The sequence below is a fragment of the Peromyscus maniculatus genome, chromosome 21 (genome assembly GCF_049852395.1).
Source record: "Peromyscus maniculatus bairdii isolate BWxNUB_F1_BW_parent chromosome 21, HU_Pman_BW_mat_3.1, whole genome shotgun sequence".
Lineage (NCBI taxonomy): Eukaryota > Metazoa > Chordata > Mammalia > Rodentia > Cricetidae > Peromyscus > Peromyscus maniculatus.
The window spans coordinates 70,860,354-70,931,612 of NC_134872.1; the positions used below are offsets into that span (position 1 = coordinate 70,860,354).

General features: G+C 44.8%; 2 protein-coding genes and 1 pseudogene across 4 annotated transcripts in view; 2 read left to right on the top strand and 1 right to left on the bottom strand.

Moving 5' to 3' along the window:
* Positions 1 to 20,643: 20,643 nt before the first annotated feature.
* Positions 20,644 to 25,446, bottom strand: LOC102920575 (phosphoglycerate mutase 1-like; annotated as a pseudogene). Its single transcript, XR_013046641.1, has 4 exons — positions 25,420 to 25,446; positions 24,828 to 24,881; positions 23,366 to 23,511; positions 20,644 to 22,787 (listed from the first exon to the last, which is right to left on the bottom strand). The product of XR_013046641.1 is annotated as a phosphoglycerate mutase 1-like (transcript).
* Positions 23,638 to 35,466, top strand: LOC102918509 (serine protease 40-like). 2 transcript variants are annotated; one of them, XM_042266122.2, is made up of 5 exons: positions 23,638 to 30,524; positions 31,170 to 31,361; positions 32,234 to 32,508; positions 34,230 to 34,399; positions 34,997 to 35,466. In XM_042266122.2, exons 2-5 carry the CDS (start codon positions 31,243 to 31,245, stop codon positions 35,318 to 35,320), a joined length of 888 nt encoding a protein of 295 aa, XP_042122056.2. In that variant the 5' UTR covers positions 23,638 to 30,524; positions 31,170 to 31,242; the 3' UTR covers positions 35,321 to 35,466. The 2 variants fall into 2 exon arrangements, with proteins under 2 accessions (XP_042122056.2, XP_042122053.2); XM_042266119.2 differs by having other exon boundaries at positions 31,199 to 31,361.
* A 32,349-nt stretch (positions 35,467 to 67,815) lies between these two features.
* Positions 67,816 to 71,259, top strand: part of LOC102918202 (cryptic protein-like) — a 6,606-nt gene continuing 3,162 nt past the window's right edge. The window contains exons 1-5 of the mRNA XM_006990219.4: positions 67,816 to 67,986; positions 68,235 to 68,284; positions 68,385 to 68,552; positions 69,141 to 69,255; positions 69,344 to 69,453. Coding sequence (XP_006990281.3) covers positions 67,934 to 67,986; positions 68,235 to 68,284; positions 68,385 to 68,552; positions 69,141 to 69,255; positions 69,344 to 69,453 — 496 coding nt within the window. The 5' untranslated portion in view covers positions 67,816 to 67,933. The remainder of the gene's footprint in view (positions 67,987 to 68,234; positions 68,285 to 68,384; positions 68,553 to 69,140; positions 69,256 to 69,343; positions 69,454 to 71,259) is intronic.

Sequence of the window (71,259 nt, forward strand, 5' to 3'; positions counted from 1 at the left end):
CTAGGCTGACCTGGTGTATTCTCAGGCAGAACCCCAGCTAGCAGATTGATGAACTACCAGCCTTCATCTAGGTAGGAACCCATAGGTGGACCTTCGGGTGAATAACTACCTTCAGGTAGAGCTAGATCCCATGTCAAAATTTGCCAGCCAAATTCCAAGCTAGATAGATAGACATAAAGCTAGCCAGACTGCCAAGTGGACCCCCAACTAGTCAGACATGATGATCCTCTAGATGAGCCAACAAACCTCCCAAATGAGTATATATACATCTCCAGCAATACAGGTGGAGGCCCAAAAAATTAGAATCTGTCTAGCCCGACCCTGGGGAGGCAGAAGACCTGTCCAACATACTGAACACCATTGTTCGGAGTGTAGCTAGACAGTCAGCCTTGAGTAGAATAGACAGATATGCCCAGGCTGCCACTTGGCAGACACACCTGCAGCCAGCTACATAGACCTCTGACCTAATAAGACAGATGAACCAAACCCCAGAGTGGCAGACGAGTCACGAGCTGGAGGACTAATGAGATAGATGTCTTCACTGGAAAGTGCACCCCAGACAGAGTCCTACCTTGACAAAGCCCTCAGACAGATGCCTGCCTGGGTTGACGACATACAGACCTCCAGCTAGAGACACCTATAGCTAGACCCTCATGTAAACTCTCAGTGAGCTAGAAAGATCTCTGGCTGGTCACAGAAAAGCACCACCCAGTCAGATAAATAGTACACCATCCAGAAAGAACTTCAAATCTTCTTTCCTGAGATGCAGATGAGCAGATTCTCTGAGACGGAAAGCCATGAATAAATATATGCATAATGCTCTAACCCTGATCCTCCCCCACCCCCCACCATGATGTCTGCAAATAAGTCACTCTGGCTGTGCCTTCTGACATAGTACCTTCTTCAGGCTCTTGGAAAAGCTGTCTTGAATTTGATGAAGGCTCCTACTAGAAATCTGCTTAGCTAGGCCCACATCACTAAAATGATTATTGTGAGAATTCAATGAAGGGCAGGTTAAAAAAAAAAGAGTATGAAACATGTCTTATTTGGTCACAGTGTCTACTGGCAAGTGCTGGGAGATCTTTATGCCATGAACAGCTCTGCCAACATGAAGCAGGGATGACAGGGAAACCTTGGGAACCTTCAACACCTCAGCTGAATCTAAACTCTAAGGAAAGTTGGGGCTGATCATGCTGAGAGGGATCTTGGAGCAGAGAAGGGTCAGGGGGCCATTTTCAGAGCACGGGCTGGGAATGACCACCCTGAAGTGAAAAAATGAAGGGCAGAGGGATGATAGGGTGTCATTTGGCATGTAGGTTAATCTCAAAGGCAGAATTATTGTTGACTTCCTCAGTCCCAGAGACCAGCAAGGACAGCAATAAATTCCTGGAAACAGGAACTGTTGCAGGAAGAGGAAGAACAGTTCATCCTGATGGAAGAGAAACCAACCAAAGTTCTCTCCTGGAGGCCAGAAGACAGGATAGTCTGAGGTTGACAGGGTCAGTTCTGAGCTCAGCGAACACTGTGCAGATCCTAGCTGCCCGGTCTGAGTAGAAAGAAAGTGGCTGTGCTGAGCAAGAGAGCATGTCTGTAGGATCAGCTGAATAGGAAGACTCCTGGGTATTGGCGGGTCCTGTCAGTTCTACCTTGGAAATCTACCCTGAGTCAGACTGCTGCTCTCTCCCAACTGGACTCTGCAGCCACCTTCCTAACCTTCTTATTCCCCTTTTGCTCAGGATAAAATGCCAGCCTGCTAGGCTTGTTGCTTTGAATCCTGAATGATAGTTATATTAAATGTCAACTTGACAGAATCTAGAATCGCCTAGGAGACACACACCTTTGTGAGAGAGTCTATAAATTGGGTTAATAAAAGTGGGAGGACCCACCCTCGGTGTGGACAGCACCATGCCATGGGCTGGAGTCCTGGACTGAGTAATAAGAAGAAAGCAAGCTGAGCACTGGAATTCATCACTGCTTCCTGACTGCAGATGTAATGGGATCAGCTGCCATGCTCCTGCCTTGACTTCCTCACTGTCAGGGACTATACCCCGGAACTGTGACCCCAAATAAAACCTTCCTTCCTTAAATTGCTTCAGTCTGGTGTTTTATCACAATATTAGAAAAGTCACTGAGACAGGAAGTAAAATCTGGTCCAGAAGAAAGTCTTAGGCATTCTTTGATCTTGTTCCAAAGAAATGGGGGTTTTGTTGTTGTTGTTTTTGCTTTTGTTTGTTTTGTTACACTAGAGATTAAACCTTAGGCAACATGCATGGTAGCCTGTTGCTTTACCACTGAGTTATATCCCCAACCATCTTTTAACTATTTATTTTTAAAGTTGAAACAACTATATGTACGGGTGTTTTGTCTGCTTGTATGTCTGCACCATCTTCAGAAACCAGAAGAGAGCATCAGATCCCCTAGAACTGGAGTTACAGATGGTTGTTAGCTTCCGATTGGGTGCTGGGATCCAAATCCACGTCCTGTAGAAGAGCAATCAGTGCTTTTACTCACTGAGTTATCTGTCCAGCCCCTAGTTATTTAGTTAGTGTGGTGGTTTGAAAGAAAATGGTCCCCAAAGGGAGTGGCACTATTAGGGGGTACGGTCTAGTTGGAGGAAGTGTGTCATTGTGGGGGCAGGCTTTGAGGTCTCATATATGCTCAAGATACCGCCCAGTGTCTCAGATTACTTTCTGTTGCCTGAACAAGATGGAGAACTCTCAGCTACCTCTCCAGTAGCCATGTTTGCCTGCAAGCTGCCATGTCCCACCATGATGGTAATGGACTAAACCTCTGAAACTTAGCTGCCACCTCAATTAAATGTTTTCCTTATAAGAGTTGCTGTGGTCATGGTGTCTCATCATGGGAATAGAAACCTTAAATAAGACAATTAAGTTAGTGATTTGAAACATGTAGTTTGGATTGACCTTGAAATCACTCTATAGCCAAGGCTAGCCTTCAACTCACAATTCTTCTTCCTCCATCTCCCAAGTTCTGAGGTTTTTTTATACCTATCATCATGCCTGACTCACTTTTTACTTTTTATCTTGAGAAATAGTCTCAGTAAGTTTGCCCAATCTGGCCTTGAACTCATTCTTCAGCCCATACATATCTTGAGGTTCTTTTGTTTGTTTGTGTGGTTGGTTGGTTTACAGACAGAGTCTCTCTGTGTAGCCCTGGATGTCCTGGAACTCTCTTTGTAGACCAGGCTGGCCTTAAACTCAGAGATCTGCCTGCCTCTGCCTCCTGAGTGCTGGGAGTAAAGGTGTGCGATACCACACCTGGTTATCTTTAGTTGATAATCTTTCTGCTTCAACCTCCAGAGGAACAAATTGCAAGTCCATGACACAAGATCCAGCAGCTTCTTCTTCTTCTTCTTCTTCTTCTTCTTCTTCTTCTTCTTCTTCTTCTTCTTCTTCTTCTTCTTCTTCTCCTTCTCCTCCTCCTCCTCCTCCTCCTCCTCCTCCTCCTCCTTCTCCTCCTCCCTCTTCTCCTCCTTCTTCATTAAGCAACTATTAATCCACTTTTTGAGACCTGGTAGAAGAGGGTATTTGTTGGCTTCGTGACTAGTCAGGTATCTAAGGAGAAGAATTTTTGTGAAAGTCAAGTTTAATGGTGGAATCCAAATCTGAGACATGATAGCTAGTGAGGATAGCTTCCAGATGGAGGCCCCTCAGAGCATCTCTGGGTGATGAAGGAAATGGCAGAAGATCTTCATCAGTGCATTTCTTGGTTGGCAATGGCAGGTCTTAGGCTGATGATATGGGTGTCACCAGCCAAGCCCTGACTATATCTTGGAGCCAAGGTGGGATACTTCCTTCAGAGTTCTGATGGGAACCTGAAAAGACGGGTTTTAGTCTCCAATCCTCAGTGACCCCAAGTCAAGAAAGTGTGAGAAAAAGTAGAAACTCAATTGGAGATTTATAAGCAAATAGTAGGAGAAAGCAGAGGGGTTGAGACTTTGGCAAGGATTGAAAATACGCAAGGCAGAAAATAATTGGTTTACAGAGAGGCAGAAAACAGAACCAAGACCACAGACAGGTCTGGGAAGGGACCGTCGAATAGGCTGTGCTTTTCTGTTGAAACATCAGATTTTCCAGTATACCCCTGTGTGGTCCCTGCTTAGAACATTTGTCTGACACATTACATTTGCTTTGATTATTTATATATTTTTTCAGCAAGCAGTACTCGACAGCAATTTTGGTCTTCTTCGCTGTAGTTTTTCTGCAAGGAATATTATTAGATTTCTAAGGATATGTCGGTTGGAAAGCCAAGTTGTTATACACTTTCCACTAGTGGCATTAGCCAAGAGATTCAAATGCAATGTTTATACAGAGCAAAGGGAGGCCCCGTGAAAGTGTTGGGGGAAAACTCAGGGAGACTCTCTGAATACAGGTGCCACCTGCTTACTTCCATCCCTCAGCAAGAGGTGCACCTTGTCATCTCATGCAGAGCAGGGCAGGGCAGCATCTGTTTGCATCTCATCTCTCATCTCCAGCAAGCGTGGGGTTTCCCTGTGATAATGGAGCAAAGGTGATTTCTGCCAGGGGTTTCTCTTGAGCCATTGCTCTAGTCTTCTGTCTTTAGAAAACAATGATTGACACATACTGGTCCAGCAGTTCCCGTCAGGGAAATTGTTTCTTCCAAACCCTGTTCCCTACATCATTGTCCCTTTGCCCTTCTCATAATGACAACACAAGAGCTCACCCTCAGTACTACACTGCCTACTGGACTTCTGTTTTCCTCTTCCCTTGAGATTGTCAGGTGTGGTGGTAATCTAATTGTACTGAAATATTATTTTGATTGTATGTTAATAAATAAAGTTGTCCGGGGGTCAGAGCTATTAGAGCCATAGCAAGAGCCGGGCGGTGGTGGCACACGCCTTTAATCCCATAGATATCTGTGTGTTCAGGGTCAGAGCTATTAGAGCCATAGCAAGAGTGTGGCGGTGGTGGCACACGCCTTTAATCCCATAAGATCTCTGTGTGTTCAGGGATATAGTCAGCATTGGAGACATATGCCTTTAAGACCTAGGGGGCTGTACATTCAGACAGTGACGAGGCAGTCATGTGTTTGGGTTTACAACCAATGAGAAGGCAGAACAACATACTTTAAAAAAACGAACCGACAGGAAGTAGGTCTCTTTTCGCGAAGCTGGGACAGCAGGAAGAAGGGTGAGATTTTAGCTCTGAGCTCTGACTTCTCGGCTTTCTCCTTTACATTGTTTCTGTGTTTCTTATTTAATAAGACGGTTGGTTACATCTACATCTGGCGCCCAACGTGACAAGAATCCATTAAAAACTGCTTGGCTTGGCGGCAGGTCCGCTTTCCCGCAAGGGCGGCAGGCGGCCCGCGGCGGCGGCGGCGGCGGCGGTGGCGGCGGCGGCACGTGGCGGCCGGCGGCGATCAGCTTCTTAGTCCGAGCAGCGGCTTCTTAGCCTGGGTCTAGTTCTGCTTGACCTCAGGCTGGACTATCAGTGAGCTGCTTGCTTAAATCCTGCTTGCTTAAAGCCGGTGCTACAAACAACTCAGACCTGCCCTGCCGAACAGGACCCTGCCTGTAAAGCCAACGCACGTGGTCAGAGCTTAAGGAAGTCAGACCCAAGCCTTGACTCGGCACAAGAGGGAACATGTGGCTGCATTTAAACTTTAGCCAGCTACGCTTTCTTGTTCTCTCTCTCTCTCTCTCTCTCTCTCTCTCTCTCTTTCTCTTTGGATTTACACCTGGGACACTAGGTGGCTGCTTTGAAAATCCCCTCGAATTTCTACTGTTCTACGCAGATTTGGTAAGTCATAATATATCAGATATTTTAAAGGAAACTATCTAAAAGAGAATTTTTTTTTCCACATTAAAAAACAAATGGGTTTTATGTGTACATTGGAAGAAAATTGGTTTTTGTTCGAAATTTTAGGCAGTCTGGCAATGGAACAACTATATAATATTAGTATTGGTGGAATTATGCACCTTATCACTATAATAATCCACATTTTAATATTTAAAAAGATAGTCAATTTAAGTGCCAGGATAACAGCTTTAGAAGAACTTGTTAAACCTGTAAAAATTCAGACAGAAGAAATTAACAGTGAAGTTGTTTCAAGTCGGGATCATAAGGTTGCGGAAAGAAAGCCTGTTTTCACACAGTCACCCTTAATTTATCCTGTAACCGTACAGCAGATGCCTGATCAAATGGCTACACAAAATACTTGGGCTCCAATTGAAATGTTGGATTTAAAAAGGTTTAAGGAGGCAATAGTATCTTATGGCATGCATTCCCCATATGTAAAGCAAATGTTAAACACTTGGTCAACATATAATAGGATAGTACCACAGGACTGGCGGGACCTTGCACAAGGTGTTCTGGAACCCAGCCAGAGACTTCAATTTCTGACTTGGTTTAAGGAGGAGGCTAAAAACATAGAAAAACAATGGAGGGATAAAGGAATACAAGTTTGCCAGGATCAGCTTATGGGCGAAGGCCAATATGCTTCAGCACAAACACAATGTTTATATGATGTCCAAACCCTAATTTTATGTCGAACGGCAGCCTTGAATGCATGGGACAGAGTTGAGGAACCAGGAAAAAAATCTGAGTCATTTACAAAGGTGATGCAAGGCCCAAAAGAGTCTTTTACAGATTTTTTACAAAGACTGGCTTCAGCAGTAAAGAGAATGGTCTCGGATTCAGAAGCTAGTAAGGCAATAATTGAATCTTTGGCCTTTGAGAATGCGAATGCAGCATGCAAAAGAATAATCAGGCCATTAAGGGCAAGATCTGCACCTATGGAAGATTGGATTAGAGAAACAATTAATGTTGAAGCTGATGAGCATGATGATACATGGGTAGGAGAAGTAATTTCAAAAGGTTTGAGGAGTGTTAGATGTTTTGGATGTGGAAAGCAAGGACATTTGAAAAGGGACTGTAGACAGGTCATTCCCAGAAACAATGTTTCTTCAAGGAACAATGGCAACAGAATGCCCCTTCCTTCTGGAGTATGCAGAAGGTGTGGTAAGGGAAAACACTGGACCAACGAATGTAGATCAACAAAGGACAGACAGGGTAATCCTTTGCCTCAGTCTTCGGGAAACTCCCAGAGGGGCCTCAGGCAGGCCCCCAGTGCAAATCCAGTTCAAACCTTTCCTGCAGCCATAGAGGAAATGCCTGCTCTGGAGAGCGATTAAATAACCAAATGCCTATTGGAATAAATCATGCTGGTCAGGATGATGAAACAGAGAGAATAGAAAATTCAGGAGAAAACATAAAAAAAATTTTTTGGCAAACTTCTATTAATGAACAAAGACCAAAATTAACAATAAAAATAAATGGTGTTTTGTTGTCTGGTCTGGTAGACACAGGTGCGGACGTTACCATAATTGCACCAGAATTTTGGCATCCAACTTGGCCTCTTCAGGAGGTAAACGTTCAACTGTTAGGAATTGGGACATTATCTCAGGTGAAACAGAGTGCAAGATGGCTCGAATGTATAGGTCCAGAAGGACAGAGAGGAAAATTAAAACCATATGTGGCTAACATAACTATGAACCTGTGGGGTCGAGACTTGTTGCAACAATGGAATACTCAGATTAACATCCCTCCAATCTCAGAAACAAATCATAAACTAGCACATGTTACTGAGAGAAATATTAGAAGATATTGTTCTAATGAGTGGTCACCAGCCATCCATATTATACAAGAACAGGGCACAATAACTGATGATCTTCCAAAGACACCAACAGCTCTACCTTTAAGATGGTTAACAGATAAGCCTGTATGGGTCCAGCAATGGCCTTTAACAACAGAGAAACTCCAGGCTTTAGAAGAGCTGGTAGAAGAACAGTTAAATGCTCAGCATATTGAAGAATCAACCAGCCCTTGGAATTCTCCTGTATTTGTTATTAAAAAGAAATCTGGTAAATGGAGAATGGTAACAGACCTTAGAGCAATTAACAAAGTAATTCAGCCAATGGGCTCTCTACAATCTGGGATGCCTTTGCCTACTCTGTTACCAAAAGGATGGCCTCTCATAGTTATTGATTTAAAAGACTGTTTCTTTTCAATACCCTTACAAGAAAAAGACAGAGAAAGATTTGCTTTTACAGTGCCTACTTATAATAATTCTCAACCGGTTAAAAGATTTCAATGGAGGGTCCTCCCACAGGGAATGTTGAATAGCCCAACTCTGTGCCAATATTTTGTGCAACAGCCATTGGAAGTGATACGTAAAAAATTTCCTAAATCTATAATTTATCATTATATGGACGATATTTTACTAGCTGACTCAAATGCAGATACTTTAGAAATAATGTTTGAAGAAGTAAAGAAAATTTTGCCTTGCTGGGGATTACAAATTGCTCCTGAAAAGATACAAAGAGGAGATTCTATTAATTATTTAGGATATAAAATAGAGCTACAAAAAATTAGACCCCAAAAGGTGCAAATTCGGAGAGATAGACTACAGACTCTTAATGACTTTCAAAGATTATTTGGAGATATTTCTCATCTACGAACTATTGTTGGGGTAAAAAATGATGAACTGACTAATTTGTTCAGAACCTTAGAAGGTGACAAGGACTTAAATAGTCCAAGAGAATTATCACCTGAAGCTGAGAAAGAATTGGCCTTGGTAGAAAAGAAAGTGCATGAAGGACACGTGGATCGTATTGATCCAAAGCTGGATTGCATTTTGGTTATTTTACCTTCTAGACGTTCTCCTACTGGAATATTAATGCAGAGGGAAGATATTATATTGGAATGGATATTTTTACCAAATAAAACAAATAAAAAATTAAAAACTTATGTGGAAAAAATCTCTGACTTGATTTACAAAGGAAAACTGAGACTTCGTCAATTAGCAGGCATAGACCCAGCAGAAATTGTCGTACCATTAACTAAGGAGGACATTGAAAAATTATGGACAGAAAGTGAACCTTGGCAAAGAGCTTGCAGTAATTTTTTGGGAGAAATTAACAGCAAATATCCCAAAAGCAATAGAATTGATCTTATAAAGAGAGCTGATTGGATCTTGCCTCGAATTGTACGGCAAAAACCCATATCTGGAGTTCGTACATTTTATATAGATGCCAACAAAGAAGGAAAGGCAGGTTACAAATCAGAAAATTTAAGTAAAGTGGTTCAAAGTCCGTATAATTCAGTTCAAAAATCAGAATTGTATGCTATTCTGTTGGTATTAATGGATTTTTCAGAACCTCTCAACATAGTAACTGACTCTCAGTATGCTGAAAGAGTGGTGTTACATATTGAGACTGCAGAATTTATCCCTGATGCTTCAGAATTAACTTCACTATTTATTCAATTACAAGATACAATCAGGAAAAGGAATCATCCTTTATATATAACTCACATTCGATCCCATACTGGTCTGCCAGGCCCTCTAGCACAAGGCAATGATGAGATTGATAAATTATTGATAGGAAATGTGCTGGAGGCCTCAGAATTTCATAAAAAACATCACGTCAATAGTAAAGGTTTAAAAAAGGATTTTTCCATAACCTGGCAACAAGCCAAAGAAATAGTAAAGAAATGTCCTACTTGTTTCTTCTACAATCAAACACCATTACCAGCAGGATGTAACCCAAAGGGTACTCAGAGAAATGAAATCTGGCAGATGGACGTGTTTCACTTTGCAGAATTTGGAAAATTGAAATATGTACACCACACTATCGATACTTATTCAGGATTTCAATGGGCAACTGCTTTGAGTTCTGAAAAAGCTGATTCTGTAATCACTCATTTACTAGAAGTTATGGCCATCATGGGTATACCTGCACAAATCAAAACTGACAATGCTCCATCATATGTCTCTGTTAAAATGAAACAGTTTTTTGCTTATTACAATATAAAGCATATTACAGGCATACCACATAATCCTACAGGTCAAGCAGTTATAGAAAGATCAAACAGAACTCTAAAGGATATGCTAAATAAACAGAAATGGGTAACAAAAACCCCCAGAAATAGACTGCATAATGCTCTTCTAACTTTGAATTTTCTGAATGCCAATGAGAAAGGAACAACAGCTGCAGAGAGACATTGGATAATAGAAAAAACTACAGAATTAAATCAGCCTATATACTTTAAGGATGTGCTGACCTCAGAATGGAAACCAGGGTATGTATTACATTGGGGACGAGGTTTTGCTTTTGTTTCTACAGGAGAAGATAAGCTGTGGGTACCATCAAAATTGATAAAGGTTCGATTTGAACAAGACAGACCTCTTAATTGAGGAGGTGATAGTTCATCAACCAACATGAACATCCAATTTAAACTAACTTGTATCAATAACACATGCCTTTTCATTTAATCAGATAATAACTTGCCAAAAAGGAACATCCCCAAAATTAGTCTTGGGGAAAGGTTTTTGTTTTTGTCTTTTAGGAGAATGAAGGTTAAGGAATCTGAAGAACACTGGACAAATGAGACAACTGAAGAAAAGTGACAAATCATCTATCCCAAGAAACAGAGTGAAACGGTGTATGGGTATATATTATCTAAAAAAATTTTATGTCTTCCTAAATGTTTGTTTCTGCTTTTCTCTAAAGATTTAACACTATTGGTCTTCTAACAGTCCCAGTTCAATTAAAATTTAAAGCTGACTTTGGAGTTGGAGAATGGCTCTCTCCTTCTTTAAAATCAAGCATGTTGTTAAAAGGTAAATGCAAACTCCCTGTATCATGCCAGAATAAGAGCCATCTTCTGCTATGGTACAGGACAAAAGCAAAATTAATTAAGGGACTATTCTATTACTAATCTCAACTCTTTGATTCTATTCTGATTCTTTAAACTTTTCTCAAAGTATAAATTTTATATCAAAATTTACAAGATTAATATATATATATACATTTTAAACTTTGTTAAGATATGAATGGTCACATAGAGTACTAACTAATTCTAGAAAAAAGGCTAGTTGCATATATATGTTTTTGTGTTCGAGTCTCTTATCAGTTTTCTGCAGGAAATCATGGCCAGGCCTAACATCAACTGAAGTCTCCAGAAAGAAGATGGGGCCCCACAACAACAACAATTCCACGTGGACAATAATAATATCATTAAGCTGACAAACATCATCCATAGATCAGCTTTGAACTACAAGGTGCTCAGAGCAATTTTGAGATGACTAGCTGAGATGATCCAGTCTCAAAGACTACTTGAATAAGGACTTGAGATAAACCCTGAACTTTGGCATTATACACAGACTGGATAATGAAGGATATAGTTACCTCTCCTAGAATTTGACAATTAACCTAAAATTTTTCTTTCAGGATAAAGAAAACTTCGCCCATACCCAGCAGGAAGCAATTTTAAGAATACGACGCCCACATTCCCAAAGAGGTGGTGTGGGGTGGGTGGTTTTTTGGTCTTTTTAATGGGTTTTGGGTCTGGGATAATTTTCAGTATTTAGGGGGGTTGGTTACAAGTTATTGCCAAGGGTTAGGAAAAAGGCTAAGCAAAGGAGATTAGATTTAAGTTTCTTGTTTAAAAAAAAAAAAAGAAAGAAAGAAAGAAAGAAAGAAAGAAAGAAAGAAAGAAAAGAAAAAGACAATTACTAATTTTAAATACTTTACATTGGATTGAATTGTTTTATATTGTATACAAATTTGAAATTGATATTGTTAGAAAATGCTATATGTATATTTCTAATTGTATTTATACCATTCATTTAACAATGTAATGCAAATTTTTGATCTTTGAATGTTATTATTATCAACTATTAGGATATAAAGAAATGAAAGCTAGTAGTTAGACATTATCATAGAACTTGTAGTCATATTAGATATGTTTTAAAAATTGAGCAGAGATGTTTTAGACAGGTCATCTTCAAACCCTTCAGAGATCTACAGAATATGGCATTTAAAATGTTTTAATAACTTAGAAAATTTTTCTTTTTTGAGACATGTCGGCTCCTGGCAGTACCAATCTACTTTAGAGAAAATATGGGCATTGAAGAAACTGCATATGGAGTCAACTTTCATTCTGGCAAAAGTTAGCCACTGGACAACAAAGTATCCTCGAATCAACAGGACAAAATGGGCAGACAGATCACGAAACAAGGGACTACTGATTCTTGTCAAAACAAGTGTGGTTATGGCTTTATCAAAAGGCATCTTCTGAGGCCAGGACAATATGGCCCCATCCCTGAAGTGGCCTTCGCATCCGGAAAAGGTACGGTGCCCTTTTCTTCGAAGGCAGCTTAACAGGCAGAGGGCCGATGGATTCTGTTGTACAATGGAACAGCAGCTGAAAGCTCATGCCTCTCAAAAGTAGACTGGCATTTAATAAAGGGATGTGGAGAAGAAGGGGATGCTGAGATGAAGCCATATATACACAGCCAAGAAGAATGGACAGCTGAATTAAAAAACTGTCAACAATTTCCAGAATTTAAAATCCTGAATCATGACAGGACACTAGTGGAATTCAGGTGTTTCTGGTACGTGGACTGCTCTCACCCAATGTGAGGTTGAACTGTTGACCTTGTGTACATCCTACTTCACAAATGAGTCTGTCAGATACACTAAGCCTATAGGCTGAAGATGATGCCCCAACACTGCAGAGAAACCTCAGGTGACTGCCCAGGCAGCTGGCTATTTCTGTCAACTCACAAAATTTTTTGGAAGTTGCTTGCATGCACTTCCTGTTTTTATTTTTGTTAGCTAATATTATTCCCTTCTTGGGTCTCTGAGGGAGTTGAAGATTAGTTAGTTATGGTTGAAGATTAGTTAGTTATAGTTGAAAATTAATTAGGATAGAAAGTGCATTAGATACATCTTGGATTTACCAAAATAGGATAGATAATGGAATTATTTTCTCTGATTTGTCAAATACCTGTTTAGGTATTTATTACTTGTATATATTGTATATAGTTATTGTACTTTTGTATATAGTTTTTCTTTTGTTAGTTATAACCTTTTGCTTTTTTTCTTTTTATTAAAATAGAAAAGGGGAAATGTGGTGGTAATCTAATTGTACTGAAATATTATTTTGATTGTATGTTAATAAATAAAGTTTTCCGGGGGTCAGAGCTATTAGAGCCATAGCAAGAGCCGGGCGGTGGTGGCACATGCCTTTAATCCCATAGATATCTGTGTGTTCAGGGTCAGAGCTATTAGAGCCATAGCAAGAGTGTGGCGGTGGTGGCACACGCCTTTAATCCCATAAGATCTCTGTGTGTTCAGGGATATAGTCAGCATTGGAGACATATGCCTTTAAGACCTAGGGGGCTGTACATTCAGACAGTGACGAGGCAGTCATGTGTTTGAGTTTACAACCAATGAGAAGGCAGAACAACATACTTTAAAAAAATTAACCGACAGGAAGTAGGTCTCTTTTCGCGAAGCTGAGACAGCAGGAAGAAGGGTGAGATTTTAGCTCTGAGCTCTGACTTCTCGGCTTTCTCCTTTATATTGTTTCTGTGTTTCTTATTTAATAAGACGGTTGGTTACATCTACAGTCAGGGCCTCCTGGGCTGAGCAAGAGGTGATCACCCATTCTTATCCCGAGGCCTGCAATGTGGTACACCAGGTTCAAGGATGGTTTTTTACCACAAGGGCTGTTTAAAGTTCACTATGGACCCTCAACTCTGTTCAGAGCTTGATTCTATAAACACATATTAGTTACTTTTCTGTTGCTTTGATAAAATACCCCAGCAAAGACAACTTAAGAGAGAAAGAGGTTTCTTTGGCTAAGAGTGTGAGTGTACAGTCCACCATGGCAGGGATGTCTGGGCAGCAGGGGCTTGCAGCATCTGGTCATGTTGCATCATCAGTCAGCAAACAGGGAGCAATGGATGCTAGTGCTCAGCATCCTGTTTCCTTTTTTTTTCAGTTCAGGATGCCAGGCTCTGGAATGGTGCTGCCCACTAGTGGGGCTTCTCACCTTGACTAACCTTCATCACAGAGGCAGCCAGAGGCTACCTTAGTCTAGATAACCCCTCGTAGGGATGCTCCAGCCCATGGCCCATCTCCTAGATAATTCTGGACATTGTCATATTGATAATCAGTATTAACTATCACAACATCATTCTCAGCTGAGAATTTTCAGCCGAAGTCAGAACACCATAATTCAGTTTCCCATGATGTCTTCTAAAACTGAGAAAGGAATCTCATGGAACTTATGTAAATCATAATGGAATTAAGAATACCTCATAAGCCTTTCTACATTTTGGAGGGAAATGTAGTGAGAGAAGATTAAATGTTTCAACTCTGTTTACAACAATGCTCTTTACCAAATTGTTACTCATTCATGATGGCTCACAGACAAAGGAAGATACTTTCCATGGAAGAACCAGAGATGTACCAGGTACCATTATAAAAATATTTGTATCATTTCATTCAAATACATGTTTATTCTTCTTTCCTTAGAAATTGCATTAGGAGTAGGGCCAGTAGTAGACACGCCTTTAATCCCAGCATTTGGGAGACAGAGGCAGGAGGATCTCTTGAGTTTGAGGCCAGGCTGGTCTACAGAGTGAGTTCCAGGACAGTCAGGGCTACACAGAGAAACCCTGTCTTGAAAAAGAAAAAGTTGCATTAGGATATTCATGAATCTGTCAGCCTTAATATTCAACTTGGGGAATTTCTGAGTTACTTCAGTGGTATGAGCTCTCTTTATCTGTCTATCTGTCTGTCTGCCTGTCTGTCTGCCTGTCTCTGTCTGTCTGTCCATCTGTCTATCTATCTCTCCCTATCTGTCTATCTATCTATCATCTATCTATCTATCTATCTATCTATCTATCTATCTATCTATCTATCTTCTATCTTTGTGGGAGTTGGTTTTCCCATTCCATTATGTAGGTCCTGGGGACTAGACTAAGGCTGTAGGCTTTGAAGCAATTACCTTTACCTGCTCAGCCACCTCACCAGACAACACTTTAAGAAATATATGTATTGATAATATTTACCTCTATGAACATATGCCCATGGGAGGCTCTGCATTTTTCATGTAGTGATGCAGATCATGCTCTAATTTAAACAAAATAAAAAGAAACACAAATAGCCAAGATAATACTTGACAAGGTGTCCAACATCTTTAGCTATTAAGGAAATGCAAATTAAAACTACTTTGAGAACTTATTTTGTCTCAGCCAGAATGTCCAGCATCAAGAAGACAAATGATCAGTGGCCATGAGGATATGGGGAAAAAAGGAACTCTTTGTCCACTGTGGGTGGGAATGTAAACTGTATGGCCACTATGGAAATTAGTGTGAGGCAACTCAACAAGTTGGAAATAGAACTACCAAATGACCCAGCTATACCACTCTTGGGTACATACTGGAAGGACTCTTAGTCAACATACTATGGATACTTGAGCATCCAGGTTTGTAGCCATACTGTGTACAATAGCCAGGAACTAGAGCAGTTGAGCTGTCCATCAACAGATGAATGTGTTTTTAAAATGTGGCTCCCACACACAATGGAATTCAATTCCATCATAGGAAAAGATGAAGGTATGACATTTGCAGGGTGTGATTGTGACTGGAACTTACTATGTTACTAAAATGAAGCCAGACTCAGAAAGACAATAACATGTATCTCATACATGGAGCCTACATTTAAAATGACATGTGTGGTATATATGTATGTATGTTTGTAGGTCACGAAACCAAAAAGGTGATCATGAGGGGGCGATCTTAAGGGAGGCAGGAAGTAGTGAGGTAATAGGAAAGCAAAGTAGTGGGTGCTGGGGGAAGAAAGAGAAACAGCATTTGGACGAAACACATGACACACATGAGCTGTTGCATTGTCTCCCTAGCTTCACCCCTGCTGTGTGTGCATGCGTCCAGAGGAGCAGCAGTGAGGACCCAGAGGCTGAGATTTTTCTCCTTGCTTCATTCCTGAACCAGGGCTATGTGACAAGTCTGGGTGACACTGTATTTCTGGCAAGAGATCTAGAGCCCTGCTCCAGGTTATCCTTGTTGATCTTATAGCCCTGGTAGAAAGCTGTCCAAGGGAGCAGCCATGTGAGAGGACGCTGCTGGAGTTGTCTCCGTCACGGGCTCACTGCCAGCTGTCCAGTCTGAGCCTTGTCCTGACGCCACAATGAGCAGTTCCTGTTCTGCTGCCATCAGGGAGCCACAGCAGGAAGGACTCTGTATATTCAGAAAGATGACTTCCTATGGGCCATGACCCCTTTGAAATGTGACTTTTGGCAAAACACTAGACTTTCTTATCCTGGGCCTCAGTTTCTCTCTCATCACCCATTGTGCCCACTTCACAGAGCAGCATGGAGTTTAGGGAGATGATGTGCAGGGTGCCTGCGTGCAGGAGGCTCTCTACATGAGGCTGTGTGGAGTCACTCTGAGCTTGCAAGGGAAGGTGGAGCTCAAGAGTTTGAAGGTGTTTGCAACTAGCCTACCCACATTCTCAGTTTATCTCCATTTCCTGGACAACAGCACCATTGAGTTGAGTTGCCCAGAATGACACCGAATTTGCAAAGGGACTTTGAGAGTCACTAGCTTGAGCCCAGCACCTCCCTATGCCTTACTGGCCACACACAAGGTTGCTATTCAATTATATTCATCTCTTTTCACAGAAAGGATACATTTTGATGTTTTCAGAGTTTTATATTTTCAAAACGATTCTAATTGAAAGTTTATTAGAAGGAAGTTTAGATTTACTCCCTGGGGTCTCTCTTTGAAGGGCAATGAGTATAATTTTATGACGACTTTTTCATTTGTTAGAAGAGGACAATGCATACCTTTCGGTCAAAAGTTGGCTCCTTCATTCTTCTATCCTCTTCAACCCCAAACTTTTCCAACATCAAATATGTCACATTTCCCCTCTAGTAATAATTTTATTAACACATGCAATTTCCCAACCATCTCATTGTTCTATTGAGCAACTGAACTCTTGAGTATTAGATGGATAGATAATTTTAGTTCTAATAAGGACTTCAGGACATGGTATTTAGGTTAGTGGAAAGTTTTAAAAATTGTGTGTGTGTGTGTATGTGTGTGTGTGTGTGTGTGTGTGTGTGTTGTTTAATACAGTTGGAAGGAGCAGATAAATGGTCTGCTTCTGATAGGCTTGACTACTGTAGGGGCTCAAAGGCAGTCATAAAAATGTTCTAGGGTTGTTTCTCAGTGCAACTTCACATAGGCCTAGGTACTGCCCATGACCTTCCTGAGACAGCTGCAAACACTGTAGGTTCTGCTTTTTATTTAACAGACACCTTCGGTTTTCTGAGTCAAGGTTTTGCTTTGCAGCCCAGGCAGGCTGCCCTTGAACTTTCAAGGCTCCCGCCTCTGTCTCCAATTGCTGGGGCTTACCACTGTGTGCCTCCACGACAAAATGTGTTCCTTGTGTTGTGTTGCACACACAGTTCTCCATCAGGTGGTTTGCTACACAATCATTCATTATAGCATCTGTCAGAGATGTCAGAGCATCCCTATCATAGGCTAATGGTCTTCTTTATGTCCAGCATCTACAGAGCCACTTTCTAATATAGGAGCCGCTGTGGTCATGTGGGTATCTGTATTAATTAAAATGAAATAAAATTGAAAAAAAAAACCTCTTAGTTGCACACTCTGGGTGCAGGGTAAGCACAGGTGGTTTTTGGAAGCTGTGGTGGACATGAGTCCAGAACCTTCCATAATGGTGAAAATGTTGCTGGATGCTGTTGTGGAGGTCAGCCAGGCTTGGTAGGCACTGATCTAGGATGTCAGTCATGTGGCTTGGAACACACAGTGTCCACACACTCCTATGGGCTTGAATCTGAGCTCTTGTGACGACAGTCAGATCCGTGGCAGATGCAGGATTGCTGCTGAGGTGGACACGCAGGCCTGCCTCCCGAAGCAGGCAGCAGAGGTGGAGGAGCCTAGTGCAGCGTGACCCTGGCCCTGCCATAGCCTCCCTTTACTTGGCGCCTTGTGTCCTTGCTTAAGTTCTTTGAGCTTCAATTGTTTTTCTTCCTAAATGTTATGATTTTGCCCTTTTCACCCAGATCCTGCCACAGTAAGGAGAAGCTTGGTGACAATTCAATGAGAGGAACCGTTTTGATTTTCTGATAATTTGCCCAGACTGTCCCAGAGAGAACAAACATGACCACCAGCAAAGTTTCATAAGACAAAAACCACTATGGCCCTTTTGTCATGACTTGTCATGTGACTTTTTCTTTATGCTCTTGAAAAACGTTTTAATAATTGTTTTTCATCTCTCTCTCTCTCTCTCTCTCTCTCTCTCTCTCTCTCTTTCTTCTCTGATTTTTTTTTTTTTTTTTGAGGCAGGGTTTCTTTGTGTAGCCCTGGCTGTTCTAGAACTTGCTCTGTAGAAAAGGCTGGCCTTGAACTCACAGAGATCCACCTGCCTCTCCCTCCACCAGTGCTGGGATTAAAGGTGAGCACCATCACCAACTGCTTGGCTCTCTCCTCTTCTTTGATGTTTAAAACATAAGACAACATTTGAGTCCAAATTTCAAATCCTATGACATAAAATGAAGAGCCATTGATGTCTCCCCTTATCATTTAAACACAAGTGGACGCGTTGCACCTCTTCCCTACAGTTCAACACAGTCGTTCCTTTATCTTATTTTCATAAAGAAATCCGGGGAATGAAGCCGTGGGTGTGGAATGCCTGGTCGAGGCATGTTCAGGGCTGAGGCGATGACTCCTTGGTGAAAGCACTTCCGGTACAATCGTGAGGACCGAGTGTTAGTTATGCCGCGGCGCTGCCCCTCGTGGCTGGTCGCCGCCCGCAGCGACCATGCCATCCGAGGTCTGGATCTCCAGAACCCATGTGAAAGCTGTGGGCCTGTGGTGGCACACGTGTAATTCCAGCACTTGGAAGGTGGAGATGGGGGAGCCCTAGAGCAAGCCGGCTAGACAGACTTAGCAGTGAGATCTGGGTTCCACAAAGGAACCCTGCCTCAGTGAATGAGGTGGAGCGTAAAAAGACATTGGATGCCAACCCCTTGGCATCCACCCCTGGACCTACTCACATGAGCACACACCATAAATACACACATGTGAAAGAAAACTTAGAGGCTTGAACCCACAGGGTGTGGTGGTGTAATTGAACCCTCAGGATGCTGAGGCAGGAGGATCTAGAGTTTGAAGCCAATCTGTCTAGGCTGTATAGAAAGATTTTTGAGTGCAGAAACAAAATAAAGGCATGTAATTTTTTTCCCCCTGAGACGGAGTTTCTCTGTGTTGCCTGGGCTATCCTGGAACTGTAGACCCGGCTGGCCTCAAACTCAGAGATCTGTTTGCCTCTGCTTTTGAAGTGCTGAGATTTGGCTGCATGTAACTTTTTCAAAGCTGGGGATTTAACCCAGGGTCTTCCACATAATAAGCAAGTATTCTCCCAGTGAATATCACTCCCAAAACACATAACCAGCACAAACAGTTTAAACTATGACATCAGTTTCTATGTTACCCTCCCCTAACTCTTGATAATCCCACTTCAAAGAGTACCAGAAAGGGCTGTTTCTCCACCCTTGACTTTCTGTGAGGCGTGGGGCAAACTTGTGATTTTATGCTGGCTTCTTTATTTGCTGGGGTTTCCAAGCCTCTAATTCTAGTGAAATTGAGCAGGTTTCAATGTTGATGATGTCATTCATATCTCTTGTTATTTCTCCATTGGGGTTTTCATCTTTTTTACATATTAAGAACAAAGGTCACTATCATCTTTACAGGTAGGGAGTGTCTTGGACACGGTGGGCAACTGGCAAGGTGAGTGTCTGCTTGCTTTGATCCACTGTCCCACTTACAAGAATTTACTCTCTGAACAGAACTGAGTCTTCAACAGAACAGGACAGCTATGTACCCAATAATTTTCATTTAAAAAAAAAATGGAAACAGTGTTGAAAGTGAAACTGTTTTGAGGCTGCGCACTATGTGGACCGCTTCTGAATGCAGCAAGCCACAGGCAAAGCAGCTCCCTAATAACAACGGCTGAAGAAAAATATGCTAAGAGCCTCATGAAAATGACCCGTTCCTGGAAGGGAGTATGGAAAATTGAAAACAATGATGGGCGTGAGACGGAACAGCGGGAGACACCGCTAACGGTAAGCAGCAAAGCCATCAGGAGATGGGGAGGGGTCCCTGCAAGAGGTGAAAAGCTGGGACTCTTCTCCTGGAAATACACCGTCCCCTGGGCTGCACATCAAGCTTCAAAGGTCCCCTCACACCCGCCGCTTCCCCAGCCTCAGCCACAGCTGCACAACTTTGTGATATTGGTCTTGATTCTCTCGGTCTGTTTTCTGTTACTGTAATTGAATATCGTTAGAATAAACCTTGAGCCACCCCTGTCCGATCCTGACGGAGGCCCTGCGTAGAAACTCTGGCTCCTCCCTCTTCACTGCCATTGCCTAACTCAGACTCCCACTAACACCTGCATCATGATGGGGTGGGGGTGGGGGGCAGTTTCTAAAGATAAAAGAGCCCTTATCTTGACAAACAACTCCAGGAAGGAGACACCCGAGGCTTTCACTTAGTGCCCCGCCCCACCCCAGCTGAGTTTAATTTCCCATTCCCTGAAGCTCTTATATTAACCCCAAGCATCCCCTTCCCCTTTAGCAGACACCCTTTTCATGCTGTGTCTCCCTCTCACTGTTTGAAATAAGCAGACTCATCTTTCTGCACCCTGTCTCTTTAAGCAACCTCAGAAATCCAACAAATACCCCAGCTGGTAATGTCTTGAGAATAAAGGTTTATTTGGGTCACTTAGTTTTCAGAGGCAGAAAAGGGCCAAGGTCCAGGTAAGGCCTTTTCTGCTTGTGGGGTCTCTGCAGAGCCTTGAGGTAAGGTAAGGCATGGTATGGTGAATGGGACACAAAAGAGAGACCAGAGTTAAACTGGCTTCTTCAGTTATCCATTCTTGAGAGAACCCATTAGCCGGTGAGTCAATGAATGCATAATCCCATGAATAACTTCTTAAAAGTCCCACCTGGGGATGGGGGAGGCGGCTCAGATGTTAAGAGCATTTGCTGTTTCTGTAGAGGACTCAAGTTTGGTTTCCAACACCTGCATGGTGGTTTACAACCATCTCTAGCTCCAGTTCCAGGGGATATGATGCCCTCTCCCGGCCTCTGAAGGCACCATGTGATGTGAAGAGAGATCCTGTCTCCATGGAGCTGCTCACAGCATCTCCTCTTGGGAGGGACACAGGGTGAGAAACACTGACATCCCAGGAGTTCAGGAAGACTTGAGATCAAATCTGTCATAGCAGTCATAGGTGTGAGAAGAGAAACTGTGGTCGATGATTTGATTTTCTTGACTCAAAAATAATGTTCGTTTTCTTTGCTTAAATTCCTTTTTTTTTTTTAAATTGCACATCACTCTTTTATTATACTGATCTGGAAAGAGATTTAGTAGTCACGCACCAAACCAGTTCTGCACCCACATGATAGGGTCAAGCAATTGGAACATGATTCAGACAGTGAAAGACAGAAACCTAGACATGATCAAGGGGTACTTCACCTCTACAAGACAAGGCAGAGGAATCCTAGAACACAGCAAGAGGCACTCCTGCCCCTTGAGGACAAGGAGTTTATCCCATTTGATGGGAGGAATGGCTTATTTTCTGGTGACCACATGGGACTGTTTCAATCACCACTAGAAACCTCAGAGGGGTTTTCATGTGCTGATAAATATATATGTACCTTTTTTTTTTTTTTTTTGTAAAAGTAAATGTAACACATAGATTGGACAGGATTGATCTCAACCTTCTGGGGCCAGCAGCTCCTTTAGAGTCAGAGGAAGGTAGTATCTTTTAAATCACCACGCACTTTCACCCTCCCCTGGAAGGGTGCAGGACAGGCTCCAGGGACAAAATTGGGTTGCAGTTTCTTATTGGTCACACCCCAGCATGGTTCCTCCTTGATGGTTTCCTTAAACAGACCCTTAGTCAACAAAGCACTAAGAAAAATTGTACTTACTACCTCTCAACCAACTCTCCTAGTAAGAGGCGCTGTCCAGATGTGGACCAAGAATCTGCACCCAGAGGTGTTATTCCGACTAGATTCTATGAACGGAGTGGGTGCAGGGCATAAAATTCTAAAGTGAAAACGGGAGCCACGGGTCCCCGTCTGCAGCTACAACTTAAACTTAAGATCCTAAAGATGTCGTCAGCGTGACAGGTGCTGGGGAAGGGTGCTGGAGACATAAACAGGCGGGGAGGAGGGTACTGGGGTAGGAGTCGGCCTGCTGGCCTTCACTACTTGGCCTTGCCCTGAGCAGCCACAGCTTCCATGGCTTTCTGCACCGTCTCTTCATCTCCCAGGAACTGCATGGGTTCGACCAGGCTTCAGGTTCTTGTCCAATTCATAGACAATGGGGATGCTAGTTGGCAGGTCCAGCTCCATGATGGCCTCTTCTGAGAGACCCTCCAGATGCTTGATGATGCCCGGAAGCTGTTGCCATGGGCCGCCATCAGGACTCTTCTCCATGATCTGGGGGACAATTTCTTCATTCCAGAAGGGCAGTGCTCTGGCAGTAGTGTCCTTCAGGCTCTCACAGGAGGGCAGCTGGTCCTCAGTAAGGTCTGCGTGCCTGCGATCCTTGCTGATGATCGGGCTCCATTGGAGGTGGGAGGTGGGAGGTGGGGAGGGGAACATCATGAGATTGCCTCCAGATCTTTATCCAAAGCCTCATCATGCTTAGCAGGAGTTTTTGCTTTAACAAGACCAGTCAGACCCCCCCCCCCATAGTGTCGCTCATTGCAGCGCCAAGTCCTGACTACTGGCAGCCACACCTGGTCAATGGCATCCAGGACTGTCCAGAGGGTCCGGATGGCTCTCTTCTGCACGGAGGTGAAGCAGTGTGGGCGCCATGGGCCCCAACTGTGAGTGGCTGCCACCTTGCTTGCTGACCTTTACCAGATGTCCTCCCTATTCAGATTCCCTGCCGGTCTCCTTCTCACCTAAGGATCACCAGAGAGCTTACCGGAGGTTCTTTGTTCCTACATCCTGTATGTAGTGTAAACAACTTAGATGCAAGAATGTAGAACATTGGGTCTAGAATATAGACCATTGGTAGCGAACTTCTGCCCTCCGGGGATCCTCCATTTGTGTTGTAAGCCTGTATTTAAGGTTTCTTCCCTCTTCCAATAAACAGCATTCGGCATTCAGCTGTGGCGAATGACTCGCTGTCTCTTGTCTCTATTTTTAATCTGCAGCCCTTCGCTCAGACATGGTGAACGGGTATCGGTAATGTGGGCGTTACCGCTACAAAGCAGATGTCAAATTCTTTTTTTTTTTTTTTTGGTTTTTCGAGACAGGGTTTCTCTGTGTAGCTTTGCGCCTTTCCTGGGACTCACTTGGTAGCCCAGGCTGGCCTCAAACTATAGCCAGCATCCCCCAACACCTGTCTGCCGTGCTTCGCCTCCTAGTGACCCGCTGGGCTCAGGTCGGAGTCCTACCAGCTGCTGAAGCGGTTCTCCAGGTTCCAGGCTCTCAGCACTAGCTTGTAAGCCACCGTGGTGATAGGCAGGGGGATGTGGTAGGGATGAGGATCCCTGAGATTCCGCTTGCAGCCCGCCCCACGACTGCGCCTCAAAATTTTTTCCTTTAATAGACACATATAAACATAAAATTGTATATATTAATGCTAGGTTTCTTTCTTTTTTTTCTTTTCTTTTCTCTTCTTTCTTTCTTTCTTTCTTTTTTTTTTTTTTTTTTGGTTTTTCGAGACAGGGTTTCCCGACCGACCAATGCTAGGTTTCAATACCTGTGTATATTGCATGATGTTAAATCAGGTTAAGTGTGTTAATTTTTTCAGTTATCATTTCTAGATGGTGAAATGTTTCAAAATCCTTTTCTATGTTTTAAAATTTCGAGCCCAGCCAGTCACACTACTGCACCAATAGCTCACCAGAACTTCCACCCGATTGAACTTAGCTCCCAGGCCATCTTACTAAATGGATTTAGAAATATATGAGAACTAATACTCATTTTAGGAATAAATTAGAAATATATGAGAACTAATTAGCAGGGTGCTAACAGTCTAGGTGCTAAGGGGCTTCCTCCATGTCTAACAGTCGAATGGAGACATTTTCAGTCTCCTAATGAAGACATCCTCAGTTTCAGTCTCTAAGTTAGTGCAAACTGCAGCAGGCTGTGTGTGTTCTGATCAACCAAGACCTCGACACATTTGGAGCATCTGCAGGAAAGCTCTGACCTGCAGCTCGAGAGGAGAAAGTGTGATTTATCGGCCCTGAAGGTGACCTGCCAAGTAGCATTCCTGGGAAGCTTTCGCAGCTTCTGTCTCCAGGTTGAGTGGTTGGATGGTGGAATGGACAGCTGGGAGCTTGTGGGACTAAGAAGGAGGTTGTCTAACACCTTGGACAAGAAGATAGGCAGGTGTGAGGGGCGGGGCCGAGGGAAGGGGCGGTTCCCGGCGTGGGCGGTTCCCGCAGCCTGCTTTCCTACAGGTCATTCAGGCAACCTTGTCTCGGCTCTACCCCAAACCCGCCTGTTCCGGGCTAGTGCTTCCTTCAGGGACGCAGTGCAGACCCCCCCAGCCGCCTTCCCGGCAACACTGAAGCCTTGCGCTTGCTCATCACTTACTTGGGGGTCCTTTATCAGTGTGTAAATTGCTCCTCTCATAGCCCCTTAAATAATGTATGTTTCGTACCAATTCCCGGACGTCGCTGGATCTCAGCCACCAAGAAGTCAGGACGATTCTTCGCCCAGCTAGAAGATGCTAACTATTTCCTTCCCTCTTCCATTGATTTCCTCACCCAGTGGCTGCGGCCATCTCTCCGCAAAACGCATCCTTTCTTGACTTCCCGCTTGGGGGCAGCAGTGAGTTGTCTGCTCTGGCTCAGCGCAGGAGGTGCCAGGCCAGCAGGTGGTGCCAGGCCAGCAGGCTAGCCAACTTACCTTCAGTGCAAGTTCAGTACCCACCTCTGCTCCAGGTGCCTTCCACACGGATTGCTGTGAACATGATGGTTTTTGAAGAGGGTCTGTAGTGTGGATATGTCCTTCAGTGTGCAGGTAAAGAAATCTGATCTCGGCCCTATTAAGCACATTTCTCAGAATCATGCAGTTTAGCAGGTGGAGGAAGCCACAATGGAACGCCTAGAACCCCAAACCTCTCAGTAGACAGAAATGTTCTAATCCTCTGGACTGAGACGGTGCCATGTAGGGATGAGAGGCAGCCTCAGAATAGCACTGACCGCTAGAAAAAGAGTTTCACCCACTGTTTCAGTTTTTTTTCCCCCAGCACCCACATTACAAAGTACCACAGATAGGAGACCAGTTTTCAATAATGTCCCATCTATAAACCGGTGTATTGAGAGCATGGTTATTTAGCCATGTGATCAATAGACTTATTAGCTGTGTGTTTTACTTGGTTCAGTAAACTTGAGTTTACTGAACTTTCAGAACTCAGTGAAACTCGTGTGCCTCACAGCCCGACTTCATTTGCAGCTTCCCTTAGGTAGCGGTGGCAAAGTTGCAACCAGCAGCATACCTCCAGCCCTGCCGCATTCCTGAGCATCCTGCGTGGGAGCCCGTTCTCGGGTTCCTCGTGTCTTTACCCAGCAGGTCCGCATAGAGGATGATTAGGACCACGGGCCTGAGTGCAGGTGTCTGAGATGGTCTGCACTTGGCTGTGCTGGGGGAGGAGGTCTTTTGCTCCACCCCTTGGCGTCTCTATAAATACCCTGGGGCAGAGACAGTTGGGGCCCGTTGGAATAGGTTCCAGGCCCTCTCAAGGATATCCTTTATTTTCTAGCTGTTTATCTCCGCCATATGAATCCTATCTAATATTTCCTGCTGCTCACACTCAAGAAGACTCTGGGGAAGTGTGGGGTTGGTGGGTAAACGCCCCACAATCCTGTTGGCTACACACCGTCTGTCACTAGGGCTCAATTTATTTTTCATCTGGAAAACGTGGACTTCATAGATCTGCCAACTTCACAGGGTTGCGGTGAGGTCGAGAGACAGAACCCAAGTTCCGATGACCTGACCGGAGCAGCACTTGTTGGAGACTCTTGGTTTCCAAGGCAACCTGCTGTGACAGGTTTAGGAAGACTGTGGAGTGAGATGCCCGAGGCTTATCTGTGTATTAGTTACTTCTCAGTTTGCTGTGACCAAACACTGGACAAGAAACACCCGAGGGAACAACACTTTATTCCGGCTTCCGGTGTGAGGGAATCTCTCAATGGTGATGGCAAAAGGATGGCGGCAGGCAGGGAAGGCATGGTGATTGGAGACAGCTGGTTTACACCGAGTCAGTGCCGCTCAGATTACTTTCCTTTATTTAGTCCAGGACCCCAGCCACCGGGATGGTGTCCTGGCTGTTTTTTTTCTTGTTTTTGTTTTTGTTTTTTGTTGACTTGACACAGGTTAGAGATATCTGGAAAAAGGCAATTCAGCTGAGAAAATGCCTCCATCAGATTGCCTGGATGCAACTCTGCCGGGTATTTTCGTGATGAATGATTCATATGGGAGGGCCCAGGCCACTGGGGGTGGTGTCCACCCTGGGCAGTGGGGATTGAGGGGAATTTTGTGTAAATGAAAGTTTATTGGAGGGAGGGGATTAAAGCCTTTCCATACATGTTTTGCAAAGTGAGGGTGATAGCACAATTTGAATTCCTCTCATAAACAAAGGTTTTTACAGTATTTGATGGAAAAGACTAATTTTTTTTCCTGTTGCTTACACTAGGAAGATAGCTCAGCTGAAAAATTGCTTCCTGCAAAGGCACGAGAGTCTGAGTTCCAATCCCCACTGCCCACTTAAGAAGCCAGGGGTGATAACACAAGCCTGTAATCCCAGCCTTGGGGAGGCAGGGACAGGATCCCTGGAGCTCTTCTATATGTGAACAAATGTCCTGATGGTTAGGAAAAATCTTTTGAAGGTGTTATCTTGGCAGACCATTCATTTCCATTAGCCCAAAAGCCAAGGATGCTATCATACATTACATACATTACATATTTATTACCTTTAATACATACCTGCCATAATCAAACTGCTGTCTTACATTATAAAAGTCTAAATTGAACATAGTCAAGGACAAGGAATGCTCAGTTCTGCTTCTACTTTCTTGCTTGCTTCTGTAAATGAAGTTATTTACAGAATCATCATTAATCGCACGTCTACAAACATGCCTAAATGCAATGGGATTTCCCTTCAGTGGCCACGAGGTATTAGGACCACCTGGAGAGGATTGTGAGGACCACGGTTTGAATCTAACAGTGCTGAAGCTGTTACAGTAAGCACTAAAACCTATATGCTGTATGAATTTATAACCCGGGTCTGGTCTTTTCCGGAGCATAGGACTCAACTGGACCAGCTCATCTTTCGAATAAAGAGTTTCTCCTTTTCCACCTGAGCACCTGGTTGAATTCCCTGCTGATCAGGACTCATTCCTCTTACAAGAATGACACTACATAGCATCTAAAACCCACAGAAGACACACACACACACACACACACACACACACACACACAAATTTATCCTGGAACCAAATATGAGTCACTATGGCTCAAGAACATGGATTTATTCAGGTTACTTCAAATACTATATTCAATTGTGGAACAATTTCATGAAAGCTTTTAGAGTTGTAGCAAAAAAATCATAAACCAAGGTATTTTTCTTTTTAAATTATGATTTACTTGGGCTGGAGAAATGGCTTGGTGGTTAAGAGTACTGGATGCTCTTCTAGAGGTCCTGAGTTCAATTCCCAGCAACCATATGGTGGCTCACAACCATCTATAGTGAGTTCTGATACCCTCTTCTGTCATAAAGGCATACATGCAGGTAGAATATTCATATACATAAAATAAAATCTTTAAAAATTAGGAATATCTTTTAATTATGTGTATGCATGTGTGTCTATCTGTGTGAGGTTATGTACATGTGAGTGTAGTTGCTTGCAGAGACCAGAAGAGGGTGTCAGATTCCCTGGAGCTAAAGTTATAGATTGTGAGCTGCCCAGTGTGGGTATTGGGAATACAACACTGGTCCTCTGAAAGAGCAGTACATACTTTAAATTGTTGAATTTGAGAGCACCATTTTGGGCTATCTTTAGCCCTCTTAATAGTCACTGATTTGCTACCTCTGTGTCTGACCTAACATCCTTGTGACTACTAGAGAAATCATTCTGGAAGTTTGAATCTATCAGTCAATATAGTAGTCTGGTACTCCATTGCTGTGATAAAAACCATGACCAAAAGCAACTTGGGGGTTTATTTGGCTTATGTGTCCTGATCATGGTCCATCCCTGAAGAAATCCAGGGCAGGAACTGAATTCAGCAAGAGCAGAGAGGCAGGAACCATAAAGGAATGCTGCTTGCTGGCTTGCTTCCAGGGTCATGGTTAGTACTTCCCAGAACAACCTGCCCAGGAGTGGCACTGCTCCCAGTAGGCTGAGCCCAGCCATACCAATCAACAGTCAAGAAAACCCCACACAAGCATGCTGCAGACCAATGGAACAGAGGCATTTTTTTTCTCAACTGAGTTTTCCCCTTCCCACATGAGTCTAGTTTGTGTCAAGTTAGCAAAACAAAACAAAACAAAACCCAAAACAAATGAAACAAAACAAAATAACCAACCAAACAAAAAACAATGCAATCAGCTTTGTAGACTCTAACACTGAAGTGGCTTTTCCTAGGAACTGCAGTTTACAATGCCTACCCAATATTCTTCCCTCTATATTTAGTAAACACATTGATGTATTAGTTTTTGTTTTGTGACTGTGAAGTAAGTTCATGCAATGTCTTTTACCATGGGACATGTCATTTAGGGAAACTTGAGTCTGGGTTCCTAGACCATAGTAAGGGATGTTTGCTTTGGAATAAACTACTTCTCATTCTTTGTGTAGCGAGAGCTCAGTTACTAGGTGGAGCTACAGAATGCTTTCTGGTAAAAGCAGTTTCTCAGTGCCTCTTCTAGAAACATTTCTGCTGTGGGATGTTCTGTATGTCCTGTGGGAGCCTGTTCTCAGGTTCCTCGTGGCTTTACCCAGCAGGTCTGCATAGAGGATGATTAGGACCATGGGCCTGAGTGTAGGTGTCTGAGATGATCTGCACTTGGCTGTGCTGGGGGATGGTCTGTATGTCAAGTTGCTCTGATTGGCCAATAAATGAAACCCGATTGGCTGTGGCTAGGCAGGAAGTATAGGTGGGACTAACAGAGAGGAGAAAAGAAAGAACAGGAAGGCAGAAGGAGTCAATGCCAGCCACCGCCAGGACAAGCAGCATGAAAAGATGCCGGTAAGCCACGAGCCGCGTGGCAAGGTATAGATTTGTGGAAATGGGTTAATTTAAGCTATAAGAACAGTTAGCAAGAAGCCTGCCATGGCCATGCAGTTTGTAAGCAATATAAGTCTCTGTGTTTACTTGGTTGGGTCTGAGCAGCTGTGGGACTGGCGGGTGACAAAGATTTGTCCTGACTGGGGACAAGGCAGGAAAACTCTAGCTACACATTTCAAGAGATTGAGTGCTCATCACAGGCAGGTCTCCATCAGAGTCCAAGGCATGGGGTATGCCTCAGAGCACTTGGCCCCCTCTTGCCTCTTCAGGTGGCCAAGGCCGAGGAGGAAGTGTTTTATACGTGGCGGCTGCTTTGTCTGATGAAGCAGAGCCTCAAGAAACATACCCAATGACCATGAAGTGCTTCAGACAGCTACGGCGACAGAAAACTCCCCCTGCAAGCAGTGGGGAGCACAGAGAAAACACACCCTGTCCCAACCTGCCTTGATTGTCATGGCAGGGAGCTTATAGAAGTACCCACAAGCAAATGTGTGCTGCTTTCTGATGTAAACAAACATACCAATCCAAACCAGACACACAATAACAAGTTAAAAAGGAAAACTAGTTAAGAATCCCAAGGGCAGAGCTGTGAGTCCCAGAGAATGCCTTCCTCAGGCCCTGATCGCCAATGGGTTTGCCCAATAGGGCATAAAACCAACTCTAAACCAGAACCTTCCCTGTATTTTCCTCATTACCCTACCTACCTTTCACATATGAACATAACTTACCAGTACTAGTCCAAGCAGGCACGTTGGGAACGTTTCGTTTCTAGAACTGTGCTCAAGGGCAGTAATGGCTGGTTACCATCAGAGGAGGGAGCCGATAACCGTGTGAACTTTGATGAGATGGCGGCATGCTAGTCTGGGTGGTGAGACTGTGTTTTCAGTGCATAGGGTAACAGAACGAAATTGAGCAATTCTGGGATGCAGTGAATGCTTTTGCCCTCCAGGGGGAGCCAGAGAAGAGCCAAAACTTGCTCCGGTGCTGACGGCCTCCCGTGGACCTAGGTTTTCAGCTCACTTGCTCAGCTCCGCGAGGTGGGGTGGACGAGAGATGTCCCCCAGAGGCAGTTTGCCGGCGTCAGCGGTTGTGAGCACGTGCTTTCGGACCTGTCTGGGACCCAGGGGCAGGCCGGCAAGATGCCGGGTACCAGGGCCCAGCCATCGGGCCAGGGCAGGAGAGGAGCCTGCCTGCTGGCCGCTCTCCTACTCTGTTCCAGTCTCTTGCCACTGCATGCCCAGGACTACACGCCCACGCCAGGAGCCCCAGGCACACTGGACGTCCCGCCCACACCAAAAGGCCCCCCAGACCAGGCGGAAGGTAAATGCTCGAAAGAGGAGGCAGGTCTCAGATGGGCATGTCCCCTCCCTTTCCCTTGGAACATAGGCAGTTGGCGGGGGTGGGGGGGAATAGGGGGATGGATGTGGGGTCTGCAGGCTTTTACACTGAGCGTGAAGCTTTGAAGGTGGGGATCAATACAGGATATACCCTTATCTTCTGCTGACTAATTCTCATTGATCTCCAGACCCCCTCCCTCAGTTCAGGGTCAAGGTCATGCACTAACTAGGCTGGCTGAGGGCTATACCATGCTCTTCATTGGGTTGAGATGGGAGGCCACACCCATCCGAAAGACCATGGCACTGAACAATAATGGCCTCAGTCAGCCTCAGTTTCTCGTTTTTCAGAGCTGGGCTCCTCAAGTTAATAAGGTCTGAGGAGAGCCTGGCGGCACCCTCCCCTTTACCTGCACCTCTCTCTGTTCCGCGGGTCTTGCTTGAGAGGCTCTCAGCCTGACACTGCACCCCTGCCCCGCCCCGCCCCGCCCCTGCCATCCAGGAGGCTCATGGGCCACCCCACTCTTGACCTTGGCTATGCCCACCTGAAAAGGGAGAGGAGAGGCCATGGTCCCCTGGGGCCTGCTGATGGTGACATTAGGCCTACCAAGCACATGCATCCTGAATGCAGGTGCCTCGCGGCTGGGATTGTCTCCACAGTATGTGGCAGGACCAATTTCCAAGGGAAGATCTTTGGCGGTCAGATGGCAATACCTGGGCGGTGGCCATGGCAGGCCAGTCTGCTCTTTCGTGGCAGTCATATCTGTGGAGCAGTCCTCATCGACAAAAACTGGGTAGCCGGCGCTGCCCACTGCTTCCAAAGGTGGGTATGTGTTCCCTCCCTGGGGCCCTTCTCCTGGGAGGGGGTGCAGGAGGGCGTCACTAGGAGGGAAGGAGAGAAGGAAGGATGCATATCAGCCATTGCCTTCTAGACTGTGTTCTGGGCTAGCTGGCTGCCAGCAGGAGTCCTCTGTGCTGTTGCCCGGTCCTTGGGTGTCACCCTCCACCCGGACTGCCAACCCTCAAATAAAGGGACAGCAGGAGAGGTCCAAAGTCAGGAAACCTATTCTTTTTCCTTTTATGTATTCCTAGAAGCTAATAAAATAAAATAAAATAAAAATAAAAATAAAAATAATTCTCGCCGGGCGGCGGTGGCACACGCCTTTAATCCCAGCACTCGGGAGGCAGAGACAGGTGGATCTCTGTGAGTTCGAGGCCAGCCTGGGCTACAGAGTGAGATCCAGGAAAGGCGCAAAGCTACAGAGAGAAACCTTGTCTCAAAAAACCAAAAAAACAAAACAAAACAAAACAGAAAAAACCCAAACAATTCTCATGTAGCCCTAAGAGGGATCTGGTCAGGGCTGGAAGGGAGCAGTCTTTTTTCCTTCAAGATGAAGCAGAGCAGTTGGATGTACCTCAAATCATATATATATATATATATATATATATATATAATGAGAATAAAATCCACAGCTCCTTGGACACTAGGGTATGCTGGAGAAGTGACTGGAAGCCTTCAAAGGACCAAAGTCCTCAGGCTGTTGGAGGTCATCCTGCCCTTCAAGAGAAGGACCATCCTAGTATTAGGAGGGGAGCACTGAAATGATGGGACACGTGGTATGGCTGCCTGCATGGTGGGTGGGCGATCAAGGCGACAGTGCCCACTTGGCACTCAGAGATGCTGCCCTCTACTAGGTCCCGCAAGCCATCTGACTACCGGGTCCTGCTAGGGTACCACCAGCTGGGCAGTCCCACCGAGTACAGCCGACAGATGACAGTGAGTAGGCTCATCTTGCACGAGAACTTTAACAAGGTCCACAATCAGGGGAACGACATCATCCTGATTCAGCTGCACAAGCCTGTGACGTACAGCTCCCACATCTTGCCAGCCTGCGTCCCGGAGAACACCACGAAGGTGCCCCTTGATAGGTCCTGCTGGATAAGCGGCTGGGGGATGATCAGAGAGGATGGTGAGTACACAGAACAGGTGAAGAGGGGGAGGGGCAGGAGACTGTGGAGGCCTTTCCTGGGGTTGTGAACCTCAGTTTCTGGTTCAAAAGCGGAGCTCCGCCTTCCAGATCAGAAGTGTGGGCTCTTTGACTCCAGAGCCCCGGGTGTGGCTGACCCTCTACACCGCAAGGCTCTCACCAAACGGTGGTTGCTCCGCCCGGGCCAGGAAAGACACCGGGTGTCCTTCAGAAGATGAGAGAGACCAGGCATGGGGCAGGTTGGGGTGTTTACCTGGGGAACACTCACCTCTGTGAATCTCACTGGCCAACCCTCAAGGCAGGGGAAGACTGCCTGTTCTACCAGCTTGTACAACCTGTCTACATGTCATTCCGATCCATGAATCCATGGATCCAGTCACCTGTGGACCAAAAGCCTTAGTGTTGGGGAGTGACATTCTCCTTGTCCTTGTTCCCTAAACAATACGGTATTGTGACTATGTGCATCCCATTTGCCCCATGTCAGAGAGTGTCATCTAGAGATGATTTCAAGTGTGAGGGAAGATATGCACAGGTTCTCTGCATCCACTATGCAGCAGGAATTCAGTGTCTTCAGAGTTTCGTATCCTGGGCCACAGAAGAGCCTGCTGATGACAATAAGGGATGACTGTAGATGCTTAGACTGAGAGTACAGAGATCCTTGGCAAGGATTTTACGCTGGACTGAATGCTTTTGACTTAAGGCAGTATAATGGCAAGTGAAATAAAGTGAATATAAATTTGACGTGAAACTTAGGGTCCCAATCTGGCAGAGCAGCCCCGAGGAGGCTTGCAGGCAGATGTTTCTCTGAGGTCAGGGCTAGGGTCCCATCCCTGCTCCTAGGCTCTAAGTGTCAGGCTCACCAGCATTAGAGGGGATGGTCCTTCACTATCTAAGCCCAAGTCAGGGCGATAGGGTCTCCAGGTCCAGCCAGGGGGGTGAGAGTGGGAACAGAGAGGGAAGGTGTGGGCTGGGGCAGCGCTCAGAGCAGAGAACCTGGCCTCCCTAAGAGCTGGACCTTCACCATCTTCTGTCATGCCCTCTCCTGACCATGGTCGCTGGGCCTGGGGGCAGGCTTGGGTCTGCTACTCGCAGGCAGCTCTGGCCACCCTTGAGGGATGTGCACAGTGGCCCCTGCCTGAAGTGCTGCTGTCACTCGGCTCCCATGAGGTGACCCCAGGCCAGATCTGTGAGAGGACCTGGAAACGGAACTCATGTCTCCAGGTCCAGTTGCTCCTTGGGATTGGCCGGTCTTCTTGTCACGCTCTTAGAGGTTCCTGGCCCATGTCCTATGTCGCTGCTGCATGCGGGCTCCAGTGTCCCCGTGTCCATCTTGGGCCCCACAGAGCAGCCAGAGCTGTTTGCAAGCTGAGCTCCCCTTCCTTGGCTTCTGTGTCCTCGGGGTGCAGTCTCAGCCCCCCAGCCTGGTGGGGAGGCTCTGCCTGGGGCCCCCACGCTGCGACCTTTGCAGTCACCCCGATTTCCAGCCTGCTGTGTCCTCCACAGCCCTCTGCTTGCCCTTGAATGCCCTTTCCCCTGGTCACTGCATGCCTATGGTGACCCCTTCCCTGCCACTGTGGCCTAGAGTGGTTATCCCCCCCACACCCTCCCCACCCCTCACCCCCGCCAGCAATCATCCTGGAAGGGAGCTGGTGTCTTCCAGTCAGCTGCATCTCACAACTGATGCACAGAGTTCCCTCCCACAGAGTTCCTGGCGGCACCTTTCCCTCTGCAGGATGGAGAGGTCTTCCTGATGGATGACAAGCGGTGTGAAGCCTTTTTCCAGACCCCAGAAGTCAACACCTTTCAGTATAAAGCTATAAAAGACGATATGATATGTGCGGTGGACTTCGTGAGTGGAAAGTACATCTGCCGAGTAAGCGAGGGTGGCTCACATACTGCTGTGGAGCCCCGTCCTCTCCCTAGCCCTGGCCAGTAGGCCACCCTGTGTGTCCTTAGTGGCTCCCCCCCCCCCCCCCGTCCCCCCCATGCGGGTGGCGGGACAGACAGCAGATGTTCAGTTGTCCATCCACACACTAAAAGTCTATGGTTGCCCCAGGTAGGTACCGTACAAGATCCCTTTGCAGCTTGATTGAGTAGAATTCTATGACCCTGCCCTGAGGATACTGATGTAGGAAAGGTCTCCTGTGTTTTAATTAAAAAACAAAACAGCTGAGTTGGTGGTGGCACACGCCTTTAATCCCAGCACTCGGGAGGCAGAGCCAGGCGGATCTCTGTGAGTTTGAGGCCAAGCTACACCAAGAAACCCTGTCCTCGAAAAAACCAAATGAATGAATGAATACATAAATAAATAAATAACAAAACAACAACAACAACAAAAACATGCTTCCATGGACCCAAAGGGCACCAGTCAAGATAGCTATAGAGATCTCTGGTCCCCAGCAAGTCCTTACCCTGGGCAATGTGTGTTCCTTCTTTCCTGACCTACTGGCTCTGTCTTCTCTCTCCTCAGGGAGATTCTGGGGGTCCCCTTGTCTGCTTACTGAATGGTTCCTGGTATGTGATAGGGCTGGCCAGCTGGACCGCAGCATGTCTAGAGTCAGCTTCCAGCCCCAACATTTTCACCAAAGTCTCCCACTTTTCCGACTGGATCAAGAAGAAAAAGCAAGAAACACCTGACGCCGACCCCTTCTCGGCACCCCCCGAGGAGAAAGCCCCCACGCTGATCGGCTGGAGGAGTTTTGGCACAGGCACTACCATCAAACCCAGGATCTGCGTAACTGCGCTGTCTTCTCAAATCCTCCTCCTGCAATCGATTTGGTTCCGGATTCCGTGATGGGCCCACAGAACCATCCATGCCAGCTATCATGGTCTGTGAGCATTTTCACTGAGCACCACTCCAAATGCTTCCATCTGTGGACTCACCTGTCTATCTGAGGCTACCCCTGCTCCAGGCCTGACAGAATAAAACAACTGAAGAAACTTCTGGATCCCTTTTCTTGTGTCCCATCAGCACACCCCACCCGCTAAGTCCCATCAGGCTTCCCGTTCTTCAGTATCAGAAGGCTACTTCCTCCCTGGGCTGGCACAGCAGTTGAGACAGCCAGGGAGCTGGCCTACCAATGTAGGAGCCGACTCTCTCCCAGCTGGCTTCCAGAGACTACAGTCCACCCCCGCCCCCTAAGGCTGTGTGTTCTTTTGGATTGGGCCAAGCCCTCACCAAGTAGCTGCAGCCGCTTGTGTTCCTGGAGCAAGCCCCAGCTGAGGCCTGAGGGGCATCTTGCAAGCCCAAGGTCACAGTGGTGCTTCTAGAGAGTTTGACAGCGAGCTGGGAGGGTCCCCGAGGTCTGACATCTCAACAGCAACCCTCAAAGCTCTTCTGCAAGTGTCAACTGTTAGAATTCCTAGCTACTCCCCCAGCTACATGACCGCACATGCACTGTCCAGTAGCCAAGCAAGAGGTTTAGCCATCCCAGGGCCTTACGTTCTACATAATCCATGTGTTGCATGATCACATAATTTTTGTGCAGCGTGATCCCGTAATCTGTGTGCATGCATGGCGTAGCTATGTGAGCCCATATGCGCATGTGCAGGGGGAACCTACAAAAGCAGGTTCCATCTATCCCTTCTCCCTCTTCCTGCACGATCATTCCTGTAGGCCTATGTGCATCCCTTCTGTTCCCCTAGTGGGTTTTGTTGTACCTCAAGTACCTCTTATAGTGGGTTTTGTTGTACCTCAAGGCTTTTCTCACATGGTAAACAGTGCCACTTAATGAATAACATGAGATCTGACATCTCAACAGCAATCCTCAAAGCTCTTCTGCAAGGGTCAGCGACCACCCCAATATTATACCTCCATCCTCCAAGCCCCACCCCCTTGTCTGATAAGCCCAGCCCACAGTCCTCATGGGCTTGCTTCAGCCTGCATTGGCTGAGGCTGGGCAGACCTGAGTGACTCTGTAGCACTGAGCTGTCCCACAGACCCATCTGTGCCACCACATCCTATTCAGTCTGCATGGGAGCTCACTAGGGCTCCACACCACAGACTCCACCCTTCAGCATCAACTGTAGATAAGGGAGCCCCTGGCTCTTTGCAGACCCATGATGCCCTGGGAGAAATGCAGGTGCTTTGAGCAATCCTCTCCAAGCCTGTTTGAATATCCCAGGCCCTTCCCAGCAGGTGGGAACAAAGTGACCCTTAGATACATGATCAGCATGCTGTGCCCAGTTCAAAGGCCTCTGCTGCTAATGTCAAGATTCCCAGTGTGCATCCTGCCCCTCCCTCCCTCTCTGCAGGTTCTCCTCTGTCCTTCCCTCCCTTCCTCCTTTCTTTTCTTCCTGTGTCTAGAATTCCCATTCTGGCTCTATTACTAAGTTTCCATCACTGTGACAAAATGCCTGAGGAAATCCATGTAAAAAGTGGCAAAGTTGTTATTCTGGCTTATGGTTTCTAAAGTTTCAGCCCTTGGTGTGTTGGCTTGTCACTCTGACTGTAGTGGCATAGTATACCACAGGCAGCGTGAGAGCCAAAGTTACATTTTAAGTTTTAATCACTATGCCTTAGAGATCCATGAAACAAAAATGCCTCCCATCTGCAAGCCCCTTGCCCAAGGACAGATAGTTCCTGAAATGCTGGAGGCTATTGTTTATGGGAGATAACAAGTCACATGTTTTCATTCCCCTAAACGAGTTTGTTTGACCCATCTACACTGGATGTGCTTGATCACATGTGGGCAAGAGGTTCACAGGCAGGAATACGTCAGGATGTATGCTTGCCCCTGACTGGACCTGATGAGAAATGTGAACTGTGGGTTTGACATTCTTAAGCTCCCGAAAAGCTTGATTCGGGGTCATTTTTCTGGAAAACCAGAGGTGGACCTGGTGTTGTTTTAAAAATAATAGGCAGCACCGTGCGGAAAGGTCATGAGGCACAAGCCACGACAAAACCCAGTATCAGAGCTTTATTAATAGGAGAGGGGGGACAAAAGAACCAGGCCTGGGGAAGAAGCAATTGCAGAGAACAGAGAGAGAGAGAGAGAGAGAGAGAGAGAGAGAGAGAGAGAGAGAGAGAGAGAGAGAGAGAGAGAGCGAGCAGGAGAGAACAGAGGAAGAAGGAGGAATCTATGTCCGGCTTTCTAAGGATTCCTGTGAACATGCGCAGGTAGGCTTTTGGAGCTACGCCACGCATGCGATGATTGCATGACCACACTGCATGCATGTAATCACCAGTGTACACTGATGACATAAGATGCAAGACCCCTTGCTTAGCTGCTGAACTGTGCATGTGTGGTCACGCAGCTGGAGTGGTGGCAGAATCCTAACACCTGGCCAGAATTTAATTAAACCTTGCTTTAAATTTGGTTTTAAATTGTGGTATTATTCTCGACCAGCAGATAAGGCCTGTTCACCACTGAGAAGCAAGGGGGATGAAGAAGGAAATGGGATTCTAAGGCTCCTAAGATCTCCTTTGACACCACCCTCCCCTACAGAGACCCAACTTTCTCCTATAGGGTTTGTTTGTTTGTTTTAGTCCAGATCTGATGTAGCCAGGATTGGATTTATACTTACTTTGTGGCCAAGAATGAGAAAATGACCTTGAAGTTCTGATCTTCTTGCCTCTACTATTGAGTGCTAGGATTACAGAAATGCACCACAATGTCTGATTTGTGTGGTACTGGGGACCAAACCCAGGGCATCTTGCACACCAAGCAAGCCCTCTCTCAACTGAGTTATATAGTCACCATTTTTTGTTTAAGACAGGATCTTACTCTATAGGTCAGGCTGACCTCAAACTCCAATCTCCAACTTTAGCTTCTGCAGTGCTGGGATTACATGCATGTACCAAGATCTTTCTTCTGGCTCCGATTTCGGGTGTTTTCTTTCCATTTGTGGTGGTTATACTTAGCACATGATGTATATCCCTCCTGGAAAATTTAATTCTAGCCTATGGATTTGTTCACAGCAAAGATCAATGCACCATCCCTAGGGAGCCAAAACATAGCCAGACTTGGTGGCTCATTCATAATCCTGGCTTTTGGAAGCTGAGAAAGATTCAAGGAATCCAGGGCTACATAATGATGATAATGGACTAACTCTCTGAACTATAGCCAGCCCCCAAGTAGATATTTCCTTTTATAAGCCTTCCTACGACCATGGAATCTCTTCACAGCAATAAAGCAGTAAATGATACACATTCCAAGAAAACAAATCAGAACACCGAAACAAATCAAATAAAATGCAATCCAAACCAAACCAAAACTGTCAGCCATGGTGGTACAAGCAAGTAATCTCAGAACTAGGGAGATAGAGGCGGGATGATCAGTTCAAAGTCATTCTTTTCTTATTTACATATCAAGTTAAAGGATACAAGAGACCTTGTTTCAAAGCAAAATAAGGAGAAATAAAGGAAAGCAGAAACATAGATAATTCAGGCTTTTTAAATGGCAAGAATAAAATACACTCACTCTTCATTTAGGGCTTTTCCTAACTAACAAATGACCACAAAGCTATTGGTGATGAGTTTCTCTTCCAGCACAGTTCTCTGGACCCACTGCCAGAGACATGGAAACAATATTTAAAATTCAAGTGCAAGATTCCAAAATGGTTTTGAGAGCAGACAATGAGTGAAGAATATTTAGGAGAACCTTTTAGTGGTTGGTGATGTAACTCCTGCTTCGTGCCCACCAGGCCTTGAGTTCATTCCACAGCATGGAGAGAGGGTGACCTTCATACTTGTCTGTAGGACAGAAACGTTTCACCCCTGTGGCAGTGGCTGGTCCCAAACAGGCGTGTTGTGAAGGGTGAGTTTATCCCTCCGTGTCCCTTGCCGTTACTCTGAGTGACCTTTTCTAAGCATGCCTCTCTCCACCTGTTACGCTGCTGCTACTATGTCCTGACATCAGAGGGGGTCTTCACCTGCTTGTTCACCAGATCTGCGTGCCAGAACCTTGAACACCAATAAGCTGCTGTTATCTATAATCCACCCTGCTGCGGTTACTATGCTACGGCAACGAGACAAGCTGGTGGCTGTTGATGCAGCTCAGGAGTCCTGACTGCACCGAACTTGAGTTCTGTCTTGGTTCTGCCTTAAGGAGGAAGACAAGGAGTGAAGAGGAGGAGGAGGGGGGGGGTGAGAGAGAGAGAGAGAGAGAGAGAGAGAGAGAGAGAGAGAGAGAGAGACAGAAAGGGAGAGAGTGGGGTGGGGTGGGGGTGAACAGAGTGTGGAGAGTTCATGGAGTCCTGGTCTTCTCTGACCGGGTCAAACAGTAGGGGCTACCCTACGGGGCCCCATGATCCTACAGGGCAGGCAGATGACCTTCAGTCACCCAAGTACACCACTGATCAGCTCTATTGGTTGACTCAGGCAGTGAGGGATTAGACTTCAGTTTTACCATCTGACTTATCCTAACCCTTAACATGGGGACCCAGCCACTCTTAGAGGGGTGTATGAACCCTTGTCCCCAGTAAAGTAAGATTTAGGAGAAAGCAGGAAGACTCTGTGGGGACTGCTAATTCATCTGGGGTTAATAGATGAGATTGTACAGGGGAAATTAAGGTCTGGCTGTATTAAAAATAGCTCAGCTAGTGGAATTGTTATGGAGTTTGTGACCCCTGGGAGAAGGCCACAGGCTCCATCCAATTATAATTAAAAGGTTTATTGATTAGCTGCTAGCGAAACGAACAATCTCTGAGCCAAATTTGAGATTGCTTTGAAGGAGGGTTATGGAGAAGGATTTTTAAAGGGGAAAACCACAAGAAGACCTTCAATATCTGTGTAAGCAAGCAAAAATCGTTCTATTCTGCCAAGTTAAGCAGTTAAGGCAACTCACAGTGATCTGTGGGTATCTGCATGAGCAAGTTATAGAAGGAAAAATAAAGCAGTCATATCATAACAAGGAGATAGTTGTGGCTGTACATTGTTGGGTGGGGCTCACTGAGTTGGGGTTATCGGGAACTTATCTTCCAGGGACTGGAGTCAGAGACAATCAGCTAGTGGGTACCAAGATGGATGCCTAGCATAAAACGGAGTTTCTTTAACCATCACAGTATTCCCTGATGTTAAATGAGGAAATGCTCGCAGGTTAGCCCCATGAAGACAGAGTTTTCGGGTCTTCAGTTCATGCTTGCTGAATATGAAGAGTGTGGTGGTTTGAATGTCATGGGCTCCCATAGTCTCTTAGGGAGTGGCATTATTAGGAGGTGTGGCCTTGTTGGAGAAAGTGTATCATTGTGGAGCGGGCTTTGGGGTATTTTCTGCTACCCCAAGTCTCAGTTGACTTCTTGTTACCTGGAAGATGTAGGACTCTCAGTTGCTCCAGCACCACGTCTGCCTGCAGCCACCATAGCTCCCGCCGTGATAATGGACTGTGAGCCTCCCCAAATTAAATGATTTCCTTTATAAGAGGTGCCAAGGTCATGGTGTCTTCACAGCAACAGGAACCCTAACTGTGAGAGAGAGAGAGAGAGAGAGAGAGAGAGAGAGAGAGAAAGCGCAAATGGACAGTCTCCCAGAGACGAAGCTGTACTAAGAGGTGTGGCTTTTCTTGTGCTGATGTGTTGGAAATTGTAGTGATACTGCCCCCCCCCCCCCCCCGGCACGATCACTTGAGCGGCACTGGAGAGGGTGGCACAGCATCCCTGCCCTGGGCCAGGGTCCTCTGAAGACCCAATGGCAGGCGGTGCGGGCAGCGCTCTACATTCAAAACCAACAACAGTTCTTTCTCTGCGGGTCATTGGACACACCTGGGTTTCTGGGACTTGCAGCTGCAGGTGGACGGCTGTAGGAACAAGGGAAAGTCCTCAGTGACTCTGCAGCTGTGAGTGGCTGTGACTGTTGAGTGAGAGCAAATAAAGGGATTTAAAGGAGAAAAAACAAAACACCTTTTCCTCATGGTAGTCCTTACACTGTGTTGTGTATGTGTGGTGTGTGTGTGTGTGTGTGTGTGTGTGTGTGTGTGTGTGTGTGTGTACCTGTATGTGTGTGTGTGTGTGTGTGGTGTGTGTGTGTGTACCTGTATGTGTGTGTGTGTGTGTGTACCTGTGTGTGTGTGTGTGTGTGTGTGGTGTGTGTGTGTGTGTTTGTGTGTGGTGTGTGTGTGTGTGTGTGTGTGTGTGTGTGTGTGTGCACCTGTATGTGTGTGTAGCCAGAGGTTGCCTTGGATGTCATTCCTCAGGCACTGTCCACACTGTTCTTTTGATAGGCGTTCAGCTAGACTAGGCTGGGGCCAGAGAGGTGCTGGCTGGCTGAACCCCTGTGGTTTCTGCCTTCCAGGCCTGGGATTGAATTGGGGATGGAGAACAGACTTGGACAGAGTTCGGGGCAGGAGGGGGAGTGGTGCAAAATGACTCTGAATTTCAGAATCGTTGGCCCGTGAGCCTTGAACTCATTGGTTGGCCTGGGAGCTTCTTCTGCTGGCTTCTTCCAGTGGCCAGGATCACTCAGGACAGGCTAGCCACTTCCACCCAGCCCTGACTGCTCCCTGCTGTGATCACAGAACAGTGGAGGGTGAGGATGAGGCGGCAGTTTGTCAGGGACACCCCACTCCCGTTCTAAGGGAGGCTGCAGCGGAAGGAACTGGCTCAGAGGCCAACTCCATTTGGGGCTAAGGCAAGGCTCCCTCCAGGCCTGAGTGCTGCCTCGATATTGGCTCCTTAGGGAAAGTGGTATGTTCTAGCATGCCAGAACCCCAACTACGGTCCTTACACCTGAACCAAGGGAGGCTCAAGAGAAATTGATGGATGCTTAAACCCATGAAAGGGGCTGGAGAGACAGCTCCAAGGTTAAAAGCACTGACTGCTCTTCCAGAGGACTGGGGTTCAATTCCCAGCACCTACATGGCATCTCATAACTGTCTGTAAATCCAGTTCCAGGGGATCTGGCATCCTTACATATATATGTAGGCAAAACACCAATGCACATAAAATAAAAATGAATAAAGTTTTTTTTTTTTAAACCCATTAAGTATATATCCAGCAGACTTGGATGAGTGTGTGTGTGTGTGTGTGTGTGTGTGTGTGTGTGTGTGTAATGACAGACCAGAAATTAAAAGCACTAGCCATGCAAGTAAGAGGACTAGAGTTTGGACTGTCAGCATCCACATAGATACCAGATGGGCTTCTTAACTGCCCATCATAGACGGAAATTTCTTCAGCCCTGCCTTGCCCAGCAGTCTGGATGAATCTCTCCCACCTGAGGTCCTATAGCTGCTTATAAAATAATCACTCAGATGGGGGCTAGAGAGATGGCTCAGCGGTTAAGAGTACTGACTGGTCTTCCAGAGGTCCTGAGTTCAATTCCCAGCAACCACATGGTGGCTCACAACCATCTGTAATGAGATCTGGTGCCCTCTTCTGGCCTGCAGTCATACATACTGTATACATAATAAATAAATCTTAAAAAAAAAAAAAGTAAGTTGGGCTGTAACTCAGTAGTAAAGGTCTTGGCTAGCACCTGTAACACCCTAGGTTCAATACCCAGTACTACAAAGAAAAATAAAATAAATTAAAAAAAAATCACTCAGAGGCTTATATTAATTACAAACTGTATGGCCTAGGGCTTCAGCTTCTTGTTAGCTAGCTCTTCCATCTTAAATTAACACATTTCTATAAATCTATATGTTGCCACATGGCCATGGCATTACCCATTTGCTGACATCTTGTTGCTCCTTGGATGGCGGCTGGTGTCTCTTGCTCTCTGCCCTTCTCTCTGTGTCTCTGCTTGGATTTCCCGCCTGAGTGTAAGCTTTCTTGCCATAGGCCAAAACAGCTTTATTCATTATCCAATGGGAACCACACATATTCACAGCATACAGAAAGACATTCCACGGCAACTCATCTATAATTCTAGCTCAGAAGGTAAAAACAGGATCCTGGAGCAAACTGGCTTAGTATGACTTGTATTGGGTAGCTCTGGGTTTGATTAAGAGTCTCTGTCCTGAAGAAGCAGGTGGAATGAGCTAGAGAGATGGCTCAACAGTTAGGAGCACTGGCTGTTCTTCCAGAGGATCAGGGTTGGAGTCTTGGCACCCACCTGGGGACTCAAAACAGTCTGTAACTTCTAACACCCACTTCTGATCTCCATGGGGACACATATTGTGCACAAACGTGAATGCAAGCAAACTACCCGTGTACATAACTTTTTTTTTAATTTAAAAAATTAAAAATAAAAGAAGGTAGAAGAATTGTAGTGGGTAGCCATTCCAGCTTTGATCTGGAAGTTCCAACCCCCATTGAGGCTTTGGTTACTGTCACGCCTACAAGGCGGGGCCAAGGGAGGACCCTGAAGACCCGAGATCCAGATGTGCTGGCTCTCTTGGTTCCTGGACCCTGGACGCTGGAGGTAGACCGAGCAGAGTTCTCCAGAGAACACCGCCGGACTGCGCTACACCTTTCCCAGACCCTGTAAATTGTCCCTTCATTTCTAAGTTACCCCACAAAATAAACCTCCCTTTTAACTATGTGGGGTGGCCTTAATAATATCACCAATAAAGAATGATTGAGGAAGATTCCTGACAGCTAGAATTTTGGGCACCACCAGAGACCTTTGTCTAACCCATTACTCTTACGCATGTGTGTAAGAGAAAGGAACAAATGAAACCCAGTTTGACCACTTGCTACTTGTCTCTACTGCTGAAGAGACAACAGGCTGAAATTATTATTATTATTAATTAAAATTAACAGCAACTGCTACTACTGTTGAGGGGTTTGGAGAGCATGGTGGAGGGGACAACATCACCTTTCAATGTGAAGGCCAGATTCAGTGTTCCTGAAATCTCCAATCTGCAGCCTGTGGGGGAAACCCCTAGGATTCCGATGGCTTCCTCTTTTGCCCTTCTGCCCTAAGAGGCATGCCCACCAAGACAAAACCTCCCACAGTGCATGTCTGGGGATAGTTGGACACTGGTTATACACACAAGGTCAGAGCCACTTGGAAACAGGTACCTCTAGGTCTACCCACAGGTATTTATTCATTGATTTGTTGGCTGGTTTGGTTTTATTTATTTATTTTTTTATTGTTGCCAGATGTGCCGCTTAAAGGAAAAACTGAGGGCTAGAAAGTGCTCCGTGGTTAGGAGTGCTCCCTGCTCCAGCAGAGGACCAGAGTTCAGTTCCCAGCACCGTCTGGTGGCTGACAACCACCTGTAGCTCTAGTTCTTCAAGCCCTCTTTGTGGACACCTGCATATACATGGCATGTGCACACAGAGACACACATGTGCACAAAAATAAGAAATAAATAATTGTGAAGAGAAAAATGAAATTGTAGCAGCTTGGCCTGGGTCCATCTCAGACTCAGATTCTCACAGCAGCACTTTTTTTTTTTTTTTTTCATGTTTGTTGCTAGAGATTAAACCCAGGGACTAGAACATTTTTTTTTTTTTAAAGATTTATTTATTTATTATGTATACCGCATGTATGATTGCTGGCCAGAAGAGGGCACCAGATCTCATTACAGATGGCTGTGAGCCACCATGTGGTTGCTGGGAATTGAACTCAGGACCTCTGGAAGAACAGTCAGTGCTCTTAACCTCTGAACCATCTCTCCAGCCCTAGAACATTCTTAATGCATATGCTATCACTGTGCTACAGAACTGCACTGGATTTTTTCCTGTTTTTCTGGCGATGGAGCTCAGGGCCTGGCATTTGCTAGTCACGGGCTCTAGTGATGAGTTCCACCTCCAGCCTTTCATTACTTATAAGGGCTCATGAGTATTTATGCTTCTTTCTTGGGGACCACTACTGGCTAGTCCTAGTAGTGGCTGAAGCTGTTTGGGGGTGGGGGGTTGGGGGTGGAGCCTGCCTCCCCAGTGCCATTTACAGCTATGACAACAGCAGGGTGGCCAGTCCCTGATGGAAACCATCGGGGACCCAGACAACAGACCTCCTTAACCACACTGGAAAACGAACAAGAAAGTGAAAAGGTTGAAATCCCAACACGCACCCAAGAGCTTTCAGGAGATAGGACACTGAGACTATTGGACAGTCCCTGTACTGGGAGATTTGGAAGGGCTCAGCTGGAGAGGAGAGCTGGTCAGTGGGACACAGCAGCTGAGGAGTGCTCCCATGTGTGCTGTAGGCTGAACAGGAAGGCAAAGGGGGCTCTGCCTCCTGGGGGGCTTATTTGCTTGCACACAGGGAGCCTCCTCTGCCCTCTGCTGTACACAGCACTCTCTGGGGGAGACAGTGTTCTTCCCTGATGTCACAGGTGAGGAAGCTGAACCTTGAGTGGTTAAGCCCTTGGACAAGTAGATCATTGAGAAAAAGAACATGCAGACGTTATGATGAGCCCACATCATCTGTGGCTGTGCATGTCTGTGCATGGTCCCTTTGCCTGAGCAGAGATGCTGCAGGCTGCAGCCTGAATCACCAGAGTGGATGACCTGGGACTGCTGCTCCTCAGGTTTTCTATCTGCTAAGATAGGACCTGAGCCCTATCCTTATCATAAAAGAGGACACTTTGCAATAAGACGTGGTAAATTCTTCTGTGACTTTAACGTGGAAACTCATTCTTAAAAATGTTGTTTCCTCCACAGTTGCAATAGTATTCGACACTGACTTCACTCATTTTTCCTTTAAATGTGAGCTTCATCAAAGAGGCTGTTACCCAGGAAGGAATTGGTGAGTCTCCTCAGCCTGTGACCTCCCAGTGCAGGGATCTGTGAGCTTCCAGGAGCAGGCAGGGACTGGCAAACACAGTGGGCAAAACCCACAGAGAGGATGGGGTCTCAGGACTTCAGGGAGACACAAAAAATTCACTTTTAAATGCAATGTTTATTACTGGTGAAGAACACAGTTCAATTGCATGTACAAAACATGGACATTTTATTGTTTCAAACCAATACAAACTTCTACATGAAGAAAACCACCCATAAATTAAACAAGTAAGTATATATCTTTGCAAGAAATGCAAAGAAAATTTAAAAATAGTTCCTTGTGCTGAGTTCTGAATCCCAGCACTCAGAAGGCAGAGGCAGGCAGATCTCTGAGTTTAAAGCTAGCCTGGTCTACAGAGGGAGTTCCAGGACAGCCAGGGCTGCACAGAGAATCCCTATCTCAAAAAAACAAATAAACAAACAAACACAAACAAACAAAATTGTTCATTGTACAGAGTGCCATGGGGACTTCTTGATAATACTCAGGGTTTAAGGAGCCATCTCAAATCTAATCTCTCCTCCACACGATTTCTCTTACTAAAAGTTTTATAAATACATTTCAATGCATACACGAGAGCTGGGTAATTGATCCAGTGAATTCAGACTCACTATGGAAGTGTGAGCCTGGCCAGTCCTATTGCCTCCTGGGCTCAGTTTTCATGGAGTTACAAACAGCAGTTCCCAGACACTGTGGCACCCACAGGTCTGTCCTCCTGTTGTTTACCTGTGGCTCTTTGCTAGGCAGGAACTGTACCACCTGAGCCAATGTCCAGCTGCTCAGAGGAGGTGTGGAAGATCCACACTTTATTGATGGAAACTACATGAAGGAAGGAAATGCCTCACCTGGCAGACAGGAGTGAGAGACAAGGAGCAGCATGGGAGGCCCCACCTCCTGTGTGTGCTGGGGTCCAGGGTCTGAGCAGCATCAGAGGGGAGGCCCTGGGTGACAGAACTGCTGATAAACTTTCTCACTCTCCTGTCACTTGCTCTGCAGCAGACCTTTGTGGTCCAGGCTCAGCCATTTACTCCCCATCAAAGGAGTTTGGCATGTCACCTCAGACAGAGCTGCTGAATGTCTGCCACCAAGGAGAGCCAGCAGGCAGAATGGCCTGGCAATGGCTGACTGGGAGAAGGGACTTGTCTCTTGTTATCAGTTGTAAAGAGATAAGGCTGGAGCCACCAATCCCACCTCCTGGGGGGCATTCTAACTCACACAGTGTGTGGGAACTGGGACCTCCCTGGCCCAGGACAGGATGGCTTGCTGTCCCCAGCCCTCTTCTCAGCACTATCTCTGAGGAAATGACCTGATACAGAGTAGGTGTGAAGGATTCTCTGAGTGTGGCTTAGAGTTCCTTGGGGTCAGAGGACAGAAAAATGTGGCTTATCCAAACTCCTGGGTGCTTTGCTGAGGTACTTTCTGTCTATCTGGCATACTGTGTTTGCCCTTTGGGTTCTTTTTGTGACATTTAGCATGAGCCCAGGGCCTCACGTGCGACCCAGTCTTCTGCCCATGTCTGTCCTTTTGTGCTCGGCTCACTTCAGGCTGCAGAATGCTGTGCGTTTCGTGCATGTTGTAGTGTGCATCAGAATGCCACAGCTTTTCGCTACTGAAGAACATATCACTGTGTGTGTGTGTGTGTGTGTGTGTGTGTGTGTGTGTGCGTGACAGGACTATATCAGGTCCTGAGGGAGATTGGAAGCCTTTCTCTCTTGGGGCATCATCTGAGATGCAGAGTGGGGCCAACCAGCCAGAAGAATGTGAGCAGAGGAGACAGAGAGGGAGTGTTCTGTCAAAGGCTTCGTGCTGTATGGCCAAGTGCTTTTGGGGGCTGGCTCTTTCCTCTGTCCACTAGCCAGCTTCCGTTCTTTGGGTGCCTCTTCTTCTTCTTCTTCTTCTTCTTCTTCTTCTTCTTCTTCTTCTTCTTCTTCTTCTTCTTCTTCTTCTTCTTCTTCTTCTTCTTCTTCTTCTTCTCCTTCTTTTTCTCCTCCTCCTCCTTCTTCCTCTTGAGACAGGATTTCTCTATGTAGTTTTGGTGCCTGTCCTGGATCTCCCTCTGTAGACCAGGCTGATCTCGAACTCACAGAGATCCGCCTGGCTCTGCCTCCCAAGTGCTGGGATTAAAGACGTGTGCCACCACCGCCTGGCTGACTTTTCATTCTTAATCAACTGTCTGTTTCTCTTCCATGCCTAACTTAAAAGGCATGACTTTTTTTCCACCTCCTGCCAGAAATATATGTTTGAATAGGGTTGTCGAGATTTCCTTTTAAGGGCAGGTGTGGCGAGCACGCTTTAATCCCAGCACTCAGGAGGCAATGGATCTCTGTGAGCCTGGTGTCAGCCTGATCTACATAAAGCGTTCTAGAACGGCCAGGGCTATCTAGACTCAAAACATTTTTTTTTTTTAGTTAATCCCTTTAAATAGCTTTTTAGCTTTGGAGCCCAAAATTTTGTTACACACACAGGAAAGCAATAGGACTAGATATCAAAAAGGCTAAGATAGTCCAAGACAAGGTTGGCTTTGGACTTGTAACACTTAAAATTTTTACACTTATGGTTGAAGTTTGAATAACATTGAGATAGCTGGTTGCTGCTTTAACACAGATGTAACATAGTAGTATCATATTTCGTATGAAAAATAATTTTTTAAAAAAGTTTGTTGCCAGGCAGTGATGGTGCATGCTTTTAATCCCAGCGGAGGCAAGCCGATCTCTGTGAGACAGGCTCTCACTATAGTTCCATCATGGCCTACATCTTTAATCTCAATACTTGGGAAGCAGAGACAGACAACTCTCTCTGAGTTTGAAGCCAGCCTGATCTACACATCGAGTTCCAGGCCACCCAGGGCTACAGCTTTGCTGCCTGCAACATACATCTTTCGCTTGGGCTGGTTCCACTCTGTGTGTGTAGCTTTCCTTTAGCAGACATCCCATGACATCACAAACTATTGTGAGCTGCCCTGTGGGTGCTGGAATGGAGAACAGGCAGGTGCTCTTGGTGTGTCTAATGTATCCAAGCTTTACTGTCACAGTTTAATGGCCTTTCAGGGCCTCCATGCAGGGACTCTCTTGTCACACACTTCCTGCTCTCAGTGGCTCTCTGAAGCTGAAGAGGAAGAATGGACCACCCCTTCAACAACCAGCTTGGGATGAACTTGGGATGCTTCTGCTCCCTGTATGCAGGTCTGCTTGGCAGGTATCACATGGCTCTGCCATCTCCTGGGCCATCTCTATAGCCTTTCTTTCTTTCTTTCTTTCTTTCTTTCTTTCTTTCTTTCTTTCTTTCTTTCTTTCTTTCTTTCTTTCTTCCTTCCTTCCTTCCTTCCTTCCTTCCTTCCTTCCTTCCTTTCCTTCCTTCCTTCCTTCCTTCCTTCCTTCCTTCCTTCCTTCCTTCCTTCCTTCCTTCCTTCCTTCCTTCCTTCCTTCTTCTTCTTCTTCTTCTTCTTCTTCTTCTTCTTCTTCTTCTTCTTCTTCTTCTTCTTCTTCTTCTTCTTCTTCTTTCTTTTCTTTCTTTCTTAATTTTTTTTTCCAGTTTGAGAACTGGTTTCTAGGTAGTCAAAAGCCTAAACACATCAGCAGAAAATATTCACAATTATCTTAATGAAACAACAATGCTCGTCTTCTAAGCAAATTCCTTTTCATAAATGTTACTAAGAGCAGAAAGATATTTGTAAGAAAGCCTTTTTGTTTTCAACAAGAGAATTACATTCTAGTTGTACATTGTTGTATTAAATTTTGACCTTACAAAAATTCCTTAAATTTATATTTCGCTTTGTAAAATGTAGTGTGCATTTAGTTTGTGTGCATTCATGTTTGTGTGCCTGTGTGTAGACAAATTTCTAAATGGTCTTATTAAATAAGAAACACAGAGCCAAATATAGGGGTGAAAGCCTTCGAGATCAGGGAAATAGTGAGAGCCACCAACCTTACCTCTCCAGCCCTGCAGCTACCAAAAGGTGAGTTACTTCCTGTCTACCCACACCTTTATTGCCTTGCTGTTCTGCCCTCTCATTGGCTCTTAGCCCAGCTACCTCACTTCTTTGTCATTGCCTGTCCATACAGACCTCCAGGTCTCTGTGGTTGGTACTGGGATTAAAGGCATGTGTCATCACGTTTGGCTGTTCCCTAGTGTGTCCTTGAACATACAAAGACCCTGCCTGCCATGTGATCGGGATTTAGGGCGTGTGCTACCACTGCCTGACTTTTGTGTTAATGGCTTGCTGTTACCTCTGATCTTTAGGCTAACTTTATTTATTAACATACAAATAAAATATTACCACATTTCAGCACAAATAAAATATTACCACACATGTGTTCATGCTGGCATATATGCATGACACAGTGCACATGTAAAGTCAGAGACAACTGGTGGGAATCAGTTCTCTCCTTCCACCATATGGTTTCCTGGGAATTGAACTCAGATCATCAGGCTTGGAAGCAAGAACTTTTACCTACCGAGCCAACTCATAGGCTCATGTTTTTATTTGGAAACTTTTTATTTTACAAATATTAATAGTCTTGTGGCTATTAACAGATTTTAACCTAAACAAAAATTTAAATAAGCACCAATCCTGTTTAAAAAAAACATATAAAATCAGCAGAAATCATAAATGATTTTCTTTTGTTGCTGTTTTGGGTTTTTGAGACAGGGTTTCTCTGTGTAGCCCTGGCTGCTATATATCTCTTTATGACCAGACTGGCCTTGACCATCAGAGATCCACCTGCTTCTATTTCCTGAGTGCTGGGATTAAAGGCATGCGCCCCCACGCCTGGCCATAAATTGTTTTTTAAATAAAAACTGAAAGCCTGTTTTCTATTTTTTTTTTTTTAAAGATTTATTTATTTTTATTATGTATACAGCATGTATGACTGCAGTCCAGAAGAGGGCATCAGATCTTGTTACAGATGGTTGTGAGTCACCATGTGGTTGCTGGGAATTGAACTCAGGACCTCTGGAAGAGCAGTCAGTGCTCTTAACCTCTGAGCCATCTCTCCAGCCCGAAAGCCTGTTTTCTAAAGTAATACCTTCTCAAATTTTACTACTAATAGATCAACATTCTTAGCAAGTTCAATTGCTTTGATTATAAAGCATTAAGGGAACTCTCAAAAATGACATTTTGATTATGGTCAACCTATTTACATATATTTTCTTAAAAGATTTATTTTTACAAGCCTCATATAAATTGTATTTACAATTAATGTATTTAATGAATGTCATAAATATAGTTATTGAATGAATATTGTAATCAATGAATACCACAGATGTAATTAATATCATGAGTATAGTTAATGAATATCATGAGTGTAATTAATATCTTGAATTTAATTCATGCCACTGAATTGTGAACTTAAAAATGGTTACAACTGCAAACATTATGTTCATTTTAAAAAATAAGGTGGAATGTAATCACCATACATTTATGTGTGTATGAAATTGAAGACAGCTATGTTCTAAATAGGGAGTGGTGTCATGGGCCTATGAAGATGCTTAACTAAAATCTATCAAATTGTGAAAACAGGCAAATTGTATACCATGTGAACTGTGAATTATTTGTCAATAAAGATTTTATAAAACATAAAAAAAAATACTGAAGGACCTAAAAAAATAAATTGTATTTATATTTCAGACAGATGATAGTTGTCATTTATAGACATTGCATATTTATTAAAAATAACTGAAAACTACAAAACAAGGACAATTTCTAATGTCATTTTTATCATGTTAAATATGTCAGAGACTTATTTATGTAACATTATATTGCATACACCATCAGAACATTTTTTCCAGGTGTGGTGGTACACACTGTACTCAGTGTTAGTTTTCTGTCTGCGTTGTGTTCTTACCCCTTGCAAGGAAACGTCACGAAACACGACAGAATCCGCTTATAGAGTTTATTAGAAAACAAAGGACAGAAAGTGCAGGCCTGTGGGAGAGTCACGTGCGTGGAGAAGAGAATGGGGAATATCATGCCGGACTTTTAAAACCGGCTGGGGGCGTGGCCAGGTCACGTCACTACTCTACGCGTGTGCGTAGACCACATGGTCACGTTGCGCGCTTACATGACCATGCAATGCCACGGGACTCTGATCACTGGAGACCCCTTGGCCCTGAACTTGCTAGGCGGAGATATCCGGGCCCACCGGGTATCCTAGCTACGAAAGACGCTTTTGATGCGGAAATGGCTAGACGGAAGTGTCCGCCCAGTAAATGTAACCCTTCACTCAGGAAGCAGAAGTAGGAGAATTACTCGTGCGTTCAAGGCCAGCCTGATTTACCTGGTGAATTTTAGGCTAGACAGATCTGCATGGTAAGACTATTTAAAAAAACAAATCAAAACGAAAGCATTCTTGTTTAAATTTTATTTGTTTGTTTGTTTATTTATTTATTTATTTATTTATTTATTTATTATTGTTCAGCACTTTCCTCTGAGATAAAAAAAAAATTCCATCTTGGAAGGAAGCTCATTGAAACTCAGGTTGTTCTAAAGGAAGACTCCCAGGAAATAAGCCACTCAGAAGCCTCAGGAGTCCCTGAAACTGAGCAGATTCACTAAGCTCCTTCTTCCCCAAGGACTGCTGGGAAACACTCTGAAACCAACTGAGCTGCTTGAAAAAGATACTCTCCAAGCTGTTCAGCTGCCTGCAAGTTGTACCCATGCTGGGGTGGGCTTTGAGCAGTGGCCGCTAGTTTGTGATCATTTCTATTCCTGTAAGTGACCTCTCACCTGGACTTCTTTAAGTGACACCAGTCCACTCATTGGTTCACTAGGTTGGACACTGGCGATAGACTTACTTTGGTGTGTGGTCAGTTCCACATCTGGGGTGAGGAGACGTTTGTTCATGTTACCCCAGGAGTAGTGTCAAACAATAGTTGTGTGTTTTGTGGCCACTTGCGGAGTTCTCTCCTTCCATCATGTAGGTTCTAGGGGTTGAACTCAGGTGTCAGGCTTGGTAGAAGGTGCCTTTACTGGCTGAGCCCACGACTTTCTATTACAAACATAAATATTGAGTCTAATGAGTTCAACAAGCACAGAGACTTTAAATTTAACATTGTCCTTTATTTTTTGTGAACAATGCTTGTTTTATCTTGACAATTTTATAATGTACATGCATGCTGATTTAGATATTAAAGTCTCTTGATAATGAGGAAATTACCGAAGGTTTTTTTTTTTTTTTTTTTAAGAATCAAAATAGGAATAAGATGAATTTACTAACAAGCACTTACTTAGGGAGATACAGGAAGAAGAACACAGAGTAAGGAACTCCACTCTGATTTGAGACCACAGAGCTAAAACTACCCTGCTGACTTCTGCTTGTGTGTGCCTGCTTGTCCCTTCCTCTTTTCCTAGAAAAGAGTATAGGCAGCAAATTCTGTTTACTAAAGATAAAACTGTTTCAACTAGAAACCTGAGATCTCAATTTTGGTAAAATTTGCTCAGCTCCGGAGAAAATCTCCCTTGGGGTGGGGATGAAAAGACCGCTCTAATCACACAGATAATGCTGCCTGTCTTGTGGAAGTTACCGCGTACCGGTCACAGTGGATCTCCTTGGCAGGAGGCTTAGGCTTCAGTAGTGCCAGTGAGAGTCTGCCCTTTTATCTCTACTACTAAATGCTACTGAATTTCTCACTGGGGAAGAGTGAGCTCCTGTAACAATCTCAGAGCATTATTTACAACAGGATTGTTATCTCTTACATTGTTACATTATATCAATTGTTAATGTCGAGCAGCACCTTTATCATTCCAATAACAAATTTAGCCCAACTCAACTGTGGCAAAATGCCTTTCAGATGGAACAAAGCATGTAAAAAGAAAAGTTTCTCTACATTTAGACCAGTTCTTCTTACTTTATCATTTATCTCTTACATTTGTGAGGTTGATTTACTTATTTTAGAATCCAGCTTTGACCTTTATTCAAGAGACCAGATGGGTTGTCCCAGGGCCTGGCTGCCATCCCTGAAGCCACGCAACCCTCACACTAGCAACCTGTCCTGCCAGTGCCCTGAAATACAGTTTAAATGCCAGGACCCTGCTTGTAGTGACTGCACGTGCAGGAAGGAGTGCATGCCATTGCTGATTCATTAAAAAAAGAAAAAGATAGCAACATTCCGCGTTCCTGGGAATGTGCAGGCTTGAGGGAGCTCTGAGACTCAAGACAGCATACCATCAATACAATTGATCAATCCACTATGTAGATAATGGTTGATGCTGGCCCATTCCTCACGATTCTCATGATGCAGAAGGAAATTCTCAGGCGGTAATTGCTCTTTTACAGGTTAACAGCAGGCAGATGGTCTCTACAAAGTCCCCCAAGAAAAAGTAGTTGCTCTCTGGAGGGAAGCCACCATACCAAACAGCCACAGAAGGCCACAAGCTATGAAACTCACTGCAGATTTTGAAGTGGACTCCAGTCATGGCATGGCCTGGTTCAGGAAACCCTCCTAGGATCTGACTGTGGGCTTTGTTCTCTATCACCTGCGTATTCTTTCCAGGACATGAGGTGGACGTGCACTTCAGCAGGTGCCTAATGAGAGTCCGAATTGAGCTTCCTGCTGTCAGAGTTGGCAGTGTGGCCACAGTGCTGGGCTCTGCCCAGTCTCAGGCTTGCATGTTTTATCTGCCTTGCAAAAAAAGAGCAGTTATATATTTTTCTGAGTGTTTAACAAAACCTATGTTAACAACTTAATCATCCTTTAAAGTCAAATGTTAGTTAGGTCTCTTCTGAGGAAGATTTGATGACCTAGGTCCCCCACTTTATCACATGCAGAGTGAGCTTGCTCAATTCCTGGATGTTGCTATTTGCTCTCTTCTAGTTCCATTACAGAAAAGGAATTGAACAAAAAGATCTTTATTACACATTATTTTATGTCCATTGTAGCCTTGATAAAAATCTCATGTTTATCAATTGCATATATATCTATTCTTGGAAAAGAAACCCACAGCAATAATGTAATAAAAGGATTTTGATGTACATTAGTTAGAGGTGTTTTGATTAACACAAAACATTTTTATGTCCTCTTTATTTTTGGTTGCCCTTGATTATTTGGAAAAGAATAGTTATTGATTTGTCTGTTAGTTTATTTGTTTATTTTGAGACTGCTCACTATGTAGTCCTGGCTTACCTGAAACTTGTTATGGGAACCAAGCTGGCCTAAAATTTATAGAGGTCTGCCAGCTGTTGCCTCTGGAATGCTGGGATTAAGGGCACGAGCTGCTTTGGTGGTTGTACACGCCTTTAATCCCAGTACTCACAAGGCAGACACAAGTGGATCTCTGAGTTTGAGGCCAGCTGGTCTACAGAGTGAGTTCCAGTACAGACAGGGAAACAAAACAAAAACAAAAACAAAAAACAAACAAAAGGCTTGAGCCACTACCCTTGGCCATATTTAACATTTTGGAAACTGTTTGTTTGTTTTATGGGAGTGTCATGTGTGAAGGTCAGAGGTCACCTTGTGGGATGGTAGATTCCCTCCTTCCAGCATGTAACTTTAGAGGTTGGATGCAGGGCACCAATCTTGGTAGCAAGTGACTTTTCCTGGAGAACCATCTTACTGGCCCCTGTTTTAGAAGAAAATCTTTTTTCAAATCTATGTATACAATATAAATTTTATAATTTAGCAAAACTTGGCTTATGGCCAAATAAATACTGTTTTATGTAAACAATATACTTCTAGTAGAGTATGTGAAATGCTATTCTTTCTAAAGTATTTTGTTTGAGAATTGGATGTGTCTTCATAATGTATTTAAAGCATTTTACTGCTTTATAAATCATATTTAGCAGACTCCGACCATTTTAATGGGCTTATAAAGTTTCAGATACTTAAGGTTGGGATCAATATAGACTGATCAGACTTTTAAACACTATATAACTGATTGGACAGTTAAGTTCTGACTACATGGTAAATTAAGATTATCTGGGTTTTTTGTTTTGTTTATGTTTTGAAGTTGTTTGTTTGTTTTTGTTTTTTGAGACAGGGTTTCTCTGTGTACCCCTGGTCTTGGTCTGTAAACCAGGCTGGCCTTGAACTCAGAGATTCACCTGCTTCTGCCTCCCAAGTGCTGGAATTAATGGCATTCACAACCACTGCCTGGCAAGATTATCTGTTTTCAAATCTTGATTGCAAATAAATTTATAATCTCTCTTGTGAGTCTACAGCAAGATTAATTTTTGAAACAAAGTTTTAAATTAATAGTTAGAAGCACTATATCCAAACTATTCTACTAGGAAACACAAACCTTGTATTTCAATATTTACATTTTTGTTAAATCTGACTGACATAAAGTCCTTGTATTACCAGCTTTCTTTTTATAGTACCAAATTCTACAATTAACTCTTGAATGCCTGTATTTCAACTTGGCCTGGCTAAGGTGAAGTCCTGGAATAACTGCCTTTTCAAGAGGCAGTGGTAAAAAGGAGAAGAAAAAGAAATAAAACCAGAGACCACAGCTCCAAACATTCCCATTCATAGAACTAAACCAGAGACCACAGCTCAAAACATCCCCATTCATAGAACTACATACAACCAGGCTGGAGACATGGCTCAGCAGTTAAAAGCACAGGCTGATCTTCCAGAGGTCCTGAATTTAATTCCCAGCACACAACCAATGTATGGTTCACAACCAATCTAGAATGAGACCTGATGCCCGCTTCTGGCATGCAGGTGTACATGCAGACAGAGCACTCGTACTTAAAAATAAATACATCTTTAGCTGGACTTGGTGGTACACGCCTTTAATCCCAGCACTCAAGGCAGAGCAGAGGCAGGTGAGTTAGAGGCCAGCCTAGTCTACAAAGTGAGTTCCCCGATAGCCAAGGCTATTACATAGGAAAACCCTGTCTCAAAAAAAAAAAAAAAAATCCAAACCAGAAAAGAAATATAAAAATACATACAAACAAGTTTCAGATTGGGTTTGAGCATACCTTGAACAGTAATTTTTCCCCCTTTTATTGAAAACAGACTTTTGTTTTACATAAATATCCTGATTATAGAGTCCATTCCCTCTACTTCCAGTTCCTTCCCAGCTCCCCTCCCATCTGGATCCATACCCCCCCCCCCTTCTGTCTCTCATTAGAAAACAAACAGGCTTCTAAGGGATAATAGTAAAATGAAATAAGATAAAAACAAAAACACATTAGAAAGGACAAAATAGAACAAAAAGAATCCAAGAAAAGGCACGAGAAACAGATATAGACACTGAGACCCACTCCTATACACACTCAGGAAGCCTATAACAACACTAAACTAGGGGCTGGAAAGAAGGCTCAGAGGTTAAGAGCACTGGTTGCTCTTCCAGAGGTCCTGAGTTCAATTCCCAGCAACCACATGGTGGGTCACAATCATCAGTAATGAGATCTGGTGCCCTCTTCGGACCTGCAGGCAGAACACTGTATACATAATAAAATAAATATTTTTAAAAACCCACTGAACTAGAATATATACACAAAGGACCTGCAGGGCAAAAAGAGAGAATATATATACACACATATATATCTTACATGTATATTTCTACAAATTTTTATACATATATGTGTATTAAAAATGAAAAATAAGATAAAATAAAATACCAAATACTACTATTAAAAAACCAGTAAAATGATTCCTAATGACACTCTTCTATACTCATAGATCAGTGCCTTGCTCAGCCCTGACAACATGATGAAGCAAGGAACCTCCAAAGATGCCGCCGAGTTCATTTTCTGTTGGCCACATGCTGGGCATGCAGCCTACCCCGAAGAGTAGCTTGTTTCCCCAGGGAGACTTCTTTGGAGAAAACTAAATTTTCATTTGCCAGTGGTTATCAGTTGGAAATTGCTTCTGGGTTAGGGATGAGGTTGTGTGTCCACTTCTCACTCCAGCTTCAGGCCCCCATCTGGTGCACAGCCATGCAGTCCCTGTGCATGCTTGCATGCTGCCCCAGTCTCCCTGAGCTCCCACATGCTTTGACACCACTGATTTAGAGGTTTCTTGGTGTCCCCCTCTACCCCCTCTGGCTCTTACAGGCTTTCTTCTTCCTCTTCCGAGGAGGAGCCCTACAGGGAGAGATTTGATGGAGACATCCCTTGTAGGGCTCAGTGTTCCAAGGGCTCCCACTCTGCGTAATGCCTGCCTGTGGGTCTCTGTATTTGTTCCCATCTGCTGCAGGAGGAAGCGTCTCTGATGATGGCTGAGTGAGGCACTGATCTATGAGTATAACAGAATGCCGTTAGGAATCATTTTATTACTTTTTTTTTTTTTTTAAATAGTAGCATTTAGTTTTACCCTGGGCCCCTGGGCCCTCTAGTCTCAGGTTCTTGGTCATTTAAGCAGTGGCGGGCATGGAGTGGGCCTTAATTAATGGAGTGGATCAAATATTGACTGGTGTGATAGTCTGAATAATAATGGCACCCATAGGCTTGTGCATTTGAATTCTTAGTCACCAGGCAATGGAACTGTTTGAAAGAATTAGAGGATTGAAGGTATGACCTTATTGGAGGAGGTGGCCTTTGAGGTTTCAAAAGCCCATGCCAGGCCCAGAGTCTCTCTGCCTATGGATCGGGATGGAGCTCTCAGCCACTGCTCCAGCACCTGCCTGCCTGCCTGCCTGCTGCAGTACTTTCTGCTGTGATGATTAAGGACTAAACCTCTGAAACGGTAAGCAAGGCCCCCAATTAACTACTTTCTCTTGTAAGAGTTGCCTTGGTCGTGGTGTCTCTTCACAGCTATAGAACAGGGACTAACACAGCTGGTTACCCCCACAAGCTTTGTGCCGCCGCTGCACCAGCATGTCTAGTAGGTAGGGCGCCAGTGTGGATCAAAGGGTTTGTGTCTGGGTTGGTGTTTCTCTCTTGGTAGCATGCAGAGTGCCTTCTCTGTGTTTATTGAGTTGTGTAGGTGTTTTTAGTAATGGGGTCTTGCCGTCCATTGGTGGGGAGCAGCCTATAGTCTTGGCAACAGCCTGGGTTCTTTGGGGGTTCCCATGGGGCCCTTGGGCTAATAACTCAATTAGATGTAACCCGGTCCTGGTATTGGAAACTTTATTTGGTGACAAAAGATGGCCAGTGGGGCTCTGTCTCCCCATTATGTGGTGATTTCATTTAGGTAATTTTCATATATGTATATGTGTGTGTGTGTGTTTTAGGAAGCTTCTACTCTATTAGGTTTTAATAGTACCCTCAATGCCACCTAGTTCTAACTGTCTTTTTCAGCAGTTTTAGCATGCAATAAGTTAGTAAAAAAAAAAATGATATACCTACCATTGGCTCCTCAGTAAGCTTTAGGACTTCCAGACCAATTAACTCTTGCCCTCTGCTTTTTTAGACATAAAGTAACACAGAAAAAACAAGTACAGTGACTCAAAGTGCATTCTTGTACAAATTATAAGTTTATAAGATGAGTCATCTAGAATTATCCTTCAGGGACACTAAGATGATACACTTACTAACTTAATTGTTACACAAATTACAACCTAGATTCTTTGCCAAACAAATTTCAGTAATTCAAATTAGCCCAATTAGTTAAGGAAGAACCCGTTGTGGTTTGGAATAAAATTCACCCCCTCCCATGGACTCCTGTGCTTGAGGGATGGTGGCACCATTTGGGAAGGTTGTGGAATCTGTAGGGTGGAGCCTCTTCTGAAGGAAGTAGGTCATGGGATTGTGACAAAGTCTAACATTGACTTATAAGAAATGATGAGAAGAAACTAGGAATAGAAGGAACATATCTCAACCAGCAAAAGGTACATATGACAAGCCTATACCTAACATTGTAGTAAATGGAGAATTTTTCACCAAAGTCACAGGTAAGATCAGAGCATCTGCTCTCTCTGTGCCTATTCTGTACAGCACTTAAGTCTTTGCTGGAGCACTATGTCAAGAGAAGAATATAAAAGGGACACATATAAGAAAAGAAGTCGGAGACCTAAATTGCAGATGATATTGTTCACTAAAGACTTCACCAGAAAACTCTTAGCATGGATCAACACTGTCAGCAAAGAGGCAGTACATGAAATTAAACCACTAACATATTTTCATAGCAACTGTAACTATTTTATATTAATATCTTATATTAACATAAATGTAAATAGCTGTCTGTTTACCAATAACAGCTGAGAAAGAAATTAAGGAAACGTTCTCATTCACAGTTGCCTAAAAACCATGAAGTGTGTTTGAATAAAACTAAATAAGGGAATGAAGAATGAAATGGAACAAAACCCTAGAATGTGGAAAGACTTCTTAGGCTCATCGATTGGAAGCATTAATATCCTGAAAATGGATGGACTACCAAAATCAATCAATATGGTCAATATAATCACTATCAAAACTCAGTGTCATTCTTCACAGAAATAGAAAAACAATCTTGAAATTCTTACGGAAGCACAAAAGATCCCAGATATCCAAAGAAGTCTGGAGCAAAAACCAAACCGAACCAAACCCAAACCAAAGCTGGGGGTAGCAGCATACTGGATTTCAATTTACATTACAGAGATACAGTAACAAGGACAATAAGCTATTGACACACAAAAAAGACATCTACATCAGTAGAATAACAGAGGACCCAGAGAGCAATATAGCTAAGGCCACCGGATTTATTTATTTATTTATTTATTTATTTTTTTGGTTTTTTCGAGACAGGGTTTCTCTGTGTAGCTTTGCGCCTTTCCTGGGACTCTCTTGGTAGACCAGGCTGGCCTAGAACTCACAGAGATCCGCCCGGCTCTGCCTCCCGAGTGCTGGGATTAAAGGCGTGTGCCACCACCGCCCGGCTTAGGCCACCGGATTTATGATAGAGATAAAAAAAAAAAAATAGAGATCGCTAGAAAGACATCCTTGCTAATAAATCTGCTGGGAAAATTGGACAGCTGGAGGGAGAAGACCGAGACCAGATCTGTCTGTCACGTGGTGATATTGTGTTCCCCAAAATATTGTGCACTCTAATAAACTTCTCTGGGGTCAGAACACAGAACAGCCACAATATTAAACATAGAGGTTAGGCAGCGGTAGCACATGCCTTTAATCCTAGCATTCCAGAGGCAGAGATCTACCTGGATCTCTTTGAGTTCAAGGCCACACTGGAAACAACCAAGCATGGTGACTCACGTCTTTAATCCCAGGAAGTAATGGCAGGAGGCAGAAAGGTATTTATGGCGTAAGGACCAGGAACTAGAGCCTGGTTAAGTTTTCAGGCTTTCGAGAAGCTGTTCAGCTGAGAGCCATTTGGATGAGGACTCAGAAGCTTCCAGTCTGAGGAAACAGAGTTAGCTGAGGAATTGGTGAGGTGAAGAAGCTGTGGCTTGTTCTGCTTCTCTGATCTTCCAGCAGCATTCATCTCATAATTGGCCTTGGGTTTGTTCTTATTAATAAGACCATTTAAGATTCGTGCTACAGTTGTGCACGCCTTTAATCCCAGCACTCGGGAGGCAGAGGCAGGTGGATCTCTGTGAGTTCGAGGCCAGCCTGGTCTACAGAGTGAGCTCCAGGACAGGCTCCAAAACTACACAGAGAAACCCTGTCTCGAAAAACAAAAACAAACAAACAAACAAACAACAACAACAACAACAACAAAATACCAGCATAGGAAGGGCTTTCTGAATAGTTGCCCAGGAAATAACACCAACAATTTACAAATAGGACGTTCTGAAATAAGCAAGTTTGCAGACAAGGAAGGAAATGAGCAAGCAGAGATAGCGCCTGTAACATGGGAGAGGATCTTTGCCAGTTCATATCTGACAGAGAATTAATGTCTACCATGTATAAAGAACTCAAAATACTTGTAAGAAGAAATCAAACAGTCCAATGAATAAATGGACTCAATGAATGAGCCAACAGTTCTCCGAAGTTGATTTACAGATGGCAGTAAATGTATGAATGCATTCAACATTCTTAATGCAAATTAAGACTACACTGAGATTCCATCTAGTGTTAGTCTGCTTTGGCAGATGTTAGGAAAATAAATGTGGGACTGAGGAGATGGCTGAGCAGCTAAAAGCACTGGTTGCTCTTCCAGAAGATCCAGGTTCAATTCCCAGCATCCACATGGCAGCTCACACTGGTCTGTAATTCCAGTTCCAAGGCATGTAACACCCTCACACAGACATATATACGCAGGCAAAGCACCAATGCACATAAAATGAAAATAAGTCATTAAAGAAATTAAAAGCAAAAGAAAACAAATGTGGTTGGAGAGATGGTCTGATGGTGAGGAATGCTTGCTGTTTTATTTTTTTAAATTTATTTAATTTTATTGTATGTGCATTGAGGTTTTGCTTGCAAGAATGTCTGCATGAGGCTGTCAGATTCCCTGGAACTGGAGTTACAGACAGTGTGAGCTGCCATGTGGGTGCTGGGAATTGCACCTGGGTCTTCTGAAAGAACGGCCAGCGCTCTTAGCCGCTGAGCCATCTCTCCAGCCTGAGTGCTTTCTGTTTTTGCAGAAGACTGGAGAACAGTTCCCAGCACCCACATGATGTTGCTCACAATCACTTGTAACTCCAGCTCCAGGGGACCTGAACCCTCTTCTGGCCTTCACTGGCACCTGCATGTTTGCACACACGCACAGATGTGTGATTTTTTTCTTTTCTTTTTTATGTGTATGGATGTTTTGCTTACATGAATGTCTGTGCATCACATGTGTGCAGCGCCCCACATATACACATAATTTAAAATAACTAATTCTTCTTTAAGAAAAAAGAATGAAGGGAGATTGAGAGGTGGTTCAGCAGTCATGAGCACTTGACACTCTTCCAGAGGACCCAAATTTTATCCCCAGGCTCACATCAAGAGGCTTACAGCCATCTGTAATCCCAGCTCCAGGGGATCTGATGCTTCTGGTCTCCATGGGCTCCTGCACTCATGTATATATACCCAAATGTTAGTGCACACACACACACACACACACACACACACACACAAATTAAAAATAAAAGATACATTTGAAAAAAGAAAACAAATGCATGTATTTGCATGCAAGTATATTTGAAAATATTTTTTAAAACATCATTTAATATTTATAGATGCATATAATGTGTTTTAGTAAAACCCATGCCTCATCCCCTCTCTCTGATTCCTTCCCACCTCACACCGCTTTTCCATCCCAACTTCGTGTGCACTCTCAAAAAACGTTTTTAAACGCCCACTGAATCCATTTAGGGCTGCCTGCATGTGCATGGGTGTCAAACTATCTGCTGGAGCAGAGCCCCTCAGAGACCCAGTCATGGAAGAAAACTAACTCTTGGTCAATCAAGCTCCTCAGGTAGGCGTGGGACTTCATGAGCTCCCTGTGGCTACAAATGTCTACATCCTTTGGCTCTTAGAATGTCCATCCTCCCTTCCATGATGATCCCTGATCAAGGTCTAGAGAGTGACCAAGAACTGTGGAAACAGCCTGTAATCTTTGCGAGTGTGTAACTTCACAGAAACCCCGTGTGTGTGTGTGTGTGTGTGTGTGTGTGTGTGTGTGTGTGTGTGTGTGTGTGTATTTTAGGAGCTTCTATAGTAGTAGATCTCCATATGGAACTTTCAGAAGTTTTTAGTGGTATTTGTTCCCACATTCCCTCCCCTCCCTGACTCCTCCACTCCTCCCTGTCCTATCATTTCTCTGGCCTCTTTCTACCTCCTACATTTGATTTCCCCTTGAAACCTGCCTTCTCTGAGTACTTTAATTTTAAACACACAACATCTAACTATTTAAATTTAGATCCACATATGCGAGAGAACATGCGGCATTTGCCTTTCTGGGTTCTGAGTTTCACCTCACTCCAAATGATTATTTTGATTTCCTTCCGTGTACCCGTGAATTTCATGATTTCATTTTTATTTGCAGTGGAATCACATTTCCTTGAGTGAATGAAGCACATTTTTTTCATAACCCGGTCATCCAATGATGAGTATCTAAGATGTTTTTATTTCTTGTATGTTGTGACTGGAACAGAACATGGATATGGATGACCAAGTATTTCTGTAGTAGGATTTAAAGTCCTTTGAGAATATGCGCAGGACTGGCATAGTTGCATCACATGATAGATCCAATCCTAGCTTTCTGAGGAATTGCCACACTGATTTCTGTAGTGGTTTTCCCAATTCGCTCTCCTGACAACAGCAAGTCAGGTTCTCTTTTCCCCACATCCACGCCAGCATTTTTTGTCATTTGGTTTATTGATTTTAGCCACTTTGATTGTGAGAGGCTGAAATCTCCAAGTAGTTTGAATTTGAATTTGAATGATGGCTAAGGATGGTGAACTTTTTTCTTTTCTTTCTTTCTTTTTTTTTTATTTTTTTTTTTTATTAAAGATTGCTTAGCCATTTTTGTTTCTTCTTAAGAACTTCCTGTTTAGTTCCACACTCCAATTTTTAACTGGGTGGTATGTTTTCTGGATGTTTATTTTTCTGAGTTTTTTGCATAGTCTAGACACAAACACTTTGTCAGCTGTATAGCTCCTAAAGACATTCCCCCATTCTAGAGACTGGGACTGTCTCTTCACTTGAACAATGGTGCTCTTTGCTGTAAGAAGCTTTTTAGTTTCATGAGGTCTCATTAGCCTGTTGTTGGTCTTAATGCCTGTGCTACCAGGGCTCCCTTTAAAAAATCCTTCCTTGGGTCCATGAGTTGAAACTTACTTCCTACTTATCCTCTATCAGATTCAGGGTATCAGGTCTTATGCAGAGGTCCTTGATCCATCTGGGGTTCAGTTTTGGCAACGTGAGAGTTGAGGATCAAATTCCATTCTTCTACATGTAGCTCTCCACGTCTGGATAGTCATCCATCATGGCTTGTTAAAGAAGCAGTGTTTTCTCCAATGCGGTTATTATTATTATTATTATTATTATTATTATTATTAATCTCTTTGTAAAAAAAAAAAATCAGGTGCCTGTAGGCATGTGGGCTTGTATCTGGGTCCTCAATTCTATTTCACTGATCAGTGTGTCTGTGTTTATGCCAGTACCATGTTGGTTTTTGCTGTTGTTGTTATTTGTTTGTTTATTTTACTATAGCCTTGTAGTTATATTTTGACATCAGAGATAGTGATTCCTCTATTGTGTTTTGATTGTTCAGGATTGTTTCAACTATCCAGGGTCTTCTGCATTTCTATATGAATTGTTTTTTTCAATTCTGTGAGGAATCGCATTGGGAGTTTGAGAGAGATTGTGTTGAATCTGTAGACAGCTTTTGGTAGGATGGCCATTTTTATAGCATTAATCCTACCAATCCATGAGCGTGGGATATCGTTCCATCTTATGGTGTCTTTTTCAATTTCTTGTTTTCAATGTCTTTGAAGTTTCCATTGTATAAGTCTTTCAGTTCCTTGGTTATATTTATTTCAAGTTTTTTCCTGCCCTCTGACCCCAAGCTCAGAGAATCCTTCACACCTACTCTGTATCAGGTCATTTCCTCAGAGATAGTGCTGAGAAGAGGGCTGGGGACAGCAAGCCATCCTGTCCTGGGCCAGGGAGGTCCCAGTTCCCACACACTGTGTGAGTTAGAATGCCCCCCAGGAGGCGGGATTGGTGGCTCCAGCCTTATCTCTTTACAACTGATAGCAAGAGACAAGTCCCTTCTCCCAGTCAGCCATTGCCAGGCCATTCTGCCTGCTGGCTCTCCTTGGTGGCAGACATTCAGCAGCTCTGTCTGAGGTGACATGCCAAACTCCTTTGAAGGGGAGTAAATGGCTGAGCCTGGACCACAAAGGCCTGCTGCAGAGCAAGTGACAGGAGAGTGAGAAAGTTTATCAGCAGTTCTGTCACCCAGGGCCTCCCCTCTGATGCTGCTCAGGCCCTGGACCCCAAGCACACACAGGAGGTGGGGCCTCCCATGCTGCTCCTTGTCTCTCACTCCTGTCTGCCAGGTGAGGCATTTCCTTCCTTCATGTAGTTTCCATCAATAAAGTGTGGATCTTCCACACCTCCTCTGAGCAGCTGGACATTGGCTCAGGTGGTACAGTTCCTGCCTAGCAAGCAAAGAGCCACAGGTAAACAACAGGAGGACAGACCTGTGGGTGCCACAGTGTCTGGGAACTGCTGTTTGCAACTCCATGAAAACTGAGCCCAGGAGGCAATAGGATTGGCCAGGCTCACACTTCCATAGTGAGTCTGAATTCACTGGATCAGTTCCCCAGCTCTCATGTATGCATTGAAATGTATTTATAAAACTTTTAGTAAAAGAATTCGTATGGAGGAGAGATTGGATTTGAGATGGCTCCTTAAACCTTGAGTATTATCAGGAAGTCCCCATGGCACTCTGTACAATGAACAATTTTATTTGTTTGTTTGTTTGTTTTTTGAGATAGGGATTCTTTGTGCAGCCCTGGCTGTCCTGGAACTCCCTCTGTAGACCAGGCTAGCTTTAAACTCAGAGACCTGCCTGCCTATTCCTCTTGAGTGCTGGGATTCAGAACTCAGCACAAGAAACCATTTTTAAATTTTCTTTACATTTCTTGCAAAGAAATACCCTCACTTCCTTAGTGTATGGATTATGTAGAAGTTTGTATTGGTGTGAAACAATAAAATGTCCATATTTTGTACATGCATTTGAACTGTGTTCTTTACCAGTAATAAACATCGCATTTAAAAGTGAATTTTTGTGTCTCCCTGAAGTCCCATGCTCTCTGTGGGTTTTGCTCTCTGTGTTTGCCAGTCTCTGTCTGCTCCTGGAAGCTCACAGAGCCCTTCACTGGGAGGTCACAGGCTGAGGAGGCTCACCAATTCCTTCCTGGGTAACAGCCTCTTTGATGAAGCTCACATTTAAAGGAAAAATGAGTGAAGTCAGTGTCGAATACTATTGCAACTGTGGAGGAAACAATATTTTTAAGAATGAGTTTCCACATTAAAGTCACAGAAGAATTTACCATGTCTATTGCAAAGTGTCCTCTTTTATGATAAGGATAGGGCTCAGGTCCTATCTTAGCAGATAGAAAACCTGAGGAGCAGCAGTCCCAGGTCATCCACTCTGGTGATTCAGGCTGCAGCCTGCAGCATCTCTGCTCAGGCAAAGGGACGATGCACAGACATGCACAGCCACAGATGATGTGGGCTCATTATAGCGTCTGCATGTTCTTTTTCTCAATGATCTACTTGTCCAAGGGCTTAACCACTCAAGGTTCAGCTTCCTCACCTGTGACATCAGGGAAGAACACTGTCTCCCCCAGAGAGTGCTGTGTACAGCAGAGGGCAGAGGAGGCTCCCTGTGTGCAAGCAAATAAGCCCCCCAGGAGGCAGAGCCTGCAGAGCCCCCTTTGCCTTCCTGTTCAGCTTACAGGACACATGGGAGCACTCCTCAGCTGCTGTGTCCCACTGACCAGCTCTCCTCTCCAGCTGAGCCCTTCCAAATCTCCCAGCACAGGGACTGTCCAATAGGCTCCATGTCCTATCTCCTGGAAAGCTCTTGGGTGAGTGTTGGGATTTCAACCTTTTCACTTTCTTGTTTGTTTTCTAGTGAGGTTAAGGAGGCCTGTTGTCTGGGTCCCCCATGGTTTCCATCAGGGATTGGCCACCCTGCTGTTGTCTTAGCTGTAAATGGCACTGGGGAGGCAGGCAGCCTGGCCCCACCCTCCAGCCCCTGACCCCCACCCCCTCTGCAGCAGGACTCTCTAAGGGACAGCCCTGCAAGCCTGGATAGCATAGCATCCCTGGGCTGAGGGCTTCAGCATCTGGCCTCACAGATCTTCCTCCAGCCCTGTCGTCTTCTGGTCTAGGCAGAGGGCAGGGACATCCCTGTCTGGCAAGCTTGTGCATCCTGTGACCTGCTATAGCGACTCTAAGGCCTGGAGGAAGGACTCCTCCAGGGCTAGGACATTGAGTTTCAACTCCTGTGGCTATTGATTCCCAAGCACAGATGAGAGGGGACTCACCAACCCTAGGTGTCGGTTGCAAAAGGCACCAAGCCAGGTAAGGACAGAAGTTACCCAGGTACTAGAAAGCAGGCTAGGGGGTTAACATTCTCAGGCATTTTTCATCTCAAAACCTTTCTGACTAATTGTATCTTCAAAATCTACAAGTGTTACAGTGATTACAATGCTCGTGTTTTTTTGTTAAGTTATAAGTGTTCTATATAGTTTATAGCCTGACTGACGTGTGAATTGTGCTTATACCGTCTGTATGCTTGAAACTTCAACAATTTCCTTTAAATATCCCAGGCCTCTGTTCTTGACGACTGTAGTGTTACTGCTCATCGATCAGGGAAACAGTAAGTAACTTTTTTTCTTCTTCTTCTGAGTTTCAGTCCTAAGCCACAAAATCCCCGAGTCCTCCTCTTTATTAGTCTCTTACTTTGTTGTTCTTCAAAGCCTATCAGAGAGAACCAGACAGCGCCAGAGAAGTCAGCCCTACCCTGTTTCCAAAGCTCCCAGGGGCGACACGGGACGGGACCCTGAGTAATTCCAGCAGAGAGAACGGCAGCCAGGAGGGGTGGCGCCCACGGGAGTCCCCTGCCGACTCCAGGACTTTGGGAGAGAGTAAGTCTTAATTCTGTGCCATCCTGTGCAGTGGGTCCTGAGTCCCGAGAATAGCAAGTGGGATAAACCATGGGGGAAGGGGGACACCGCAGGGAGCATCTTTTCACCTTCAAGTTTTAAAAGCGATAAAAAGGAAGCTTTAGTGATGCGTTTACTCTGAAGTTTCACGGTTTCATTGGCAAAACGAGCGGCTTTCCTCTGTCGCTAAGGCAACAGGCTCCTCCCTAGCGTTCGGGCCACTCCAGCATGCCCAGGGACTCCAGGTGGCGCTAGCGTCATCACACCCATGGGTGGTCCTGCCTGGGAGGCCTGTGGTTAATCACTGTCCACAAAGTCACAGGCCAACTTTAGCTGTGGAAGGGAGAGTGAAAAGCAGCAACTTGGAGTGTTGGTGTCAAGGGCTGTCCCGGACCCCGCCCACATTCCTGCGAGCTTGTTTTTCAGCCTTCAGCTAAAGAGTGAGGTTTACCGAGCAAACACACTCAGCAGGCACGGTCCCCTCCCAGGCTGTGGCGCCCTGCCCTTTGCGGGAGGGGATTAGGGGAGCTCCAGAGGCCACTAGGGCTGCTGACCCAGGTCATCCTGCAGGTGTGGTCCCTGGTGTCCGCTGCTGCCACAACGGAGGCACCTGCGTTCTGGGCAGCTTCTGCGTGTGCCCGGCGCACTTCACCGGCCGCTACTGCGAGCACGACCAGAGGCGCAGGTGGGTGGAGCACAAGTGGGCTGGGCGGGGACCGGCCTGGGGGAGAGGGGTACACTGACACCACGTTGACCTGTCCCGGCCTCTGCAGAGATTGTGGCGCCCTGGAGCATGGAGCTTGGACCCTCCACAGCTGCCGCCTCTGCAGGTGCATCTTCTCAGCCCTGTACTGCCTCCCACAGCAAGCGTTCGGCCACTGTGGTAAGAGCACACCCCCAACACACACACACACACACACACACACACACACACACACACACACACACACACACACACACACGTCGACCTCACGCACCCGTACTTTTGTGTCTTTGGTGGTAGTGGATGGCACACCAGTCCATAGGTCATCTGCTTGTTCCAGGAGTCAGAAATTAGAGCAAATTAGATCCGTGTCGCTCAACAGAGTTCTAATCATTGTGAATCTGCAGTGAAATTTATCGTCATTTCCACTTTCCTTGTGGGGATTGCTGGGTCTACGGTGATTTGCGAGCAATATCTCAGAGCGTTGGGGTTCCAGGAGCCGCACGATGCAGACAGAGCAGAGTTAACCTGGGAGCCCAGCTAGCTCCGCAGGTCACAATGGGGACTTCACTGAGCAGGAAGGGAGGGGGTGGCACACTGCCACCTCACGTCCTGTACCACACAGCCTTCCTTCTTTTAACAGGAGCTGGTTTGTATTCCCCATGGCAGACAAGTCAGCAAAGGTTCACTCTTCAGTTCCGTGCCCCGCCCCCCCTCCACCTCTGTCACTCCTGGGTGGTTTGGATGTCTACTGTGTCCAAGGAACACTGCATGAAATGAAACCCCTGAGCCATTTTTCTGCCCTTCCCCGGGCAGTCCTGACCTCCTCCAGTGGATGTGGCACTGACCCGTTGGTCCCTTTCTCCTCCCTCAGGCAATCCAGGAAGGGCAGTGCCAGAGCAGAGGAAGGTCCTCACCTGCACTGCCTGGCCCCACCCTCTGGCCATGGCATTGGGTTAGGCCATTTGTAGAGGAGGACAGTCAGGGATTGCTTAGCTCCTGAGTCCCCTTGCCCCTTCCTGTGGAGCACCAGGGGTGTCTCCAGGCTCAGCCAACCACTTACTCAACGCCTTCCCTCTGCTCACTGAGCATCCCCAAAGCCCTTTCTCTCCCAAACAATCTCAATTTGTTGGGTTTACATCTCTTGATGTACAGCTGCTACTCCTGAGTCCCAGAGGTTGGAGGACACAAATTTTGGGAATCAGGGTAAATTTACAAGGTAAATCTGGTAGTCTCACAGGTGAGGTCAATTCTTACCAGCAGTTCTTCCCTGTGAATAAGGGGAAGGGACTCTCTGGGGTCTTTAGTAATCTCCCACGCAAGGTCAGCATCTGAGTGTCAGGATATTCAATTACTATTTCACATCCTTGGAAACACTCAGGGCTGAGACTCCTGTCTATCTGCCAAGGTCAGCTACGAGGGCTTCTGAAAATGCTTCCATTCATCAAAAGTTGGACAAAGTAGCAAGATCCTCCTCCAGGGTGACTGACTGCCTTTGACCCACTGATCCTGCTTCAGGGCCCATTGCAAATGGTGGATGACAGAAACAGAGAATACCTTGTTCAAGCTCTCTAGCTGACCGGTGGTCATGGGGTTTGAGGAGGGCCACTCCTGTGGTTGTGCTGACTGTATTCTTAGTCAGTGTGCTCCGGCCACGTATCTCACTGGATTCCACCAGTTTATGAAGTAGGTATCCTTCATAATCCATGGCCTCTCTGTTTGAGGAAAATAAATTTAGGGATGAAAACTCCCCCTGGTGGCTAATAGACCATTGAGTCACACACATATGCCTTTTCCTGTAAGAACAGTTGTCAATATGAAAAGAATGTCATCATGTATGATAGCGTTCTTTAGAGTGTTGAAAAGTGGCCGTGTTTGAAATTCAACTCCAAAGAAACATAAGAAAAATTTTTTTCTAAGATCTCTTCATGAGGTGTCATGATGGTTTTGAAGTCAACATGAAAAACCACTTTTGAGATAATTATA

Coding starts and splice junctions, on each gene's coding strand:
- LOC102918509 (XM_042266119.2), top strand. CDS start 30,344: ATGCCGGGTACCAGGGCCCAGCCATCGGGCCAGGGCAGGAGAGGAGCC. Junction 30,525..31,198: donor CCCCCCAGACCAGGCGGAAG/GTAAATGCTCGA, acceptor TTGTCTCCACAG/TATGTGGCAGGACCAATTTC. Junction 32,509..34,229: donor GGGGATGATCAGAGAGGATG/GTGAGTACACAG, acceptor TCCCTCCCACAG/AGTTCCTGGCGGCACCTTTC.